Raw genomic sequence first — 59,559 nt, 5'->3', positions numbered from 1 at the left:
GAGGAGAGAGAGAGAGAGAGAGAGCGAGAGAGGCCTGTTGTGTCCTATTTTCCTCACCAAACTGAGTTATAGGTCCATTATAAACCTACAGCAGTATATGTGTTCTTGGATAACAATAAGACCAGTGTGGTAGACCTATAGGCTACAGGCTACAGGCTACAGGCTACAGGTTGGTTGGCAAATACCAGAAAATACTGTCATGGTGACGCCCCAGGGATTTGAGCAGGATAGTTGGATGGAATGGAGCATGTGCCTACCCCAGTGGCATGCCCTGCAACTGAACAAGCCCAAACCAGATGTTTGTGTGTGTGTGTGTGTGTGTGTGTGTGTGTGTGTGGTGTGTGTGTGTGTGTGTGTGTGTGTGTGTGTGTGTGTGTGTGTGTGCGTGCGTGCGGTGCGTGTGTATGTGTATTATACACAAGTAAAGCTTTCAGTAGCCCTACCCTCTGGGACCGTCAATAGAAGCCCGTGCTGTTACTAAGTCTATGTATGATGTATTTGTTAAAGGTTAATAGGTAATAAACAAGCTGATGAGATCACCTACCCGCCTGTGCCGCTGTCGCCTCCTGAAAAACAGTGATGGAGAGGAGGGGGAGGAGGAGGTGGAGGAGAGGCGATGCCCCGGGCGTTGAGCTCCGTATTCGGTCCATCTTGTTGCTCAAAGTCTTTCTCGGTAAACCGGGGACTGTCCCGTGCGGCTGGCTCCTATACCTCCCGTCCCGGCTCCACCGTTTAGCTCCACCGGGCTCACACACACCCTCGAGACTGCGCGGGTACAGCACGTGTGCTTATCCGCTGCTGGGAGAACCTGCGTCCATGTCTGGGAGCGCGCAGTGACCCGGTTGTTGGGGCAATGATATCATGCGCGCACACGGTAGAAACTGGAACTGGTTATCTCCCGATAACTGTTATCCGGTTCCAAGTCAACTTCTGCTAATAGGTGTAGTTTGACCTAAGGGAAACAAATCCATCAAAACGTCTAAACTTTATTTCCCTCTTTCTTTTTCGTTCTCTTTCTTATCTGGTTATATGATATTCTTCTGATGGACAAAGAAATATCAAGCAATTCCTTATATTTATTTCCCCCTGAAAAAATAAACTATATTCGTTCACCCACTGCAACCAGCCAACTCTTCAAACTTTCCTCTCTCTCTCGCTCTCTCTGTGTCTCTTCCTTTGATCCCTCCCTCCCCGAAGATTGTCTCGCGCAGGGAGCAGAGTTGTTGCAGTTAATAACAAATAGTTGTCTCGTGCATGTTGAAGATAAGGCTCATAGTGTGTGTTTGGAATGAGCTCATGCAAACGTTCATCAACAGCAGGAATTAACTCCTTTGCACCAACTCTATCTTTCTCTCACAGTTTTAGTTCATGATAGGTCATTCTTTTTATGTTATAATTGGTTCAATACAAAATACAAGGAACCAAATTAACCTACTTCATCTTATTACCTGCCTCCTTCACTGTAAAAATTGTTTTTAGTTCTTTCAACTCATTTTTATTAAGTTTATAATGTTCAGTCCAAGTGTTAGGTGGTGAACTAAGCATTTGTTTGCCCAAACTTATCTCCAACTTCAGAAAATGATGTGTTTGGTCAAATTGTCTGATATGTTCTTTCAACTAGAAATGATTATTTGGGCGTCTTCACCTAAAGAAGGCTTTGGAACTAGTTACACACACCGTGCTTTTACCATCTATGTTTTCAACGTACATATTTAACACACGTTGACGTACATGAAAACAGGAGCTGCCTCTACTATTCCAGCACCACTTCATCATCATCAAATCCCCTCTGCTTAGTCTAACACAGTGACAACTAAAAGATACCAACTAAATATTTAGTCCAATCAACAAAAGCTTAATATGATGTGGCTGTCCATGGTTCTGATTTGAGTGTGTGCGCGTGCGTGTGCATGTGCGTGTGTGCGTTCATGCAAGTAGAAAAAACATGGTGACTCACCCTACTTGTAGAGAAATGCCAATGCCATCCTCCTCTCTTTCATGCCATCAAACCAGTCACGGTTGAGGTCAGTTTATCTCAGTATTGATTGGTTATTATTTCATACTCTTTTATCAAGGGAAGCCAAATGCTCACTGGCTTCCCTTGCGTTCAACGCTAAGGGGGGCAACAATGTCATACTCTTTCTGACCAGACAGCATCAGATAGATGGCCTACACATAGAGACAGAGGGGTGCTGTTCTGCTCGCTCAAATGCTTTCTCCGGTGAGATACATTCAGCCTCTTGCGAATTGAAGGAAAATGATGAAACAGAGAGAGACAAAATATATATTTTTAAATGTCTTGGTGAATTTTTGGGCTGGGAACCTGGCTTCCCTTGGCATCCATGAATACACCATGACACAGACATAGTGCTGACACAGACATGGTGCTGTCTGACACAGACATGGTGCTGACATAGACATGGTGCTGACACAGACATGGTGCTGTCACAGACATGGTGCTGACACAGACATGGTGCTGACACAGACATGGTGCTGACACAGACATGGTGCTGTCTGACACAGACATGGTGCTGACATAGACATGGTGCTGACACAGACATGGTGCTGTCACAGACATGGTGCTGACACAGACATGGTGATGTCACAGACATGGTGCTGACACAGACATGGTGCTGACTGACACAGACATGGTGATGTCACAGACATGGTGCTGACACAGACATGGTGCTGACTGACACAGACATGGTGCTGACACAGACATGGTGCTGACACAGACATGGTGCTGACACAGACATGGTGCTGACTGACACAGACATGGTGCTGTCTGACACAGACATGGTGCTGACACAGACATGGTGCTGTCTGACACAGACATGGTGCTGACACAGACATGGTGCTGACACAGACATGGTGCTGACAAAGACATGGTGCTGACATAGACATGGTGCTGACACAAAAATGGTGCTGACTGACACAGACATGGTGCTGACACAGACATGGTGCTGACACAGACATGGTGCTGTCTGACACAGACATGGTGCTGACATAGACATGGTGCTGTCTGACACCGACATGGTGCTGACATAGACATGGTGCTGACACAGACATGGTGCTGACACCGACATGGTGCTGACACCGACATGGTGCTGACATAGACATGGTGCTGACATAGGCATGGTGCTGACACAGACATGGTGCTGACATAGACATGGTGCTGACACAGACATGGTGCTGACATAGACATGGTGCTGACATAGACATGGTGCTATCTGACACCGACATGGGGCTGACATAGACAAGGTTCTGACACAGACATGGTGCTGACACCAACATGGTGCTGACATAGACATGGTGCTGTCTGACACAGACATGGTGCTGACATAGACATGGTGCTGACACAGACATGGTGCTGACACCGACATGGTGCTGTCTGACACAGACATGGTGCTGACACCAACATGGTGCTGTCTGACACCGACATGGTGCTGACATAGACATGGTGCTGGCACAGACATGGTGCTGACACAGACATGGTGCTGACATAGACATGGTGCTGTCTGACAACGACATGGTGCTGACATAGACATGGTTCTGACACAGACATGGTGCTGACACAGACATGGTGCTGACATAGACATGGTGCTGTCTGACAACGACATGGTGCTGACATAGACATGGTGCTGACACAGACATGGTGCTGACACAGACATGGTGCTGACATAGACATGGTGCTGTCTGACAACGACATGGTGCTGACATAGACATGGTGCTGTCTGACACCGACATGGTGCTGACATAGACATGGTGCTGTCTGACACAGACATGGTGCTGTCACAGACATGGTGCTGACACCGACATGGTGCTGACACAGACATGGTGCTGACATAGACATGGTGCTGTCTGACACTGACATGGTGCTGACATAGACATGGTGCTGTCTGACACAGACATAGTGCTGACATAGACATGGTGCTGTCTGACACAGATATAGTGCTGACATAGACATAGTGCTGACACAGACATGGTGCTGACATAGACATGGTGCTGACTGACACAGACATGGTGCTGAAGATCAGAATGCCATGAACCTGTAGATTACATGTTAAATGATAGCTAAATGAACATGCACAATATCAACATGTGTCAAATAAGTCAATTGAAAACATTGTATGTTTAAAGCACTGTGTGTGTGTATGGTATGTAACCATTTGAAAGGCCATTTTTACGTTAAATTCATTCAACTTTAAATAATAATTTAAAGTTGAATGATTATATGAGACAAGATGAGTAAACACGTCATTTTAAATTGACAGTTTTCTCAAGTTGGAGCCAGACATTTTTCTTAGCTCGAAAAGTTGAATAAACTATAAAAAGATGTGGAACCAGTTACGTAATCATGACTAGCTGAAATGTGTAGATTTTTTACAGTGTTCCATTACTACACATAAAAAAGAGAGAGAGAGACACAAGCAAGCTTGGACAGGACAACTGAGCTGCCCTGCTAATAGAAATATGCTCCTTCAGATTCCAAATTCCACTGCCTGTCTCTGCCCAACCCACTCCTTACACAAACACACACACACGCACGCACGCACACACACACACACACACACACACACACACACACACACACACACACACACACACACACAATGCCTGAGGATTACTATTTCAGAGGAGGATTGTGCTTCCAGTAAGGGTAGTAATCAAGCTTCATGTTTCATCACTTTTAATGTGGAAAACAGTGAGCCAGTTGATTGGAGTCTGTCTGTCTGTCTGTCTGTCTGTCTGTCTGTCTGTCTGTCTGTCTGTCTGTCTGTCTGTCTGTCTGCCTGTCGTCCGTCCGTGTGTGTGTGTGTCTATGTGTGTGTGTGTGTGTGTCTATGTGTGTGTGTGTGTCTGTGTGTGTGTGTGTGTGTGTGTGTGTGTGTGTGTGTGTGTGTGTGTGTGTGTGTGTGTGTGTGTGTGTGTGTGTGTGTGTGTGTGTGTGTGTAAGGATAAGAACTATCACAGGTTATGAGGATAGGAAGAGGCTTTATAGAGTGAGAGGGTGAGAGAGTCAAACACACAGACCCAGGGTCTCTCCTGTACTGCAACCTGACATTGTGTCTAGAGGTAGATTTATCATAGATCAGTAAATCAAATCAAATTGTATTTGCCGCATGCGCCGAATACAACAGGTGTAGACCTTACAGTGAAATGCTTTCTTACAGCCCTCACCAACAATGATTTAAGAAGTTTTAAGAAAAAAAAGTGTTAAGTTAAAAATAGATAAATAAAAAATTGAAAATAAAAGTAACAAATATTTAAACAGCAGCAGTAAAATAACAATAGGGAGGCTAAATACAGGGGGTACCGGTACAGAGTCAATGTACGGGGGCACCGGTTAGTCAAGGTAAATGAGGGGAGATTTACATGTAGGTAGAGTTATTAAAGTGACTTTGTATAGATAATAAACAGAGATTAGCAGCATCGTAACAGAGGGGTCTGGGTAGCCATTTGATTAGCTGTTCAGGAGTCTTACGGCTTGAGGGTAGAAGCTTGCCGTGTGGTAGCAGAGAGAACAGTCTATGACTAGGGTGGCTGGAGTCTTTGACAATTTTTAGGGCCTTCCTCTGACACTGCCTGGTATAGAGGTCCTGAATGGCAGGAAGATTGGCCCAAGTGATGTACTGGGCCGTACGCACTACCCTCTGTAGTGCCTTGCGGTTGGAGGCCGAGCAGTTGCCATACCAGGAAGTGATGCAACTAGTCAGGATGCTCTCGATGGTACAGCTGTAGAACCTTTGGACACATGCCAAATCTTTTCAGTCTCCTGAGGAGGAATAGGTATTGTCGTGCCCTCTTCACAACTGTCTTAGTGTGTTTGGACCATGATAGTTTGTTGGTGGACACCAAGGAACTTGAAGCTCTCAACATGCTCCACTGCAGCCCCATCGATGAGAATGGGGTATGCTCGGTCCTCCTTTTCCTGTAGTCCACAATCATCTCCTTTGTCTTGATCATGTTGAGGGAGAGGTTGTTGTCCTGGCACCACACGTCCAGATCTCTGACCTCCTCCCTATTGACTGTCACATCGTTGTCGGTGATCAGGCTTACCACTGTTGTGTTATCGGCAAACTTAATGATGTGTTGGAGTCGTGCCTGGCCGTGCAGTCATGAGTGAACAGGGAGTACAGGAGGGGATTGAGCACGCACCCCTGAGGGACCCCTGTGTTGAGGATCAGCGTGGCGGACGTGTTGTTACCTACCCTTACCACCTGGAGGCAGCCCGTCAGGAAGTCCAGGATCCAGTTGCAGAGGGAGGTGTTTAGTCCCAAGGTCCTTAGCTTAGTGATGACATAGACAAAAAACAGAAAGTTCCAGTTTCACAAAGTAAAAAAAAGAAGAAAAAAAAAGTGGAATATTTTGTGGTGTTGAACGCTGAGCTGTAGTCAATGAATAGCATTCTCACATAGGTGTTCCTTTTGTCCAGGTGGGAAAGGGCAGTGTTGAGTGCAATAGAGATTGCATCACCTGTGGATCTGTTGGGGCGGTATGCAAATTGGATTGGGTCTAGGGTTTCTGGGATTATGGTGTTGATATGAGCCATGACCAGCCTTTCAAAGCACTTCACGGCTACAGACGTGAGTGCTACGGGTTGGTAGTCAATTAGGTAGGTTACCTTAGTGTTCTTGGGCACAGGGACTTTGGTGGTCTGCTTGAAACATGTTGGTATTACAGACTCAGTCAGGGACAGGTTGAAAATGTCAGTGAGGACACTTGCCAGTTGGTCAGCGCATGCTCGGAGAACACGTCCTGGTAATCCGTCTGGCCCTGCGGCCTTGTGAATGTTGACCTGTTTAAGGCAGTATTCGGAAGTTCGGATGACTGATGTGCCCAAAGTAAACTGCCTGTTACTCAGGCCCAGAAGCTAGGATATGCATATAATTGGTAGCATTGGATAGAACACTCTAAAGTTTCTAAAACTGTTAAGATAGTATCTGTGAGTATAACAGAACTAATATCTCAGGCGAAAACCTGAGGAGAATCCATCCAGAATGTTTGTTTTTTTAGGTCACCACCCATTCAAATGCTTGTCTATGAGATATTCAAAGAAAATCCTCCTCGGTTGCAGTTCCTATGGCTTCCACTAGATGTCGTCAGTCTTTAGAAAGGGTTTCATGCTTGTTTTTTGAAAATTGAGTTAGTAATTGTAGTTTTTCAAGTTGGCTCTCATTTTGGACTGTAGTCTTGTGGTGCGCGTGGATGAGGGCGCACTTCGTTATTTATCTCCGGTATTGAACATACTACATTCCGTCTTAAATTGTATCGTTTATTTACATATTAGGGTACCTGAGGATTGATTAGAAACGTTGTTTGACTTGTTTGGACGAAGTTTATTGGTAACTTTTGGGATTCCTTCGCATGCATGTTGAACGAGTGGAACGGGTGGATTACTGAATCAAACGTGCCAACTAAACTGACTTTTTTGGGATATAAAGGACTTTATCAAACAAAACAACCATTTGTTGTGTAGCTGGGACGCTTGGGATTGCAAACAGAGGAAGATCTTCAAAGGTAAGTGATTTATTTTATCGCTATTTCTGACTTTTGTGACACCTCTGCTGGTTTGGAAAATGTTTTTAATGCTGATGTATGCGAGGCGCTGTCCCCAGATAATCTCATGGTATGCTTTCGCCGTAAAGCCTTTTTAAAATCTGACAAAGTGGCTGGATTAACAAGAAGTTAAGCTTTTAAATGATGTATCACAATTGTATTTTCATGAATATTTAATATTACGATTTTTGTATTTTGAATTTCGCGCTCTGCAATTTCACTGGATGTTGTCGAGATGGGGTGCTAGCGTCCCACCTAGCCCAAAGAGGTTTTAAAGGTCTTACTCACATCGGCTGCGGAGAGCGTGATCATACAATGTCAGCTGATGCTCTCATGCATGCTTCAGTGTTACTTGCCTCGAAGTGATTATAGAAGTAATTTAGCTCATCTGGTGGGCTCGTGTCACTGGGCAACCCGCGGCTGTGCTTCGCTTTGTAGTCTGTTATAGTTTGCAAGCCCTGCCACATCCAACCAGCGTCGGAGCCGGTGTAGTACAATTCAATCTTAGTCCTGTGTTGATGCTTTGCCTGTTTGATGGTTCGTCTGAAGGCATAGCTGGATTTCCTATTAGCTTCTGGGTTAGAGTCCCGCTCCTTGAAAGCGGCCGCTCTACACTTTAGCTCAGTGCGGATGCTGCCTGTAATCCATGGCTGTCACGCCCTGACCATAGAGAGCCCTTTTATTTCTCTATTTTGGTTAGGTCAGGGTGTGATTTGGGTGGGCATTCTAGATTTTGTATTTCTACGTTCTATTCTATGTTTTCTACTTCTTTGTGTTTGGCCGAGTATGGTTCCTAATCAGAGGCAGCTGTCTATTGTTGTCTCTGATTGGGAATCATACTTAGGCAGCCCTTTTCCCACCTTCAGTTGTGGGATCTTGTTTTTGTATAGCTGTTAGAAGCCTGCAAGACTTTTTGTTCATTGTGTTGTTTATTGTTTTTTCTGGTTCACCTTAAATAAAATTATGATGAACCCAACTGATGCTGCACCTTGGTCTACCCATAACGACGAACGTTACAATGGCTTCTGGTTGGGGCATGTATGTATGGTCACTGTGGAGACAACGTCATCGATGCACTTATTGATGAAGCCAGTGACTGATGTGGTGTACTCCTCAATGCCATCGGAAGAATCCCGTAACATATTCCAGTCTGTGCTAGCAAAACAGTCCTGTAGCTTAGCATCTGCTTCATCTGATCACTTTCTTGATGACTGAGTCACTTGTGCTTCCTGCTTTAGTTGTTGCTTGTAAGCAGGAATCAGGAGGATAGAATTATGGTCGGATTTGCCAAATGAAGGGCGAGGGACAGCTTTGTACGTGTCTCTGTGTGTGGAGTAAAGGTGGTCTAGAGTTTTTTTTTCCCTCCAGTGTGCACATTTAACATGCTGATAAAAATGAGTTAAAACATATTTGAGTTTCCTTGCATTAAAGTCCCTGGATGAGCATTTTCCTGTTTGCTTATGGCCGTATACAGCTCATTGAGTGCGGTCTTAGTGCCAGCATCGGTAAGGTGGTTGTAGGTAGCCTAGTGGCAGGTAGCCTAGTGGTTAGCGCGTTGGACTAGTAACCGAAAGGTTGCAAGATCAAATCCCTGAGCTGACAAGGTAAAAATCTGTTGTTCTGCTCCTGAACAAGGCAGTTAACCCATTGTTCCTAGGTTGTCATTGAAAATAAGAATTTGTTCTTAACTGACTTGCCTAGTTAAATAAATAAAAATTTATAGACAGCTACAAAAAATACAGATGAAAACTCTCTAGGTAAATAGTGTGGTCTACATCTTATGATGAGATACTCTACCTCAGGCAAGCAAGTCCTTAGATTTCGTGCATCAGCTGTTGTTTACAAACATACATAGGTCTCCAACCCTGATCTTACCAGAGGCCGTTTCTTCTATCTTGCCGAAAAAGCTTAAAATCCGCCAGCTGTATGTTATTTATGTCATTGTTCAGCCACGACTCGGTGAAACATAAGATATTACAGTTTTTAATGTCCTGTTGGTAGGATATACGTGATCGTAGTTTGTCTATTTTAGTTTCGATTGATTGTACGCTGGCTACTAGGACCGATGGTAAAGGTAGATTACCCTCTCGGCGACGGATCCTTACAAGGCACTCGGACCTTCGTCCACGATACCTCCGTCTCTTTTTCTTGCGAATGACGGGGATGAGGGCCTTGTCAGAAATCTGAAATAAATCCTTTCCGTCTGAGTCGTTGAAGAAAAGTATTCCTCCAGTTTCTCTCTCCTGCCATTCATCTCTCTCTCTCTCCTACCTTTCATCCCTCTCCCTCCTCTAGTTGTCCTGCCTCTCTCTCTCCTACCTTTTATCTCTCTCTCTCCTACCTTTCATCTCCCTCTCTTTCTCCTACCTTTCATATCTCTCTTTCTCTCTCCTACCTTTCATCCCTCTCTCTTTCCTCTAGTTGGCCTCTCTCTCTCCTACCTTTCATCCCTCTCTTTCTCCTATCTTTCATCCCTCTCTCCTCTAGTTGTCCTCCCTCCCTCTCTCCTACCTTTCATCCCTCTCTCTCTCTCTTCTTGTTGTCCTCCCTCTCTCTCTCCTACCTTTCATCCCTCTCTCTCTCTTCTTGTTGTCCTCCCTCTCTCTCTCCTACCTTTCATCCCTCTCTCTCCTCTAGTTGTCCTCCGTCTCTCTCTCCTACCTTTCATCCCTCTCTCTTTTCTAGTTGTCCTCCCTCTCCTACCTTTCACCCCTCTCTCTCTTCCAGTTGTCCTCTTTCTCTCTCTCCTACCTTTCATCCCTCTCTCTCTCTTCTAGTTGTCCTCCGTCTCTCTCTCCTACCTTTCATCTCCCTCTCTCTCTCCTCTAGTTTTCCTCCTCTCCTCCACCTCGGCCGTCTTTCTCCTTCCTCTTGTAACGGAGCTAGTTCCGTGAATAGTATGAATAACCACGCGTTAGAGACATAAAGATTTGAGCTAGCTCCCCCAGTCAATGCCTTGGCTTAAACTCAGTGAACTGAGTCTTCTAACGCCTAGGGCTTTAACTCTGTCTGCTTACATAGTCATGTGGCTTACAGGAGACTTGGGTTCCCTTATATGGGAACAAGATAACCTCTCTAATGTGGCGCATCTGTTCTTAACTCAGGATTCACTTCCAGGCTGGCAAACTGGCTAAAGCTGACATTGAGACCTGTGAGATGGTTTTGATTGTTTCTCAATGCTTTCCTAAATGAACACTGATTATTTTTTGGAGCTCATATCATCAAATGTAATACTCTCTCTTTTTCTTCCTCCTCTGTAGATATTTTCCTCCCCGTCTGTCTGTCTGTCTGTCTGTCTGTCTGTCTGTCTGTCTGTCTGTCTGTCTGTCTGTCTGTCTGTCTGTGTCTCTGACTCTCTGTGTATTTCTAACTCTCTAGATATTTCTCTCCCTCCCTCTTTCCCTCTCCCTCCCTCCTTCTCTCACTCACACTTTAACACCCACAGGCTTCTGTCCCAAATGGCACCCTATACCTCATAGGGCCCTGGTAAAAAGTAGTGCACTACCCTATATTATATGGTGCATTGGGTCCTGGTCAAAAGTAGTGCACTACACAGGGAATAGGGTGCCATTTTGGACGCAAGCACATAAACATGTTGAGATGTGAGGACCCAGCAGGTACCCAGGTGAAAAGACACACACACACTTTACCCCTTTCCCTTTTGTAGATATAGTTCCAAGGTGCCCTACCCTCTTCCATCAGGTAGGACGTTTTAAACGTGTGTGTGTGTGTGCGTGCGTTTGTGTGTATGTGTGTGTTTGTCTTGTCAATGAAAATGTATAAAAATAAAATACATTTCAATCAATTGAATCAATCCAAATCAATGGTGGACATGCAAGATGCCTCCAGGCACTTACGTCTCGTTTGCTAAATTTGTCGTATTGTAGCTTAATCTCGTTGTAGGCTACTATCTGCATGAGCACAGTTTAGGCCTACATGATTCCAAGACGCTGGCAATATAAAAAAAAATGGGATAAAGTTGATTGGTAAATTGTGTTGATTGGTTGTTTTGAAAACTGTGGTCCCGTAGGCCTAGTTCTAAAACGATGATGTCATATCTGTATTCTGACATCTTTCTAGACATAAACAGAGAGGAAGAGGCAAAGCAAGAGGGTTCACTCTCGCTCACTCTCGTCAAAATCTGTCCACGATAAGCAGATCACCTGCCTTCCCGCCTTTGGGACAACAACTCCCATTGTTAGGACAGAGACAAGACCATCTAGTCATTATTGAGCTTCTTACATGACTTTGTTTTCCTCTGTAATGAGATACCTAGGCCACAAGGGGGCGCCAAAGCTCAGTCCTTTCACCACAGCTTCACCACAAGGATCAACCGGAGATACTGTAAGAGGTGTCTGAGCAGTTTTTGTCTAATATAAAGATCTGAAAGTGATTAATAAAAGTGGTCTGAAAAGGTACCAGGTTAAAATTCATTAGAAACATAAGATACATTCAGGTAAAAAAAAAAAATGCCAGAAAAGCAATGTCTAAATGTTCAACCTAGGCCAACATATTAATATATTATATTATTAAACAGTAACCCAGGGTGCAACTTTGGTTTTATAAGTGGGGGGGACATAATTATTATTATTTATCCAGTCGGCTAAAGCCTCCAAACAGCCTACCCGACCGCTCGGAGGCTGTGTCACATTCCAATGATAAAGCTGGGGAGGACAAAAATGCAATGTCCCCCCCTGTCCCCAGCGAAAGTTGCGCCCCTGCCTGAGTTACCTAATAGGTATTCTAACCAGGCAGTGATGAGCACAATTTGTTCAAAGATAACGGTTTATTTTATTTAGGTAAGTTTATTCCCCACACTCTCGTCCAAAGTAGTTTATTTCAGCATTATTACTAATTTGAAAAAGTTGTAATTAGAAAAAAGGAAAACTACTTTGCTGTAACAATAAAAACAAATATGAATAATTGTATTCGCAATCAGTGTCTCCTAAAATCTTCCATGTTTCATAGCGTAGGCAGCATACTGTTCTGTAAACTCAGGGTGTTTCATAGTGTAGGCAGCATACTGTTCCGTAAACTCAGGGTGTTTCATAGTGTCGACAGCATACTGTTCCGTAAACTCAGGGTGTTTCATAGCGTAGGCAGCATACTGTTCTGTAAACTCGGTGTTTCATAGCGTAGGCAGCATATTGTCGTGTAAACTCAGGGTGTTTCATAGTGTAGGCAGCATACTGTTCTGTAAACTCAGGGTGTTTCATAGTGTAGGCAGCATACTGTTCCGTAAACTCAGGGTGTTTCATAGTGTCGACAGCATACTGTTCCGTAAACTCAGGGTGTTTCATAGTGTAGGCAGCATACTGTTCTGTAAACTCAGGGTGTTTCATAGTGTAGGCAGCATACTGTTCTGTAAACTCAGGGTGTTTCATAGTCAAATCAAATCAAATGTATTTATATAGCCCTTCTTACATCAGCTGATATCTCAAAGTGCTGTACAGAAACCCAGCCTAAAACCCCAAACAGCAAGCAATGCAGGTGTAGAAGCACGGTGGCTAGGAAAAACTCCCTAGAAAGGCCAAAACCTAGGAAGAAACCTAGAGAGGCTATGAGGGGTGGCCAGTCCTCTTCTGGCTGTGCCGGGTGGAGATTATAACAGCACATGGCCTAGATGTTCAAATGTTCATAAATGACCAGCATGGTCAAATAATAATAATCATAGTAGTTGTCTAGGGTGCAACAAGTCAGTAACACAAGAGTAAGTGTCAGTTGGCTTTTTCATAGCCGATCTTTGAGAGTATCTCTACCGCTCCTGCTGTCTCTAGAGTCCTAGGGCTCAGGTCCTCCGAGAGAGAGAAAGAAAGAAAGAAAGAGAGAAAGAGAGAATTAGAGAGAGCATATTTAAATTCACACAGGACACTGGAAAAGACAAGAGAAATACTCCAGATGTGACAGACTGACCCTAGCCCCCCAACACATAAACTACTGCAGCCATAGTAGTAGAAAGTTTGCAGCCATCCACTTCCTTATGTCTGAGACACAGGCTTCTAGCGAGGGCAATTTTGGGGCTTCACCATGTTTCATTGAAATGTACAGCTGTGTGTCATCCGCATAGCAGTGAAATTTAACATTATGTTTTCGAATGACATACCCAAGAGGTAAAATATATAGTGAAAACAATAGTGGTCCTAAAACGGAACCTTGAGGAACACCGAAATTTACAGTTGATTTGTCAGAGGACAAACCATTCACAGAGACAAACTGATATCTTTCCGACAGATAAGACCTAAACCAGGCCAGAACTTGTCCATGTAGACCAATTTGGGTTTCCAATCTCTCCAAAAGAATGTGGTGATCGATGGTATCAAAAGCAGCACTAAGATCTAGGAGCACGAGGACAGACGCAGAGCCTCGGTCTGACGTCATTAAAAGGTCATTTACCACCTTCACAAGTGCAGTCTCAATGCTATGATGGGGTCTAAAACCAGACTGAAGCATTTCGTATACATTGTTTGTCTTCAGGAAGGCAGTGAGTTGCTGCGCAACAGCTTTTCTAAAATTTTTGAGAGGAATGGAAGATTCGATATAGGCCGATCGTTTTTTATCATTTCTGGGTCAAGATTTGGCTTTTTCAAGAGAGGCTTTATTACTGCCACTTTTAGTGAGTTTGGTACACATCCGGTGGATAGAGAGCCGTTTATTATGTTCAACATAGGAGGGCCAAGCCCAGAAAGCAGCTCTTTCAGTAGTTTAGTTGGAATAGGGTCCAGTATGCAGCTTGAAGGTTTAGAGGCCATGATTATTTTCATCATTGTGTCAAGAGATATAGTACTAAAACACTTTAGTGTCTCCCTTGATCCTAGGTCCTGGCAGGGTTGTGCAGACTCAGGACAACGGAGCTTTGGAGGAATACGCAGATTTAAAGAGGAGTCCGTAATTTGCTTTCTAATGATCATGATCTTTTCCTCAAAGAAGTTCATGAATTCATTACTGCTGAAGTGAGAGCCATCCTCTCTTGGGGAATGCTGCTTTTTAGTTAACTTTGCGACAGGCAGCATACTGTTCTGTAAACTCATGGTGTTTCTCAATATGCATACTACCATAATCCACACTCTCATGTACGTGTGCATTCTCCGATCACATTCTCTTGAGTATGTTCTTGTGAGGACGAGACTGTGGGGAATGCATAAAGCAAAACATCTGAGAAGTACCCTACTGTATTACCTCATGCTTCTCCTCCTCATTCACTGAAACTTCCAGCCAGAACGATGGCAACAAAGCAAACGTTTTACTTCATAATTATCAGCTAATTATGTGAATCGTAATGATCTAGCTTGCCAGCTAGTTAAACAGGCAAAACTTACCTAAAATGAATATTATGCAAGATATATTTCAATTCTTCATGGGTAGCTAGCTAACAATTCTTCGTGGCTATCTGGCTAGCTAACAGTACTAGCAGCTAGCCAGTTAGCCCTACTGACTTACATTGGTAGAAAAAGTACCCAATTGTCCCACCCCTGGTACACCCTATCAGCAGCAGGTGAAATATCAAGAGCGCCAAATTTGAAAACAATTAAATGTCATAATTCAAATTTCTCAAACATACAACTATCTTACACCCTTTGAAAGATAAACATCTCCTTAATCTAACCACGTTGTCCGATTTCAAAAAGGCTTTACGGCGAAAGCATAAAGTTAGATTATGTTAGGACAGTACATTGAAAATAGCTGTGTGTAATGTTGTCAATGCAAAGACAGGCGTCACCAAAAGCAGAAAACCAGCTAAAATGATGCACTAACCTTTGACAATCTTCATCAGATGACACTCCTAGGACATTATGTTAGACAATACATGCATTTTTTGTTCTATCAAGTTCATATTTATATCCAAAAACAGCATTTTACAATGGCGTTGATGTTGAGGAAATATTTTCCCTCCAATACCGCCAGTCAATCAGCACAACAAATGAAATAATTACTATTCGAAACCATTGGTAAAATATTATATTGTCATTCAAAGAATTATAGATTAACATCTCGTGAACACAACCGCATTGCCAGATTTAAAAATAACTTTACTGGGAAATCACACTTTGCAATAAACAAAGTCCTGTCCTCAGAAAAATAGGCTTGGCGATACAGACTAGGCGCCATGTTGGAGAGATCTAAAATCCAAAATACTATATAAATATTCCCTTACCTTTGATTATCTTCATCAGAAGGCACTTCCAGGAATTCCCAGGTCCATAACAAATGTAGTTTTGTTTGAAAAAGCTCATAATTTATGTCCAAAAAGCTCCGTGTTGTTAGCGCGTCCTGTAGGCTACTCAAAAACATGAACGACGCCCGCCGGACTTGTCTTCATCAAAGAGGGAAAAAAAATATTTACGTTCGTTCAAACATGTCAAACGTTGTATAGCATAAATCATTAGGGCCTTTTTCAATCAGAACTTCAATAATTTTCAAGGCAGACGATTGCATTCTCTTTTAAAACGTATTGGAACGAGAGTACCCAAACATGCACTCGCGCGCCAGAGTCGTATAGGCCATCCGCTTATGACCATCGTTCCAAGTCTCTTGTTCGGTCAGTTTTCACAGTAGAAGACTCAAACCACTTTGTAAAGACTGGTGACATCTAGTGGATGGCGTAGGAAGTGCTCAATGATGAATAAATCCCTGTGTGTTTCAATGGCATAGGCTTAAAAGTAATTCAACACATCAGATATCCACATCCTGTCAGAATTTGTCTCAGGGTTTTGACTGCCATATGAGGTCTGTTATACTTACAGACACCATTCAAACAGTTTTAGAAAATTCTGAGTGTTTTCTATCCAAATCTGTTAATAATATGCATATCCTAGCTTCTGAGTTGGTGTAGGAGGCAGTTAAAAATGGGCACATATTCTTTTCAAAATTCTCAATACTGCCCCCTAGCCCCAACAGGTGTATCAAAAGTAAATGTAATTGCTAAAATATACTTAAGTATCAAAAGTAAATGTAATTGCTAAAATATACTTAAGTATCAAAAGTAAAAGTATAAATCATTTCAAATTCCTTATATTAAGCAAACCAGAAGGCACATTTCAAATCAAATCAAATTGTGTTTGTAATGTGCGCCGAATACAATGCTTACTTACAAGCCCATAAACCAACCATTCATTTTAGATGTTTTGTTTTTATTGACGGATAACCAACGGCACACTCCAACACTCAGACATAATTTACAAACAAAGCGTTTGTGTTTAGTGAGTCCGCCAGATCAGAGGCAGTAGGGATGACCACAGATGTTCTCTTGATAAGTGAGTGAATTGGACCATTTTCCTGTCAAAATGTAAGGAGTACTTTTGGGTTTCAGGGAAAATGTATGGAGTAAAAAGTAGATGATTTTCTTTAGAAATGTAGCGAAGTAAAAGCCAAAGTTGGCAATAATATAAATAGTAAAGTACAGATACCCAAAAAAAACGACTTAGGTAGTACTTTAACCTTGAGGATACAAGTACTTAAGTACTTTACACCACTGTTGACTTATTATGGGCTTGCTATCTACAGTACATATGCAGGTAAACATGCCAAAATTAACACAGCATGTATTTATTTAACTTATCAAGATAACAAGGTAACATATGAGATGTGACATTTAATTCTGAAGTCGGAGTGCGTTTCACTTGCTTCAGCTCAAATAATGGCCGCTATTGATTTCATAAAATTTTCAGAATTTTTTACATGGTTGCATCATATTTCGCGTCATACTTTCCGTTAAAGCTTGCATCATGCATGCTTCAAAATATGTACAAACGAAGAATGCATTCGAGAAGTGCCCTCCGTGCTCCGTTTCGTATACTTTCATTTGGACTCATACGTCGACTCTTCTGTGCTCCAATTTCCGTGCTTGAAGCAGGGTAGTATACATTTTGAGAAACACCCTTTCTTTATCCACCAGAGTAGCTGTTGTTAGTTTTCCCTTACCAATGATACATAGCCTAGTCCAGATATGGGCAACTTTGATGGGACTGGCCTCAAAAAATCTGAACTCATCATGAGGGCCTGCCATTACCCCCCACCCATGCCCAAGTTATTTTGTTGTAATTCTACACATTTTGCAATGGGGTGTAGAGAAAATGCTGTGAGTTTAACCTGTTGGGGATAGGGGGCAGTATTTGCACGGCTGGATAAAAAACGTACCCGATTTAATCTGGTTACTACTCCTGCCCAGAAACTAGAATATGCATATAATTATTAGCTTTGGATTGAAAACACCCTAAAGTTTCTAAAACTGTTTGAATGGTGTCTGTGAGTATAACAGAACTCATATGGCAGGCAAAAACCTGAGAAGATTCCAAACAGGAAGTACCCTCTCTGACCGTTCCTTGGGCTTCTTGCCTCTGTTTATTGAACATTTAGGATCTTTGCTGTAACGTGACACTTCCTACGGCTCCCATAGGCTCTCAGAACCCGGGAAAAAGCTGAATGATGTAATTCCAGCCCCAGGCTGAAACACATTAGCGCTTTTGGCAAGTGCTCTATCAGAGGGCCACCAGACTGAGGCTCGTGCATGAGGGGATCCCTTGCTTTTACTTTCGCTCTCTTTGTATTAAAAAACGATTTCCCGGTCGGAATATTATCGCTTTTTTACGAGAAAAATGGCATAAAAATGTATTTTAAACAGCGGTTGACATGCTTCGAAGTATGGTAACGGAATATTTAGAATTATTTGTCATGAAATGCGTCGTGCTCGTCACCCTTATTTACTCTTTCGGATAGTGTCTTGAACGCACAAACAAAACGGCGCTATTTGGATATAACAATGGATTATTTGGGACCAAACCAACATTTGTTATTGAAGTAGAAGTCCTGGGAGTGCATTCTGACGAAGAACAGCAAAGGTAATAACATTTTTCTTATAGTAAATCTGACTTTGGTGAGTGCTAAACTTGCTGGGTGTCTAAATAGCTAGCCCTGTGATGCCAGGCTATCTACTTAGAATATTGCAAAATGTGATTTCACCGAAAAGCTATTTTAAAATCGGACATAGCGAGTGTATATAGGAGTTCTGTATCTATAATTCTTAAAATAATTGTTGTCTTTTTTGTGAACGTTTACCGTGAGTAATTTAGTAAATTCACCGGAAGTGTTCGGTGGGAATGCTAGTCACATGCTAGTCACCTGCTAATGTAAAAAGCTGGTTTTTGATATAAATATGAACTTGATTGAACAGACATGCATGCATTGTATAACATAATGTCCTAAGATTGTCATCTGATGAAGATCATCAAAGGTTAGTGCTGCATTTAGCTGTGGTTTGGGTTTATGTGACATGATATGCTAGCTTGAAAAATGGGTGTCTGATTATTTCTGGCTGGGTACTCTGCTGACATAATCTAATGTTTTGCTTTCGTTGTAAAGCCTTTTTGAAATTGGACAGTGTGGTTAGATTAACGAGAGTCTTGTCTTTAAAATGGTGTAAAATAGTCATATGTTTGAGAAATTGAAGTAATAGCATTTCTAAGGTATTTGAATAACGCGCCACGGGATTCAACTGGCTGTTGAGTAGGTGGGACGCAAGTTTGCTGAAATTCGAAAAACATTTTGCCATAGGATGGAGAGAAATGTTTACAGTTGTTACTGTAATATCTGAGTGAAAATGACTAACAAAATCAATGGGGGAGCCCCCAGGCTGTAATTTGACCATGATTACTACACGTTTAGATAGCTGGCTGCTACACTCATTTACCAAGCTGAAAAATGTTCGCTGATATGGGCTAATTGAGTGACTATCAGTGACTGAAATAACGAGAAAAACTGCTAATGTTCAACCAAATTTGAAATTGTACCTTGTGTGTTCTGTTCAGCCCCTTTGTTTCTACTTCTGACTCGCAGCCGTAAACAACAGATGGGGGATCCCTGGCCTAGTCATTACTGTTCTACCGAGCTCAACAGATGGGGGATCCCTGGCCTAGTCATTACTGTTCTACCGAGCTCAACAGATGGGGGATCCCTGGCCTAGTCATTACTGTTCTACCGAGCTCAACAGATGGGGGATCCCTGGCCTAGTCATTACTGTTCTACCGAGCTCAACAGATGGGGGATCCCTGGCCTAGTCATTACTGTTCTACCGAGCTCAACAGATGGGGGATCCCTGGCCTAGTCATTACTGTTCTACCGAGCTCAACAGATGGGGGATCCCTGGCCTAGTCATTACTGTTCTACCGAGCTCAACAGACGGGGGAATCCCTGGCCTAGTCATTACTGTTCTACCGAGCTCAACAGATGGGGGATCCCTGGCCTAGTCATTACTGTTCTACCGAGCTCAACAGACGGGGGAATCCCTGGCCTAGTCATTACTGTTCTACCGAGCTCAACAGATGGGGGATCCCTGGCCTAGTCATTACTGTTCTACCGAGCTCAACAGACGGGGGAATCCCTGGCCTAGTCATTACTGTTCTACCGAGCTCAACAGATGGGGGATCCCTGGCCTAGTCATTACTGTTCTACCGAGCTCAACAGACGGGGGAATCCCTGGCCTAGTCATTACTGTTCTACCGAGCTCAACAGATGGGGGATCCCTGGCCTAGTCATTACTGTTCTACCGAGCTCAACAGACGGGGGATCCCTGGCCTAGTCATTACTGTTCTACCGAGCTCAACAGATGGGGGATCCCTGGCCTAGTCATTACTGTTCTACCGAGCTCAACAGATGGGGGATCCCTGGCCTAGTCATTACTGTTCTACCGAGCTCAACAGATGGGGGATCCCCTGGCCTAGTCATTACTGTTCTACCGAGCTCAACAGATGGGGGATCCCTGGCCTAGTCATACTGTTCTACCGAGCTCAACAGATGGGGGATCCCTGGCCTAGTCATTACTGTTCTACCGAGCTCAACAGATGGGGGATCCCTGGCCTAGTCATTACTGTTCTACCGAGCTCAACAGATGAGGTGGGGAGGCCACACCAGATGACCAACCGACAGTGAAGCCTACAGGTTAGATAATCTTTGCGCAGGTCTGTGCTGTCCATGTGACTCTGGAGCGCCGTGTGTGTGTGTTTGTGTGCGTGCGTGTTATCCGCTTACAGTGGCTCTGAACGCAAAGCCCCTGTCATCTTTCTTGCGCTGCTGCTTGCTCATTCCCGATGTGCCAACTGGAGAGAGAAGAGAAGCGACGTTAGTTGTTTGAACGTTAAGGGGAAAACGTTAGGAGAGCCATGTCGAACCCAGGACAAAAAGTGGTGCTAATCACCGGTTGCTCCTCCGGGATCGGGCTGAGGATGGCGGTGATGCTCGCTAAGGACGAGAAACAGCGCTATCACGGTAAGAGAGTAACCTCTAGTGCCTTCAGGAAGTATTAACACCCTTTGACTTGTACCACATTTTGTGTTACGGCCTGCTTTTAAAATGTATACAATTTAGATGTTTGGTCACTGGCCTACACACAATATTCCATAGTGTCAACTTGGAATTATGTATTTTTATATTGTTACAAATTAATACAAAAAATGAAAAGCTGAAGTGTCTTGGTGTTCACCCCCTTTGTTATGACAAACCTAAATAAGTTCAGGAGTAAAAATGTGCTTAACAAGTCGCATAATAAGTTGCATGGACTCTGTGTGCAATAATAATGTGTTTTAATAAATTCCTCATTACCTGTAAGATCCCGCAGTCAAGCAGTGAATTTCAAACACAGATTCAACCACAAATGAATTCACCTTTCAGCAGGACAATAACCAATAGCCGAGGCCAAATCCACACTGGATTTGTTAAACAAGAAGACAGCGAATGATCCTGAGTGGCTGAATTACAGTTTCGACTTAAACCTATGGCAAAACCTGAAATGGTTGCCTAGCAATGATCGTAAACCAATTTGACAGCCCTTGAATAATTTTGAAAAGAATAATGTGCAAATGTTTCACAATCCAGGATTGGAAAGCTCTTAGAGACTTACCCAGAAAGACTCACAGCTGTAATCGCTGCCAAAGATGCTTCTACAAAGTATTGATCAAGGGTGAGAATAATTATGTAAATGAGATGTTTCTGTATTTCATTTTCAATAAATATGCAACATTTTTCTCAAAACATGTTTTCACTTTGTGATTATGGCGTATTGTGTGTAGATGGGTGAGCGAGAGAAAAAAATATTGAATCCATTTTGAATTCAGGCTGTAACACAACAAAATGTGGAATAAGTCAATGGGTATGAATACTTTCTGAAGGCACTGTATGTGTGAGACAAAGTCTGTGTCTGTGTCTGTGTCTGTGTCTGTGTGTGTGTGTGTGTGTGTGTGTGTGTGTGTGTGTGTGTGTGTGTGTGTGTGTGTGTGTGTGTGTGTGTGTGTGTGTGTGTGTGTGTGTGTGTGTGTGTGTGTGTGTGTGTCTGGTGTACAGCAGCCTAATGGTGACGATGCTGTTAGTAAGTTAAGTCCAAATAGTCAGATATATTGGAGTATAAAAACCTGTAGTCTAAGATTTATCTTATAAAAAACATGATTTATGGTCAAAAGTAGTGCACTATGTAGGGAATAGGGTGCACTATGTAGGGAATAAGGTACAATATGTAGGGAGTAGGGTGCACTATGTAGGGAATAAGGTACAATATGTAGGGAGTAGGGTGCACTATGTAGGGAATAGGGTGCACTATGTAGGGAATAGGGTGCACTATGTAGGGAATAGGGTACCATGTGACACTTACACAGCAGTTTTCAGCACTTACACAGCAGGTTTCAACACTTACACAGCAGGTTTCAACACTTACACAGCAGGAGCAGGTTTCAACACTTACACAACAGGTTTCAACACTTACACAGCAGGAGCAGGTTTCAACACTTACACAACAGGTTTCAACACTTACACAGCAGCAGGTTTCAGCACTTACACAGCAGGTTTCAACACTTACACAGCAGGTTTCAGCACTTACACAGCAGGTTTCAACACTTACACAGCCGGTTTCAGCACTTACACAGCAGCAGGTTTCAACACTTACACAGCAGGTTTCAACACTTACACAGCAGGTTTCAACACTTACACAGCAGGTTTCAGCACTTACACAGCAGGTTTCAACACTTACACAGCAGGTTTCAGCACTTACACAGCAGGTTTCAACATTTACACAGCAGGTTTCAGCACTTACACAGCAGGTTTCAACACTTACACAGCAGGTTTCAACACTTACACAGCAGGTTTCAACACTTACACAGCAGGTTTCAACACTTACACAGCAGGTTTCAACACTTACACAGCAGGTTTCAACACTTACACAGCAGGTTTCAACACTTACACAGCAGGTTTCAACACTTACACAGCAGGTTTCAACACTTACACAGCAGGTTTCAGCACTTACACAGCAGGGTTACATGATTGTCCCTTGTATGTACAGTACCAGTCAACAGTTTGGACATGCCTACTCATTCCAGGGTTTTTCTTTATTTTTACAATGTTCTACATTGTAGAATAATAGTGAAGACATCAAAACTATGAAATAACACATATGAAATCATGTAGTAACCAAAAAATTGTTAAACAAATAAATATATATTTTCTATTTGAGATTCTTCAAATTAGCCACCCTTTGCCTTGATGACAGCTTTGCACACTCTTAACCTTCTGTAAGTGTCTGTGTGTGGAAACTTGTATTCTGTTTTACTTCAACCCCTGCTAAAGACTCACATACACAACACACATCAACTACATAGCAGGTTATATCACTGATACACAACGCACATCAACTACATAGCAGGTTATATCACTGATACACAACACACATCAACTACATAGCAGGTTATATCACTGGTACAGATTGGAGATAACACTTACATAGCAGGTTATATCACTGGTACACAACATACAAACTCAGGGTGTTTCATAGTGTCGACAGCATACTGTTCCGTAAACTCAGGGTGTTTCATAGTGTAGGCAGCATACTGTTCTGTAAACTCAGGGTGTTTCATAGTGTAGGCAGCATACTGTTCTGTAAACTCAGGGTGTTTCATAGTGTAGGCAGCATACTGTTCTGTAAACTCAGGGTGTTTCATAGTCAAATCAAATCAAATGTATTTATATAGCCCTTCTTACATCAGCTGATATCTCAAAGTGCTGTACAGAAACCCAGCCTAAAACCCCAAACAGCAAGCAATGCAGGTGTAGAAGCACGGTGGCTAGGAAAAACTCCCTAGAAAGGCCAAAACCTAGGAAGAAACCTAGAGAGGCTATGAGGGGTGGCCAGTCCTCTTCTGGCTGTGCCGGGTGGAGATTATAACAGCACATGGCCTAGATGTTCAAATGTTCATAAATGACCAGCATGGTCAAATAATAATAATCATAGTAGTTGTCGAGGGTGCAACAAGTCAGTAACACAAGAGTAAGTGTCAGTTGGCTTTTTCATAGCCGATCTTTGAGAGTATCTCTACCGCTCCTGCTGTCTCTAGAGAGTTGAAAACAGCAGGTCTGGGACAGGTAGCACGTCCGGTGAATAGGTCAGGGTTCCATAGCTGCAGGCAGAACAGTTGTAACTGGAGCAGCAGCACGGCCAGGTGAACTGGGGACAGCAAGGAGTCATCAAGCCAGGTAGTCCTGAGGCATGGTCCTAGGGCTCAGGTCCTCCGAGAGAGAGAAAGAAAGAAAGAAAGAGAGAAAGAGAGAATTAGAGAGAGCATATTTAAATTCACACAGGACACTGGAAAAGACAAGAGAAATACTCCAGATGTGACAGACTGACCCTAGCCCCCCAACACATAAACTACTGCAGCCATAGTAGTAGAAAGTTTGCAGCCATCCACTTCCTTATGTCTGAGACACAGGCTTCTAGCGAGGGCAATTTTGGGGCTTCACCATGTTTCATTGAAATGTACAGCTGTGTGTCATCCGCATAGCAGTGAAATTTAACATTATGTTTTCGAATGACATACCCAAGAGGTAAAATATATAGTGAAAACAATAGTGGTCCTAAAACGGAACCTTGAGGAACACCGAAATTTACAGTTGATTTGTCAGAGGACAAACCATTCACAGAGACAAACTGATATCTTTCCGACAGATAAGACCTAAACCAGGCCAGAACTTGTCCATGTAGACCAATTTGGGTTTCCAATCTCTCCAAAAGAATGTGGTGATCGATGGTATCAAAAGCAGCACTAAGATCTAGGAGCACGAGGACAGACGCAGAGCCTCGGTCTGACGTCATTAAAAGGTCATTTACCACCTTCACAAGTGCAGTCTCAATGCTATGATGGGGTCTAAAACCAGACTGAAGCATTTCGTATACATTGTTTGTCTTCAGGAAGGCAGTGAGTTGCTGCGCAACAGCTTTTCTAAAATTTTTGAGAGGAATGGAAGATTCGATATAGGCCGATCGTTTTTTATCATTTCTGGGTCAAGATTTGGCTTTTTCAAGAGAGGCTTTATTACTGCCACTTTTAGTGAGTTTGGTACACATCCGGTGGATAGAGAGCCGTTTATTATGTTCAACATAGGAGGGCCAAGCACAGAAAGCAGCTCTTTCAGTAGTTTAGTTGGAATAGGGTCCAGTATGCAGCTTGAAGGTTTAGAGGCCATGATTATTTTCATCATTGTGTCGAGATATAGTACTAAAACACTTTAGTGTCTCCCTTGATCCTAGGTCCTGGCAGGGTTGTGCAGACTCAGGACAACGGAGCTTTGGAGGAATACGCAGATTTAAAGAGGAGTCCGTAATTTGCTTTCTAATGATCATGATCTTTTCCTCAAAGAAGTTCATGAATTCATTACTGCTGAAGTGAGAGCCATCCTCTCTTGGGGAATGCTGCTTTTTAGTTAACTTTGCGACAGGCAGCATACTGTTCTGTAAACTCAGGGTGTTTCTCAATATGCATACTACCATAATCCACACTCTCATGCTACAGTACGTGTGCATTCTCCGATCACATTCTCTTGAGTATGTTCTTGTAAGGACGAGAGTGTGGGGAATGCATAAAGCAAAACATCTGAGAAGTACCCTACTGTATTACCTCATGCTTCTCCTCCTCATTCACTGAAACTTCCAGCTAGAACGATGGCAACAAAGCAAACGTTTTACTTCATAATTATCAGCTAATTATGTGAATCGTAATGATCTAGCTTGCCAGCTAGTTAAACAGGCAAAACTTACCTAAAATGAATATTATGCAAGATATATTTCAATTCTTCATGGGTAGCTAGCTAACAATTCTTCGTGGCTATCTGGCTAGCTAACAGTACTAGCAAGCGTCCCACCCCTGGTACACCCTATCAGCAGCAGGTGAAATATCAAGAGCGCCAAATTTGAAAACAATTAAATGTCATAATTCAAATTTCTCAAACATACAACTATCTTACACCCTTTGAAAGATAAACATCTCCTTAATCTAACCACGTTGTCCGATTTCAAAAAGGCTTTACGGCGAAAGCATAAAGTTAGATTATGTTAGGACAGTACATTGAAAATAGCTGTGTGTAATGTTGTCAATGCAAAGACAGGCGTCACCAAAAGCAGAAAACCAGCTAAAATGATGCACTAACCTTTGACAATCTTCATCAGATGACACTCCTAGGACATTATGTTAGACAATACATGCATTTTTTGTTCTATCAAGTTCATATTTATATCCAAAAACAGCATTTTACAATGGCGTTGATGTTGAGGAAATATTTTCCCTCCAATACCGCCAGTCAATCAGCACAACAAATGAAATAATTACTATTCGAAACCATTGGTAAAATATTATATTGTCATTCAAAGAATTATAGATTAACATCTCGTGAACACAACCGCATTGCCAGATTTAAAAATAACTTTACTGGGAAATCACACTTTGCAATAAACGAAGTCCTGTCCTCAGAAAAATAGGCTTGGCGATACAGACTAGGCGCCATGTTGGAGAGATCTAAAATCCAAAATACTATATAAATATTCCCTTACCTTTGATTATCTTCATCAGAAGGCACTTCCAGGAATCCCAGGTCCATAACAAATGTAGTTTTGTTTGAAAAAGCTCATAATTTATGTCCAAAAAGCTCCGTGTTGTTAGCGCGTCCTGTAGGCTACTCAAAAACATGAACGACGCCCGCTGGACTTGTCTTCATCAAAGAGGGAAAAAAATATTTACGTTCGTTCAAACATGTCAAACGTTGTATAGCATAAATCATTAGGGCCTTTTTCAATCAGAACTTCAATAATTTTCAAGGCAGACGATTGCATTCTCTTTTAAAACGTATTGGAACGAGAGTACCCAAACATGCACTCGCGCGCCAGAGTCGTATAGGCCATCCGCTTATGACCATCGTTCCAAGTCTCTTGTTCGGTCAGTTTTCACAGTAGAAGACTCAAACCACTTTGTAAAGACTGGTGACATCTAGTGGATGGCGTAGGAAGTGCTCAATGATTAATAAATCCCTGTGTGTTTCAATGGCATAGGCTTAAAAGTAATTCAACACATCAGATATCCACATCCTGTCAGAATTTGTCTCAGGGTTTTGACTGCCATATGAGTTCTGTTATACTTACAGACACCATTCAAACAGTTTTAGAAAATTCTGAGTGTTTTCCATCCAAATCTGTTAATAATATGCATATCCTAGCTTCTGAGTTGGTGTAGGAGGCAGTTAAAAATGGGCACATATTCTTTTCAAAATTCTCAATACTGCCCCCTAGCCCCAACAGGTGTATCAAAAGTAAATGTAATTGCTAAAATATACTTAAGTATCAAAAGTAAATGTAATTGCTAAAATATACTTAAGTATCAAAAGTAAAAGTATAAATAATTTCAAATTCCTTATATTAAGCAAACCAGAAGGCACATTTCAAATCAAATCAAATTGTATTTGTAATGTGCGCCGAATACAATGCTTACTTACAAGCCCATAAACCAACCATTCATTTTAGATGTTTTGTTTTTATTGACGGATAACCAACGGCACACTCCAACACTCAGACATAATTTACAAACAAAGCGTTTGTGTTTAGTGAGTCCGCCAGATCAGAGGCAGTAGGGATGACCACAGATGTTCTCTTGATAAGTGAGTGAATTGGACCATTTTCCTGTCAAAATGTAAGGAGTACTTTTGGGTTTCAGGGAAAATGTATGGAGTAAAAAGTATATGATTTTCTTTAGAAATGTAGCGAAGTAAAAGCCAAAGTTGGCAATAATATAAATAGTAAAGTACAGATACCCAAAAAAACGACTTAGGTAGTACTTTAACCTTGAGGATACAAGTACTTAAGTACTTTACACCACTGTTGACTTATTATGGGCTTGCTATCTACAGTACATATGCAGGTAAACATGCCAAAATTAACACAGCATGTATTTATTTAACTTATCAAGATAACAAGGTAAGATATGAGATGTGAATAGGCAACATTTAATTCTGAAGTCGGAGTGCGTTTCACTTGCTTCAGCTCAAATAATGGCCGCTATTGATTTCATAAAATTTTCAGAATTTTTTACATGGTTGCATCATATTTCGCATCATACTTTCCGTTAAAGCTTGCATCATGCATGCTTCAAAATATGTACAAACGAAGAATGCATTCGAGAAGTGCCCTCCGTGCTCCGTTTCGTATACTTTCATTTGGACTCATACGTCGACTCGTCTGTGCTCCAATTTCCGTGCTTGAAGCAGGGTAGTATACATTTTGAGAAACACCCTTTCTTTATCCACCAGAGTAGCTGTTGTTAGTGTTCCCTTACCAATGATACATAGCCTAGTCCAGATATGGGCAACTTTGATGGGACTGGCCTCAAAAAATCTGAACTCATCATGAGGGCCTGCCATTACCCCCCACCCATCCCCAAGTTATTTTGTTGTAATTCTACACATTTTGCAATGGGGTGTAGAGAAAATGCTGTGAGTTTAACCTGTTGGGGATAGGGGGCAGTATTTGCACGGCTGGATAAAAAACGTACCCGATTTAATCTGGTTACTACTCCTGCCCAGAAACTAGAATATGCATATAATTATTAGCTTTGGATTGAAAACACCCTAAAGTTTCTAAAACTGTTTGAATGGTGTCTGTGAGTATAACAGAACTCATATGGCAGGCAAAAACCTGAGAAGATTCCAAACAGGAAGTACCCTCTCTGACCGTTCCTTGGGCTTCTTGCCTCTGTTTATTGAACATTTAGGATCTTTGCTGTAACGTGACACTTCCTACGGCTCCCATAGGCTCTCAGAACCCGGGAAAAAGCTGAATGATGTAATTCCAGCCCCAGGCTGAAACACATTAGCGCTTTTGGCAAGTGCTCTATCAGAGGGCCACCAGACTGAGGCTCGTGCATGAGGGGATCCCTTGCTTTTACTTTCGCTCTCTTTGTATTAAAAAACGATTTCCCCGTCGGAATATTATCGCTTTTTTACGAGAAAAATGGCATAAAAATGTATTTTAAACAGCGGTTGACATGCTTCGAAGTATGTTAACGGAATATTTAGAATTATTTGTCATGAAATGCGTCGTGCTCGTCACCCTTATTTACCCTTTCGGATAGTGTCTTGAACGCACAAACAAAACGGCGCTATTTGGATATAACAATGGATTATTTGGGACCAAACCAACATTTGTTATTGAAGTAGAAGTCCTGGGAGTGCATTCTGACGAAGAACAGCAAAGGTAATAACATTTTTCTTATAGTAAATCTGACTTTGGTGAGTGCTAAACTTGCTGGGTGTCTAAATAGCTAGCCCTGTGATGCCGGGCTATCTACTTAGAATATTGCAAAATGTGCTTTCACCGAAAAGCTATTTTAAAATCGGACATAGCGAGTGCATATAGGAGTTCTGTATCTATAATTCTTAAAATAATTGTTATGTTTTTTGTGAACGTTTACCGTGAGTAATTTAGTAAATTCACCGGAAGTGTTCGGTGGGAATGCTAGTCACATGCTAGTCACCTGCTAATGTAAAAAGCTGGTTTTTGATATAAATATGAACTTGATTGAACAGACATGCATGCATTGTATAACATAATGTCCTAAGATTGTCATCTGATGAAGATCATCAAAGGTTAGTGCTGCATTTAGCTGTGGTTTGGGTTTATGTGACATTATATGCTAGCTTGAAAAATGGGTGTCTGATTATTTATGGCTGGGTACTCTGCTGACATAATCTAATGTTTTGCTTTCGTTGTAAAGCCTTTTTGAAATCGGACAGTGTGGTTAGATTAACGAGAGTCTTGTCTTTAAAATGGTGTAAAATAGTCATATGTTTGAGAAATTGAAGTAATAGCATTTCTAAGGTATTTGAATAACGCGCCACGGGATTCAACTGGCTGTTGAGTAGGTGGGACGCAAGTTTGCTGAAATTCGAAAAACATTTTGCCATAGGATGGAGAGAAATGTTTACAGTTGTTACTGTACTATCTGAGTGAAAATGACTAACAAAATCAATGGGGGAGCCCCCAGGCTGTAATTTGACCATGATTACTACACGTTTAGATAGCTGGCTGCTACACTCATTTACCAAGCTGAAAAATGTTCGCTGATATGGGCTAATTGAGTGACTATCAGTGACTGAAATAACGAGAAAAACTGCTAATGTTCAACCAAATTTGAAATTGTACCCCTTTGTTTCTACTTCTGACTCGCAGCCGTAAACAACAGACGGGGGAATCCCTGGCCTAGTCATTACTGTTCTACCGAGCTCAACAGACGGGGAATCCCTGGCCTAGTCATTACTGTTCTACCGAGCTCAACAGATGGGGGATCCCTGGCCTAGTCATTACTGTTCTACCGAGCTCAACAGATGGGGGATCCCTGGCCTAGTCATTACTGTTCTACCGAGCTCAACAGACGGGGGAATCCCTGGCCTAGTCATTACTGTTCTACCGAGCTCAACAGATCCCTGGCCTAGTCATTACTGTTCTACCGAGCTCAACAGATCCCTGGCCTAGTAATTACTGTTCTACCGAGCTCAACAGATCCCTGGCCTAGTCATTACTGTTCTACCGAGCTCAACAGATCCCTGGCCTAGTCATTACTGTTCTACCGAGCTCAACAGATCCCTGGCCTAGTCATTACTGTTCTACCGAGCTCAACAGATGGGGGATCCCTGGCCTAGTCATTACTGTTCTACCGAGCTCAACAGACGGGGGAATCCCTGGCCTAGTCATTACTGTTCTACCGAGCTCAACAGATCCCTGGCCTAGTCATTACTGTTCTACCGAGCTCAACAGATCCCTGGCCTAGTAATTACTGTTCTACCGAGCTCAACAGATCCCTGGCCTAGTCATTACTGTTCTACCGAGCTCAACAGATCCCTGGCCTAGTCATTACTGTTCTACCGAGCTCAACAGATCCCTGGCCTAGTCATTACTGTTCTACCGAGCTCAACAGATCCCTGGCCTAGTCATTACTGTTCTACCGAGCTCAACAGATCCCTGGCCTAGTCATTACTGTTTCTACCGAGCTCAACAGATCCCTGGCTAGTCATTACTGTTCTACCGAGCTCAACAGATCCCTGGCCTAGTCATTACTGTTCTACCGAGCTCAACAGACGGGGGAATCCCTGGCCTAGTCATTACTGTTCTACCGAGCTCAACAGATCCCTGGCCTAGTCATTACTGTTCTACCGAGCTCAACAGATGGGGAATCCCTGGCCTAGTCATTACTGTTCTACCGAGCTCAACAGATCCCTGGCCTAGTCATTACTGTTCTACCGAGCTCAACAGATCCCTGGCCTAGTCATTACTGTTCTACCGAGCTCAACAGATCCCTGGCCTAGTCATTACTGTTCTTACCGAGCTCAACAGATCCCTGGCCTAGTCATTACTGTTCTACCGAGCTCAACAGATCCCTGGCCTAGTCATTACTGTTCTACCGAGCTCAACAGATCCCTGGCCTAGTCATTACTGTTCTACCGAGCTCAACAGATCCCTGGCCTAGTCATTACTGTTCTACCGAGCTCAACAGATCCCTGGCCTAGTCATTACTGTTCTACCGAGCTCAACAGATCCCTGGCCTAGTCATTACTGTTCTACCGAGCTCAACAGACGGGGGAATCCCTGGCCTAGTCATTACTGTTCTACCGAGCTCAACAGACGGGGAATCCCTGGCCTAGTCATTACTGTTCTACCGAGCTCAACAGATCCCTGGCCTAGTCATTACTGTTCTACCGAGCTCAACAGACGGGGGAATCCCTGGCCTAGTCATTACTGTTCTACCGAGCTCAACAGACGGGGAATCCCTGGCCTAGTCATTACTGTTCTACCGAGCTCAACAGATCCCTGGCCTAGTCATTACTGTTCTACCGAGCTCAACAGATCCCTGGCCTAGTCATTACTGTTCTACCGTGCTCAACAGATCCCTGGCCTAGTCATTACTGTTCTACCGAGCTCAACAGACGGGGGAATCCCTGGCCTAGTCATTACTGTTCTACGAGCTCAACAGACGGGGAATCCCTGGCCTAGTCATTACTGTTCTACCGAGCTCAACAGACGGGGAATCCCTGGCCTAGTCATTACTGTTCTACCGAGCTCAACAGATGGGGAATCCCTGGCCTAGTCATTACTGTTCTACCGAGCTCAACAGATGGGGGAATCCCTGGCCTAGTCATTACTGTTCTACCGAGCTCAACAGATGAGGTGGGGAGGCCACACCAGATGACCAACGGACAGTGAAGCCTACAGGTTAGATAATCTTTGCGCAGGTCTGTGCTGTCCATGTGACTCTGGAGCGCCGTGTGTGTGTGTTTGTGTGCGTGCGTGTTATCCGCTTACAGTGGCTCTGAACGCAAAGCCCCTGTCATCTTTCTTGCGCTGCTGCTTGCTCATTCCCGATGTGCCAACTGGAGAGAGAAGAGAAGCGACGTTAGTTGTTTGAACATTAAGGGGAAAACGTTAGGAGAGCCATGTCGAACCCAGGACAAAAAGTGGTGCTAATCACCGGTTGCTCCTCCGGGATCGGGCTGAGGATGGCGGTGATGCTCGCTAAGGACGAGAAACAGCGCTATCACGGTAAGAGAGTAACCTCCAGTGCCTTCAGGAAGTATTCACACACCCTTTGACTTGTACCACATTTTGTGTTACGGCCTGCATTTAAAATGTATACAATTTAGATGTTTGGTCACTGGCCTACACACAATATTCCATAGTGTCAACGTGGGAATTATGTATTTTTATATTGTTACAAATTAATACAAAAAATGAAAAGCTGAAGTGTCTTGGTGTTCACCCCCTTTATTATGACAAACCTAAATAAGTTCAGGAGTAAAAATGTGCTTAACAAGTCACATAATAAGTTGCATGGACTCTGTGTGCAATAATAATGTGTTTTAATACATTCCTCATTACCTGTAAGGTCCCGCAGTCAAGCAGTGAATTTCAAACACAGATTCAACCACAAATGAATTCACCTTTCAGCAGGACAATAACCAACAGCCGAGGCCAAATCTACACTGGATTTGTTAAACAAGAAGACAGCGAATGATCCTGAGTGGCTGAATTACAGTTTCGACTTAAACCTATGGCAAAACCTGAAATGGTTGCCTAGCAATGATCATAAACCAATTTGACAGCCCTTGAAGAATTTTGAAAAGAATAACGTGCAAATGTTCCACAATCCAGGATTGGAAAGCTCTTAGAGACTTACCCAGAAAGACTCACAGCTGTAATCGCTGCCAAAGATGCTTCTACAAAGTATTGATCAAGGGTGAGAATAATTATGTAAATGAGATGTTTCTGTATTTCATTTTCAATAAATATGCAACATTTTTCTCAAAACATGTTTTCACTTTGTGATTATGGCGTATTGTGTGTAGATGGGTGAGCGAGAGAAAAAAATATTGAATCCATTTTGAATTCAGGCTGTAACACAACAAAATGTGGAATAAGTCAATGGGTATGAATACTTTCTGAAGGCACTGTATGTGTGAGACAAAGTCTGTGTCTGTGTGTGTGTGTGTGTGTGTGTGTGTGTGTGTGTGTGTGTGTGTGTGTGTGTGTGTGTGTGTGTGTGTGTGTGTGTGTGTGTGTGTGTGTGTGTGTGTGTGTGTGTGTGTGTCTGGTTTACAGCAGCCTAATGGTGACGATGCTGTTAGTAAGTTAAGTCCAAATAGTCAGATATATTGGAGTATAAAAACCTGTAGTCTATGATTTATCTTATAAAAAACATGATTTATGGTCAAAAGTAGTGCACTATGTAGGGAATAGTGTGCACTATGTAGGGAATAAGGTACAATATGTAGGGAGTAGGGTGCACTATGTAGGGAATAGGGTGCACTATGTAGGGAATAGGGTACCATGTGACACTTACACAGCAGGTTTCAACACTTACACAGCAGGTTTCAGCACTTACACAGCAGTTTTCAGCACTTACACAGCAGGTTTCAACACTTACACAGCAGGAGCAGGTTTCAACACTTACACAACAGATTTCAACACTTACACAGCAGCAGGTTTCAGCACTTACACAGCAGGTTTCAACACTTACACAGCAGCAGGTTTCAGCACTTACACAGCAGGTTTCAACACTTACACAGCAGGTTTCAGCACTTACACAGCAGGTTTCAACATTTACACAGCAGGTTTCAGCACTTACACAGCAGGTTTCAACATTTACACAGCAGGTTTCAACACTTACACAGCAGGTTTCAGCACTTACACAGCAGCAGGTTTCAACACTTACACAGCAGGTTTCAGCACTTACACAGCAGGTTTCAACACTTACACAGCAGGTTTCAGCACTTACACAGCAGGTTTCAACACTTACACAGCATGTTTCAGCACTTACACAGCAGGTTTCAACACTTACACAGCAGGTTTCAACACTTACACAGTAGGTTTCAACACTTACACAGCAGGTTTCAACACTTACACAGCAGGTTTCAGCACTTACACAGCAGGTTTCAACACTTACACAGCAGGTTTCAACACTTACACAGCAGGTTTCAACACTTACACAGCAGGTTTCAGCACTTACACAGCAGGGTTACATGATTGTCCCTTGTATGTACAGTACCAGTCAACAGTTTGGACATGCCTACTCATTCCAGGGTTTTTCTTTATTTTTACAATGTTCTACATTGTAGAATAATAGTGAAGACATCAAAACTATGAAATAACACATATGAAATCATGTAGTAACCAAAAAATTGTTAAACAAATAAAGATATATTTTCTTTTTGAGATTCTTCAAATTAGCCACCCTTTGCCTTGATGACAGCTTTGCACACTCTTAACCTTCTGTAAGTGTCTGTGTGTGGAAACTTGTATTCTGTTTTACTTCAACCCCTGCTAAAGACTCACATACACAACGCACATCAACTACATAGCAGGTTATATCACTGATACACAACATACATCACTTACATAGCAGGTTATATCACTGGTACAGATTGGAGATAACACTTACATAGCAGGTTATATCACTGGTACACAACATACATCACCTACATAGCAGGTTATATCACTGGTACAGATTGGAGAGAACACTTACATAGCAGGTTATAACACATATCATGGTTACATGATTGTCTGTCTGCAGTCTGGGCTATGTAAGACTCTGTGTACGTAAGAGTGTGTATATAAGTTACACATTATGGTTATTATGGCTCATCCCTGCTTAACCTGAGACCAATCAGTAAGAGTACTAGCATTACCACTGCTCTCAGTGTCATAATGCCTGGTGGACAATACCTAAACCTCCAGGAGGGGCCCTGCCTTGGCCGCTTACTGCCCCACTTAGAGGCCTCATCCTGGGCTGCTGGCGAGCCAGAGGGTGGGGTGGGATGGGTATTCTTGGTGCTGTCGGGTGAGTGCTAACACTAAGCTAGCCCCATAATAAGATCAGCCCACAGTGCCAGGGCTAAATCAGACAGCAGACACATGAGGTATATGTAGTTTAGGGCCGTCTGGCTGCTATCTATAGAATAGTATAAGACAGTGTTTTTTAATCCTGGTTCTGAGGGGTGAAACATTTTTTGTTTTAATCCTTAACACTATTCAGTGATTCCGCTAATCAACACATCATTAAACCTTTCATTAGTGGAATCAGCTGTGCGTTACTCAGAACCATGTGGTATAAGGTAGGGACATATAGATGTATAGGATACTGTCACGGCTGTCGTAGGAAGGAGAAGCGGACCAAAGTGCAGCGTGTGTGTCGTTCCACATTTTATTTACACTGTGAAACTATGCGACACATAAAGATAAACTAAAGAACAAAACAACAAACCGTGACGCAGAGTTGAAAAATACAATACTCAAAAAACAATCTCTCACAAAGCCAGGTGGAAAAAAACCCTACTTAAGTATGATCTCCAATTAGAGACAACGAGTACCAGCTGCCTCTAATTGGAGATCATCCCAAACAAAACCCCAACATAGAAATACAAAACTAGAACCTGACAACATAGAAATAGAAAACATAGAGAGAGAAAAACCTGTCACGCCCTGACCTACTCTACCATAGAAAATAAAATCTTTCTATGGTCAGGACGTGACAGATACTCAGAACCATGTGGTACATATATTAACCTGTATATGGTTAATTGTTATTTATATAGTAGTATAGGATACTCAGAACCATATGGTAGATATTAACCTGTATAGGGCTAATTGTTGTGTATAGAGTAGTATAGGATAGTATAGGATACTCAGAACCATGTGGTATACACAGTTAGATGTAGACCAGCGGTACACAACCTGTGGTCCGTGGACTGGCGCCGGCCCCTGGGATGATACTGAGCGGTCCATCAGATAGTTAGCTGACAGTGATTTAGTTATACGGGGCGGCAGGTACCGCCAGTTCAAATCCCGGGGTCTGACGGGACCCGGGAGTTGCTGGAATCAAATCCTAGATGCCGTTGCCTGTCGTTGTGCAAGGCTCTTAACCCCCCCACAACTGCTCCACGGGCGCCCAGTGTGGCAGCCCCGTGCTCCAACCTCTCCAACCTGTATACAGGTGTCCTATCTTAATTTGATCACTCTGTTTTCGCTGAGAATTTTCCTGCACAGCAGAAAATTCTTAATTTGATATTTTTGGGGAGCTTGTAATTTCCACTGTAAAATCTCTGAATGTATCAACCCCTACAAAAATGTCTATTAATCATAATCCACATAATAATTCAAATTTCCTGTTGCTGCAGGATTATTTGCTGTGAGAAACTAGTCAAATGAAAATGTAACATATTTTTGTGTCTTTCAGAGGGGTTGGGATAAAGTGGAAGTCACATTTCGGTTTGACCTTGTATACAGATGATGAATAAAGTGATCTCAATCTTTTGAAGTAGCTAAACGGTCCATGGACATCAACAGCCTCCCTGTAGCTCAGTTGGTAGAGCATGGTGTTTGCAACGCCAGGGTTGTGGGTTCGATTCCCACGGGGGGCCAGTACGAGAAAAAAAAAATGTATGAAATTAATTGAAATGTATGCATTCACTACTGTAAGTCGCTCTGGATAAGAGCGTCTGCTAAATGACTAAAATGTAAATGTAACTCATCCTCTTTCCTTCTCTCTAAACTTTAGGCTACCTCTAAACTTTAGGCGCGTGCGTGCGTGCGTGCGTGCGTGCGTGCGTGCGTGCGTGCGTGCGTGCGTGCGTGCGTGCGTGCGTGCGTGCGTGCGTGCGTGCGTGCGTGTTTCTACCCTGAATAAACTGTCATATGAACAGCATAATGTGCTACAAGAAGAGACCGACCTGGAAAAGATCTCCATAAAGAAGGAGAGAGGGGCATGGGGAGGGAGAAGGTCTCCATTAAGAAGGAGAGAGGGAGAGGGAAAAGGTCTCCATAAAGAAGGAGAGAGGGAGAGGGAAAAGGTCTCCATAAAGAAGGAGAGGGGGAGGGAGAAGGTCTCCATTGAGAGGGAGAGGGAGATGGAAGGAGGAGGGAGGGAGAAGGAAGGAGAGGGGGAGGGAGAAGGAAGGAGAGGGGGAGAGGTGAGAAATAGCTACAAAGATCAACGATAGCCAGCTAGAAAGTAAATTCAGTCCTTTGGGGGATATGATTATTATTATTATTATCATAATGTCTTATAGAATGTGGTTTCCCCCTCCCCCTTTCCTCACCTCTCAACATACACATTCCACACAAACACACAAACACACACACACACACACACGAACACGATAGAAAATCCCTCCCACCCACACTCACACACACAAATAATATAAACATTCCATACTCAAACATGCACTTACATGCAGGGTTTGTAACTTCTGTCTAACAGCAATGTATTACACACATTTACGTGATCAAACACACACACACGCACGCACACACGCACACACACAGTGTAATTTCTGTTTACTCATTATCAGGTTTAATCCAGTGAACTCTGTTTGACCCTATTCTCTCTCTCTCTCTCTCTCTCTCTCTGTCTCTCTCTCCCTCTCTCTCTCGCTCTCTCTCTCACTCACTCTCTCATCTCTCTCCATCGCTCTCCATCTCTCTCTCTCTGTACATCTCTCTCCCTCTCTCCCACTCTTTCTTTTTGTCTACAAACCTCCCTTTCTCTCTTCGTCATTCCCTCTCTCTCTCTTCCCCTTCTCTCTCTCTCTCCCTCCAAATCTCTCTCTCTCCCACCCCCCTCTCGCCCCTCTCTTCTCTCTCTCTACAGTCATTGCCACCATGCGAGACCTGAAGCGTAAAGACAAGCTGGTGGAGGCAGCAGGTGATGCGTACGGGAAGAGCCTCTCTCTAGCTGTGTTAGACGTGTGTACGGACGAGTCAGTCAAACAGTGTATCAACGGAATCAAGGACAGACATGTAGACGTACTCAGTAAGGAACAACCTTTGTGATTTTTGAATATCTATGGACTTCTCTGAAGGGGTGTGTCCCAAATGGTACCCTATTCTCTATGTACTCAGGAAGGAACACCTTTGTTTTTATAACACAAGGCAACATTTCTGTAAAAAAAAACAGACCATAACTAAGGAACACTTTTATGATTTGAAAATCAAAAAAATCTATAAACCAGAGCCCATTATCTTTAAAACAAAAACAAAAAAAATGTATCTTTATTTAACTAGGCAAGTACACATTCTGATTTACAATGCCGGCCTACACCTGCCAAACCCGGACGACGCTGGGCAAACTGTGCGCCGCCCTATGGGACTCCCAATCACGGCCTGGAATCAAACCAGGGTCTGTAGTGACACCTCTAGCACTGAGATGCAGTGGCTTAGACCGCTGTGATAGAGCCTGGAATAGAACCAGGGTCTGTAGTGACACCTCTAGCACTGAGATGCAGTGCCTTAGACCGCTGCGCCAGTCAGGAGTCCAAAGGGGGTACGTCCCTAATGGGTGCCATTTCCCTGTAGAGTGCACTTAGTTTGACCAGGGCGCATAGGCCCATAGGGCTCTGGTGAAAAGTAGTACACTATGTAAGTATTAGGGTACATCTATTCAAGGTCTATTTGACTATGTGTTGTTGTACGTTCTCAACTATACATATCTATCTTAACCTCCCTCAACCCAATGCAAAACTGACCTCAGTTCAGATCATAGTTCATTGAGAGACTGGAGAGGCCACAGTAAAACTGACCTCAGTTCAGGGGCCATATGTATCATGTGTCTCAGACTAGGAGTGCGGATCTAGGATCAGGTCCCACTCCTGTCAATGTAGTCTTATTCATTGTGTTCTAGAAGGCAACATTTATCCTAGATCATTGCTTCTTAGATGCTTGATTTATACCAGGGGTACTCAACTACTCAGTGGTGTAAAGTACTTAAGTAAAAATACTTTAAAGTACTACTTAAGTTGTTTTTTGGGGTATCTCTACTTTACTTTACTATTCATATTTTTGACAACTTTTACTTCACTACATTCCTAAAGAAAATAATGTACTTTTTACTCCATACATTTTCCCTAACACCCAAAAGTACTCGTTACATTTTGATTGCTTAGCAGGACAGGAAAATGGTCTAATTCACCCAGTTATCAAGAGAACATGCCTGGTCATCCCTACTGCCTCTGATCTGGCTGACTCACTAAACACACGTTTCGTTTGAGTGTTGGAGTGTGCCCCTGGCTATCCGTAAAGACAAAATAAATGGTGCCATCTGGTTTGCTTAATAGAGGGAATTTGAAATGATTTATACTTTTACGTTTGATACGGAAGTATATTTTAGCAATTACATTTACTTTTGATACTGAAGTGTATTTAAAACCAAATACTTTTAGACTTTTACTCAAGTAGTATTTTACTGGGTGACTTTCACTTTTACTTGAGTCATTTTCTATTAAGGTATCTGTACTTTTACTCAAGTATGACAATTGGCCACTTTTTCAACCACTGCAACTACTATTTGAGAAGGTCCGGTCACACGCATTTCCTAGGTGGCAAAGGTCCTAGGTGGCAAAGGTCCTAAGTGGCAAAGGTCCTAGGTGGCAAAGGTCCTAGGTGGCAAAGGGATATTGTCATTTATCAGCCTTGTGCATTCTACTATTACAACTCTCAACAGCAGTAAGTTGAAAGCCCGACTGTGTTCCTAAAAAGTAGGGACCCGCGGTCCATATTTACCCTTTTCTGGATCCGGATCTGAACCGCGGTCCGCCAGTTGAGAATGGCTGATATATACTATACAGGCCCTGGTCATAGACTGGGCTAAAGCCTGGTTATAACTCAGTGTAGTGAGATACTGGGCTAAAGCCTTAGGTTATACTGCCACCCTGTGGTGACTACAGGAACACAACTGAAGAGACGAGTGCTCTGATTACCTATGTGAACAGGGGTGTCACTCTTCCCTTCTTGTTTACCTATTCCTCCCTCTCTCTTCTCCCCCCTCGCTTTCTCCCTCCCCCTCTCTACATCTTTTCTCTCTCTCCTCCCCCCTCCTTCTCCCTCTCACCTCTCTCTCCCCACCCTTCTCCTTTCCGCTTGTTCCCATGTCTCTCGCCCCCTCTATCTCCCTCTCATCTCTCCTCCCCCCTCCTTCTCCCTCTCACCTCTCTCTCCCCACCCTTCTCCTTTCCGCTTGTTCCCATGTCTCTCGCCCCCTCTTTCTCCCTCTCATCTCTCTCTCCCCCTGCTTCTCTCTTTCACTCCCTCCCATCTCTCTCTCCCCCTCCTCTCCCTACTCCTCCCTCCCACCTCTCCTCTCCCTCCTCCTCCCTCCCTTCCACCTCTCCTTTCCTCCTTCTCCCTCCCACCTCTCTTTCCCCTCCATCTCCCATCCTCCTCCCTCCCTCCCACCTCTCTCTCCCTCTCCTTCTCCTGTCCTCTCTTCCCCTCCCTCCCTCCTTCCCTCCCTCCCTCCCTCCCACCTCTCTCTGCCCTTCCTTCTCCCATCCTCCTCCCTCCCTCCCACCTCTCCTCTCCCTCCTCCTCCTCTCTCTCTCTAGTTAATAATGCAGGTATAGGTCTGGTGGGACCGGTGGAAAGCATCAGTATAGCTGAGATGAAGAGTGTGTTTGAGACCAACTTCTTCGGTGTGATCCGGATGATCAAGGAGGTGATGCCAGATATGAAGAAGAGGAGGGGAGGACACATCGTAGTGGTCAGCAGTGTCATGGGACTACAGGGTACGGAACTATGCTTTATTGATTGGTTGATTGATTGATTGCTTGGTTGATTGGCTGATATGAAAAAGAGGAGGGGACACACATGATAGTGGTCCAAGCGACATGTGGCAAATTTGAGGTGATATGTTCGCTTTTTCATAAAAGCATGAAACTCAGTACACTTGTACAGTTTGAGGCCCTGAACATTTTCAGATATGGAGGCATTGCAAAAACGCCTCCTGGCGGCCGTGGCGGCCATTTTTATATTCTGCCATAGCCGGACAGTGTATTTTCCTGTCCTATCTGCTGAACCAAACATGAATACACAGAAAGGTGATGTCTACATCTATGTTTTGATGGTGAAGGATGACAACGGTTCCATGTACAACATCATAAACTGTTCAGAATATGATATAATGGTAGACTTTTATGTAATGCTGAAGCCATGTGAAGAAATTCAATGTAGATCGCTGTTTCATAGAATATTATGTCTGTTGTTCATTTGAAAATGGGATGAAACTCATTTCTTTATGTTTTTTACATAATGCTTGTCAACAGATGTGGTAGTAGTGGGGATCCTAATGAAATACTGAAGTACTACTCTCTGATCTCAGGTGTCGTGTTTAATGACGTGTATGCTGCCTCTAAGTTTGCCATGGAAGGGTTTTGTGAGTGTCTGGCTGTACAGCTGCTCAAGTTTAACGTCACGTGAGTCTCTCTAACACACCTAGCTATGTTTTCCAAAATGAATGTCTTTATTTTTATTTCATATGTATATTTTGTCGGGGACGGACCAATTAAAACATACGATTTAAAACATGATCTCTCTTCTGTTCTTCTCCCCCTCTTTCCTTTCTCTCTCCTCTCCCTCCTCTCCCTTCTCCTCCCCCTCCCTCTCTTCTCTCCCTCCTATTCCTCCCCCCTAGTATGTCTATGATAGAGCCAGGCCCAGTCCATACAGAGTTTGAATCTAAGATGATTCAGGACGTCCGTCAGAAAGAGTTCCCTGGGGCCGATGCCGATACCGTCAACTACTTTAAAAACGTCTACCTGCCCTCCTCCGTCGACATCTTTGAGACGCTCGGACAGACCCCCGATGACATTGCCAGGGTTAGTCCACCTGTCTGAGTGTGTGTGGCCTACTCTGTCTCTACTCTCTCTCTACTCTCTCTCCCTCTGTCTCTTTCTCTACTCTCCCCCCTCTCTCTTTTTTCTCTCTCTCTACTCTCTCTCCCTCTCTCTCCCCCCTCTCTCTCTTTTTTCTCTCTCTACTCTCTCTCTACTCTCCCCCCTCTCTCTCTCTTTTTTCTCTCTCTCTATTCTCTCTACTCTCTCTCTACTCTCTCTCCCTCTACTCTCCCCCCTCTCTCTCTTTTTTCTCTCTCTCTACTGTCTCTCTACTCTCTCTCCCTCTGTCTTTCTCTCCCTTTCCTCCCCCAGCAGTGCACTAACTAGTCTCTCTCGCCTTCTCTTCCCCCCCAGCAGTGCACTAACTAGTCTCTCTCTCTCCTTCTCTTCCTCCCCCAGCAGTGCACTAACTAGTCTCTCTCGCCTTCTCTTCTCCCCCAGCAGTGCACTAACTAGTCTCTCTCTCCTTCTCTTCCTCCCCCAGCAGTGCACTAACTAGTCTCTCTCGCCTTCTCTTCCCCCCCAGCAGTGCACTAACTAGTCTCTCTCTTCTTCTCTTCCTCCCCCAGCAGTGCACTAACTAGTCTCTCTCTCCTTCTCTTCCTCCCCCAGCAGTGCACTAACTAGTCTCTCTCTCCTCTTCCTCCCCCAGCAGTGCACTAACTAGTCTCTCTCTCCTTCTCTTCCTCCCCCAGCAGTGCACTAACTAGTCTCTCTCTCCTTCTCTTCCTCCCCCAGCAGTGCACTAACTTGTCTCTCTCACTCTCCTATAGTGTACTAAGAAGGTGATTGAGCAGGGCAGTTCTGCACGGTTCCGGAACCTTACCAACCCGCTGTACACGCCCATCGTGGCACTGAAGTATGCAGATGAGACGGGTGGCCTGTCGGTGCACGCCTTCTACCATATGTTGTTCAACCTGGGGCCCCTGATGCACGTTAGCATGAAGGCTATGCAGTACCTGACCTGTGGATGTCTACGCTCCAGGACCGTCTCCCCTAACTAGACATGGAGACGGACACACACACACACACACACACACACACACGGGCATGCAGAGACACACACACACGGGCACGCAGAGACACACACACAGACACACGGGCATGCAGAGACACACACACACGGGCACGCAGAGACACACACACAGACACACGGGCATGCAGAGACACACACACACGGGCACGCAGAGACACACACACACAGAGACACACACACACACACACAGACATACGGGCATGCAGACACACAAACACACGGGCATGCAGAGACAAGTGCCAGGCACACAGAGACACACACACTAGTATGCAGTACCTAACCTGTGGATGTCTGTGCTCTAGAAACATCTCACCCAACACACACTCACACGGAGAGTCAAGACACACACTTTAAAGACAAACTCAAAACACCCCCTGCAGTTTTAAAGTGTTCCTCCCTCTGTGAGCTGCCATACTTTTTACTGTTCGTTTTGATAGAAGCAGGACCTACAGAAGTTGACATGTAACCTCTCTGTCTGTCTAACATAGACTATGTATGTATAGATACTATCTTGTGTGTAATGTATGTCATTTTGAATAGAATGGATCGGCTCTATTTTGACATTAATAGCTCTTTCTACCTTCTTGAGAAGTCCCTGATTCAAATTGGAACAAAAATATGACATTCCATTACTGTTGTCATGTTCCTTAATTATGGTTTTTGGGAATCATTCAGGATAGCTGTTTTGGTCGATAAGATATAATATATTTGTATGATTATTCAACCTGAAAGAAAAGACATCAGTGAAGTTGAGATGAATGCAATGTGTAGTCGCTCCGTTAAACCACAAGATTGCACTATCGACACGTAATCAATTAAAAACAGCTTGAGTAAAGAAGTTGCTTTCTTTGATCAGTTTGGAACCGTGATTAACTGCCAAAAGGGTCTTCAAGCCAATTCACATATGATCTGAGATGACTGGGTAAAATATGTTATAATGCCTAGTTAAATTAAATATAAAATCCTATTCAGAAAGAAAGATGAAATGAATTTGCGCAATATGCGCAGTCACGACGGTCTTGAGCACATGTATTCTCGCGGGGACAGCGCATACCTGGTTCTGTTAAAGCAGGGCATACAACAATAACAGCGGTCAACTTTCAAAATCAAGAGTCAAGGTAAAATCAAGCTTTCTATCATTTTCTAGAACGTTTCCAAATACAACTAACATAATTTAGTAGTCGGGTTATTTGTCCACGGTCACCATTGATTAGTCTATTGATCTAGCCATTAGTAAACACCAAGCTAGCTGGGGCCGCGCAAGATGGCGGTCAGTGCAGATCATTTGTTTTGGTAGGTGAAGGAATTATTGGATTTCCTTACCCAAATATGACCATTTGGTCATTTCTACGGTCATAAAACCCCGTATGAATATGGTTTAGTTTGTTTACCAAAGTAATTGATTACTTTCTGCAACGTATTCACCTCTAAAACTAAGTTTGCGACAACACTAGATAGCCAGATAAGCTAGCTCAAAAACTAGCTTATAGAACGTAACTACATGGAAACTTCCACGACCAGAACCATAAGGAAAGAAATGGAGAGATCGTCAGATGGACAATTAACCACAAAAGATGGTGTGGTTGAGGGTACTCCTCTTCAGAATGTAACTGTGGGGGGAAATACTGCAATGGGTGATGAAAATGTGGTGAGCACGGACAACAATGCTCACATCTTGCGCCCCTCCAGTCCCTAGCTCAGGCCTTTACCTTACGACCCCGGCACTCCAGTCAAGCCCCAGGGGAAAAACATGAGAGGCCAAGAGGTTATGTCACTTCTTGAGATGCAAAACAATATTGTAATGCTTTTGACAGCAAAGATGGATGAAAGGGCAAATGGCTTGGACATGGTTAGGGAGAATACAATGAAAATTGAGGCCATGAAAAAATCTGACTATCTTTGGAGAAGTGAAAACCCTCAAAAGTGACATGAAGAAAGGGGAAGTTATCTGCCAGGAAAATGAAAAGAAGGTGGCTGAACTCGAGCAAAAGGTGAATGAGGCGGAGAGATACCAGCGCAGGTGGAACCTGAGGCTCCATGGAATTCCAGAGCAGGCGGGTGACGACATCAAATGCAGAGTTGTTGACGTCTGTGGAGCTGTCGTTCCCGAATCAAAAGCCAAACTTCAGGAAAATGTAGACATCGTTTGGGGAGACCGAGGACAACCATCATCCGGTTCACCAACAGATCTACACGGAATCTTCACTGGAGGCGAGCGAAGAATTGTGAATTCCTCATCAAGCAGAAATTGAGGTTCAAGGAGGATCTGACCTCAGCAGACAAAGTGACGAGAGAAACTGTGGCTGCAGCTCGAAAGGCAGGAAAAACTGCATATTTTTATCGGTGCAAGAGTGATCATCGATGGGAAAGAAATGCAGCCAAATCAGAACGTTTTAGAGAGCCAGAGTCTAACTCGGACAGAACTGTCAGGCCAAAAAACTGATTGCCAGGTGAAAAGCAGCCTTTTATTATAAAAAATGTACACAAACACTTGAATGAGAAAAGGCTGACCTGAGAGCTGGTAAACTTAACACTAACTATAGGTGAATAACTGCTTATTGTAAAGTCTACACAATGTCTCCCCCTTGTGGGAGTAAGAATACTTTGGTAACTTTATGACCAATATTTGTTTTGTTTTTTGTTGGAGAGGTTAATGGGGTGGAAATCCTTTTGAGTTACAGCCTTAGGAAAAGCTTATATTAGCATAACAAGGTTGTTGGTTGAAGTTTGTCTTCATCTCTTTCTTCAATTAATGTCAGGGGTATTTGTTATTTACTCAAACGTAAGGCTATTTTCCTGTTTTGCAAACGGTTTAATGCAGACTTACTTTTTACAAGAGACTCATGCTTGTTCTTCCAATCATATCTTTTTGGAAAAATCAATGGGGTAACGATATCTGGTTATCATATGGCAACAACCACTCTGCAGGTGTAGCAGTTTTAAGAGGTGCGTTTAAAGGGGAGGTCATCAGTAGTAAGACTCACCACTCTGCAGGTGTAGCAGTTTTAAGAGGTGCGTTTAAAGGGGAGGTCATCAGTAGTAAGACTCACCACTCTGCAGGTGTAGCAGTTTTAAGAGGTGCGTTTAAAGGGGAGGTCATCAGTAGTAAGACTCACCACTCTGCAGGTGTAGCAGTTTTAAGAGGTGCGTTTAAAGGGGAGGTCATCAGTAGTAAGACTCACCACTCTGCAGGTGTAGCAGTTTTAAGAGGTGCGTTTAAAGGGGAGGTCATCAGTAGTAAGACTCACCACTCTGGACGTTGGTTAATTTTAAGTGAATTTCAACAGTGAAATGTTTTTATTATGGAATATTTATGCGTCCAACAACAGGATATTATTTCAAGAATTTGAAGAAGAGATTAATAGAGTTGTAGGTGTATTTCAGGTAGAGGTCGACCGATTAATCGGAATGTCCGATTAATTAGGGCCGATTTCACGTTTTCATAACAATCGGAAATCGGTATTTTTGGACACCGATTTGGCCGTTTTTTATTTTTTTTATAATTAATATTTATTTTTAATTTTACACCTTTATTTAACTAGGCTAGTCAGTTAAGAACACATTCTTATTTTCAATTATGGCCTAGGAACGGTGGGTTAACTGCCTTGTTCAGGGGCAGAACGACAGATTTTTACCTTGTCAGCTCGGGGATTCAATCTTGCAACCTCACGGTTAACTTGTCCAACGCTCTAACCACCTGCTTTACATTGCACTCCACGAGGAGCCTGCCTGTTACGCGAATGCAGTAAGAAGCCAAGGTAAGTTGCTAGCTAGCATTAAACTTACCTTATAAAAAACAATCAATCAATCATAATCACTAGTTAAACTAGTAATATCATCAACCATGTGTAGTTATCTAGCCTGTCCTTTTGCTCTCTTCATACATTCGGTCCATTTCTAGTTGTAAAGAGAATAACTGACCCTTTCCTTCATGAAGGTCCTCCATAGAGATTAGAGATAAACTACTACTACTACTAGAAATACTATCTTCCCTCAATCCTTTAAGTTCAGCAATTTCTTTACCTCTCTTAATGGCTGTTTGTCTTATTTCATACTTCAATATTTCCCATCAGACTTAAATAGTTGGGCTTTCCTCCAATTGTCTTGTATAATATCTTTGGCATCCATCTTGAAATGATCATCTTCCAACAGTCTACTATTGAGTTTCCAATAACTCTGATTCGGTTTAACTTCAGATCCATTAATATTTAAAGATAAGAATATAACTTTATGATCAGTAAGAATTGATGGTTTAATTGATACCTTGACTACAGTATTATCTAATGAATTAGAAGTCAATTCTTGACTGTGTCCTTGTTACTCCAAGCGGAGTCCTTTTTATCAGGATATGTAGATCTCAAATATCGACTAATCCAAGACAAAGACGGGTTATTAAACTCAGGATTAGCAATGCTGGATCTGTTAGGAGGGGGATATCTGTCAATCACATTAGATACAGAATTAAAATCCCCACCTAAGATCATTTTGATATCCTGAAATTAGAGGTCGACCGATTATGATTTTTCAACGCCGATACCAGTTATTATTATTTTTATATATATATTTGTAATAATGACAATTACAACAATACTGAATGAACACTTATTTTAACTTAATATAATATCAATAAAATCAATTTAGTCTCAAATAAATAATGAAACATGTTCAATTTGGTTTAAAAACTGCAAAAACAAAGTGTTGGAGAAGAAAGTAAAAGTGCAATATGTGCCATGTAAAAAAGCTAACGTTTTAAGTTCCTTGCTCAGAACATGAGAACATATGAAAGCTGGTGGTTCCTTTTAACATGAGTCTTCAATATTCCCAGGTAAGAAGTTTTAGGTTGTAGTTACTATAGGTCTATTTCTCTATACCATTTGTATTTCATATACCTTTGACTATTGGATGTTCTAATAGGTACTTTAGTATTGCCAGCCTAATCTCGGGAGTTGATAGGCTTGAAGTCATAAACACCGCAATGCTTGAAGCATTGCGAAGAGCTGCTGGCAAACGCAGGAAAGTGCTGTTTGAATGAATGCTTACGAGCCTGCTGCTTCCTACCGCCGCTCTGTCAGACTGCTCTATCAAATCATAGACTTAATTATAATATAATAAACACACAGAAATACGAGCCTTAGGTCATTAATTTGGTCAAATCGGGAACCTATCATTTCAAAAACAAAACGTTTATTCTTTCAGTGAAATACGGAACCGTACTGTATTTTATCTAACGGGTGGCATCCATAAGTCTAAATATTGCTGTTACATTGCACAACCTTCAATGTTATGTCATAATTACGTAAAATTCAGGCAAATTAGTTCGCAACGAGCCAGGCGGCCCAAACTGTTGCATATACCCTGACTCTGCGTGCAATGAACGCGAGAGAAGTGACACAATTTCCCTAGTTTAATATTGCCTGCTAACATGAATTTATTTTAAATAAATATGCAGGTTTAAAAATATGTACTTCTGTGTATTGATTTTAAGAAAGGCATTAATGTTTATGGTTAGGTACATTTGTGCAACGATTGTGCTTTTTTCGCAAATGCGCTTTTTTTAAATCATCCCCCGTTTGGCGAAGTCGGCTGTCTTTGTTAGGAAGAAATGGTCTTCACACAGTTCGCAACGAGCCAGGCGGCCTAAACTGCTGCATATACCCTGACTCTGTTGCACAGAACGCAAGAGAAGTGACACAATTTAAAAGAAATTCATGTTAGCAGGCAATATTAACTAAATATGCAGGTTTAAAATATATACTTGTGTATTGATTTTAAGAAAGGCGTTGATGTTTATGGTTAGGTACACATTGGCGCAACGACAGTGCTTTTTTTCCCGAATGCGCTTGTTAAATCACCCGTTTGGCGAAGTAGGCTGTGATTCAATGATAAATTAACAGGCACAGCATCGATTATATGCAACGCAGGACAAGCTAGATAACTACACATGGTTGATGATATTACTAGTTTAACTAGTGATTATGTTAACATTGATTGTTTTTTATAAGATCAGTTTAATGCTAGCTAGCACCTTACCTTGGCTCCTTGCTGCACTCGCATAACAGGTAGTCAGCCTGCCACGCAGTCTCCTCGTGGAGCGCAATTTAATCGGCCATAATCGGTGTCCAAAAATGCAGATTACCGATTGTTATGAAAACAACTTGAAATCGGCCATTCCAATTAATCGGTCGACCTCTAATATGGACCCTGATTTAACTTTAATTGTTCGTTTCTTTCATGGAAAATTTATCCATAAAATGAAGTGTGCAGAGAACAAACCCCTCTTCACATTATTTAAGATTTCATTTCAAAATGATATTTAATTTCTCAGTAAATGTAAAAACAAAAAAGCAATACGCACCATAAAAGTATTTAACAAACTGAAATGATTCTTGATATGTAATACCCCTGTCTGTTAGGTTTATGTACTCTTGTTTGTATATTTCTGTTTTTTTGTATTTGTTGTGTTCATAATAAAAATAAATAAAAAATAAACACCAAGCTAGCTAACTACAGTAGCTACCATAGTAAGCACGGTTGTTGATCTTCAAGACACTGAGTTGTGAATGACCATATTATTTGTTATCAAAACAATAATGTGAAATTTATGATGTGGGAGTCTCATCTTTCGTTCATATTTTTAGTAAGTTGGCATAGCTAGCTAGCTAGGCCGTTTGTTAGGTAGCTAGCATACTTCATTTTCAGTATTCATTACTGTAGTCATTTAATGATTCCAAATAAAATGCCAGTTTAAGATCTTGTTTGCAGCACAAATGTCACTTTCGTATGGTAATGAGGAAACCTTCCAAATAAACATTCAATTTTTGTGTCAACAAATAGCATTTATGATAACAAATACAAATATGGTTTTGAAAAAAAAAAATTACGACCAATAATGACAAAATACAATACAAAATGTTGACACTTATGTTGAGAATATTGGGCTGTAGAGAACTTTTCTACATGTCTCAGCTAAAGGGAGATGGAAAATACTCAGTAGGGTCTCTGCTAACCAGATGTGTTATTTTGGAGGGGGACAGTGTCATATCCAGCAGCACTTCATTCAAATCAAATTGTATTGGTCACATACACATATTTAGCAGATGTTATTGCGGGTGTAGCGAAATGCTTGTGTTCCTAGCTCCAACCGTGCATTAGTATCTAACAATTCACAACAATACACACACACACACACACACAGCTAAAAGTAAAGAGAATGTAATTAAGAAATATATATATTAGGACAAGCAATGTCTGAGTGGCATTGACTAAAACACAGTAGAATACAGTATATACATATGAAATGAGTAAAGCAGTATGTAAACATTATTAAAGTGACTAGTGTTCCATTTAAAGTGACAGGAATACCATGTCTATGGCAGCAGCCTCTAAGGTGCAGGGTTGAGTAACCGGGAGGTAGTCAGCTAGTGATGGCTATTTAACAGTCTGATGGCCTTGAGATAGAAGCTGTTTTTCAGTCTCTCGGTCCCAGCTTTGATGCACCTGTACTGACCTCGCCTTCTGGATGATAGCGGGGTGAACAGGCAGTGGCTCGGGTGGTTGATGTCCTTGATTATCTTCTTGTCCTTCCTGTGACATCGGGTGCTGTAGGTGTCTTGGAGGGCAGGCAGTGTGCCCCCGGTGATGCGTTGGGAAGACCGCACCACCCCTTCCATAGCTCCCAATGCAATACACTGTAAATGGGATATATATTGTGTTGTAGAGAGAACTATTCTACCCATATTAGCTAAACTAGGGTGGGAAATACTCAGGGTCTTTACCAGGGCTCTCCAACCCTGTTCCTGGAGAGATACCCTCCTGTAGGTTGTAACCTCAACCCTGTTCCTGGAGAGATATCCTCCTGTAGGTTGTAACTCCAACCCTGTTCCTGGAGAGATACCCTCCTGTAGGTTGTAACCTCAACCCTGTTCCTGGAGAGATATCCTCCTGTAGGTTGTAACTCCAACCCTGTTCCTGGAGAGATACCCTCCTGTAGGTTGTAACCTCAACCCTGTTCCTGGAGAGATATCCTCCTGTAGGTTGTAACTCCAACCCTGTTCCTGGAGAGATATCCTATTGTAGGTTGTAACTCCAACCCTGTTCCTGGAGAGCTTTCCTCCTGTAGGTTGTAACTCCAACCCTGTTCCTGGAGAGATACCCTCCTGTAGGTTGTAACTCCAACCCTGTTCCTGGAGAGATACCCTCCTGTAGGTTTTCGCACCAATCCCAGTTATAACTAACCTGATTAATTTTATCAACGAGCTAATTATTAGAATCGGGTGCACTAGATTAGGGTAGCTCTCCAGGAACAGGGTTGGAGAGCTCTGGTCTCTACTAACCAAATATGTGTAATTTTGGAGGGGGACTGTGTTATAGACATATTACCGTTGTATTAATTTCAAAACAATACATTCATGTACTGTTGTTGTGTTGGAAAGACAAAACACCGCAAACTTTTTGTTGTTGTTGCTTATGCTGTTTTCTTCCAGTGTGAAATAAAATGCCATTCTATACTAGACTTCCATGCATTCTTGCCTTGCCCTGATAGAGGTGCCAAGTACTGATTTTTATTAGCAGTTGATTAGTTGAGAAGCCAACAGCGTATTGCATAGGGGGCTATGGAGAAAGGAGTCACCACTCTGTACAGTCTATAGCAGCGTATTGCATAGGGGGCTATGGAGAAAGGAGTCACCACTCTGTACGGTCTATAGCAGCGTATTGCATAGGGGGCTATGGAGAAAGGAGTCACCACTCTGTACAGTCTATAGCAGCGTATTGCATAGGGGGCTATGGAGAGAGGAGTCACCACTCTGTACAGTCTATAGCAGCGTATTGCATAGGGGGCTATGGAGAAAGGGGTCACCACTCTGTACAGTCTATAGCAGCGTATTGCATAGGGGGCTATGGAGAAAGGGGTCACCACTCTGTACAGTCTATAGCAGCGTATTGCATAGGGGGCTATGGAGAAAGGGGTCACCACTCTGTACAGTCTATAGCAGCGTATTGCATAGGGGGCTATGGAGAAAGGGGTCACCACTCTGTACAGTCTATAGCAGCGTATTGCATAGGGGGCTCTGGAGAGAGAAATCACCACTCTGTACAGTCTATAGCAGCGTACTGCATAGGGGGCTCTGGAGTGAGGAGTCACCACTCTGTACAGTCTATAGCAGCGTACTGCATAGGGGGCTCTGGAGTGAGGAGTCACCACTCTGTACAGTCTATAGCAGCGTATTGCATAGGGGGCTCTGGAGAGAGGAGTCACCACTCTGTATTAAACCCGTTGCCCAGCACGAGACCATTTAAGGTTTTGCAGACTCTTGAGTAACTCTAATAACGTGTTTGTATTTTATTAAGTGTGTTTCTTTAAATGTAGCCTACACAATAGCTTTCAACATACAAGTATTTGTGTAATGCTGGGATACATAATACAAGAAGATTATCTTCAAAACCCTCCATGGGGTCATTGACCCTTCTGTGTAATGTACTGGAACTGAGAGTCATGACCAAGGGCTGGTCAGTAAGCTAAAGCTAACCCAATAATAGCTCCACATTGCTGACGTTAGCTGTCGTTGCCATAGCAACGTGAGCTAGCTAGTTCCATTTTATTAGCAGGGATTCCTAGTGCATGGAATATTTAGCACATTATAATCCCTTTATTATTTAGTGAAACTCACCTTTTACTTGTTGTGCTTCCTCTTTTGGATCCATCTCTAGCCTTCCATGTCTGAACCCAAGTCCACAGAGTCCCCAGGTTCTGGCTGTGATGTTCCAGCCCAGAGAAGTGCACAGCAGGGTCCAGAGATGGTGTCATTGAAGCTGGAGGACTGCAGTCAAACACTGGAACTTAATGTGATTGTCAAAGAGGAATGGGAGGAGAGAGAAATCGAGGAGGAGGGAGGAGTCAAAGAGGAGGTGGAAGAGAGAGGAGTCAAAGAGGAGGAGAGAGGAGTCAAAGAAGAAGAGGATGAGAACAGGGAAGTGTCTGCTCCAGATCTAAGGGAAGAGGAGGCAGCAGTAGATAGTATCACTGACCCAGGTAAGTTCAGGTGTGGAGTACGGAGAGAGGTTGGTGCCTATTGTATTGCTTCTGCTTGCATCCAAAGTATTTTAAAGCCCCTTTCAATGTTTCCTTTCTGATTCTAACCCCATATATGTTCATATTCCCACAGGAGAGAGCTCCAGGCCAGGTTCAGACAGTGAGCCCAGTTCCACAGCATCAGGAAACCATAAACAACACAGACAGAGGAACTCAAGACAGAAACATCACCACTGCATGGACTGCTTGACCAGTTTCTATGAGCCAGAGGAGTTGAGAAGACACACTTGTAGGCCCCACCCCTGTTCAGATTGCAGAGGCAGTTTTATTTGTCCAACTCACCTCATTCCACACCAACAGACTCTCAAAACAAAGAAGCCTCACACGTGTGGTCAATGTGGCAAGAGATTTCAGACCCCAAGCATCTTGAAGACACACCAACTTACTCACACAGGAAAGAAGCCTTTCCACTGCTCTCATTGTAGCAAGAGTTTTAAGTTGGAAGGAAGCCTTCAGAGTCATCAGAGAATACACAGTGGCGAGAAGCCCTACCACTGCTCCCAATGTGGGAAGAGCTTTAGTCAGGCAGGACGGCTAAATGAACACCAGAAATATCACACAAGAGAGAAGCCATACCACTGTGATCAGTGGAAGAGTTTCCATCGGGTAGGACACCTAAATAACCACCAAAGAATACACACAGGGGAGAAACCGTACTGTGAACAGTGTGGGAAGAGTTTCCATTGGGAAGGATACCTAAATAACCATCAGAGAATACACACAGGCGAGAAGCCTTACCACTGCTCTCCATGTGGGATGAGTTTCACTTGGTTATCATCCCTAAAATATCACCAGTTAAAATGTCAGGGTCGCTCCACTATTACTATTATTATCCAATATTAAAATACATGTTCAATGAGATGCCCTTTAATATAGACCACATTGTGAAATCAATAAATCAGGTTTTTAATATAAATAGTAGAGGTCGGCCGATTAATCGGCATGCCCGATTTAATTGGGGCCGATTTCAAGTTTTCATAACAATCAGTCATCGGCATTTTTGGACACCGATTATGGCCGATTGCATTCCATGAGGAAACTTCGTGGCAGGCTGACCACCTGTTACGCGAGTGCAGCAAGGAGCCAAGGTAATTTGCTAGCTAGCATTAAAACCTCTCTGGGATATGTGGCTAGCGTCCCACCTCAACAACAGCCAGTGAAATTGCAGGGCGACAAATTCAAAACAGAAATCTCATAATTAAAATACAAGTATTATACACCATTTTAAAGCTTAACTTCTTGTTAATCCAGCCACCGTGTCTGATTTCAAAAAGGCTTTACGGCGAAAGCATACCATATGATTGTGTTAGGTCAGCATCTAGTCACAAAAAAACATACAGCCAAAGACAGGAGTCACAAAAAGCAGAAATAGAGAGAAAATTAATCACTAACCTTTGATGATCTTCATCAGATGGCACTCATAGGACTTCATGTTACACAATACATGCATGTTTTGTTCGATAAAGTTCATATTTATATACAAAAATCTCAGTTTACATTGGCGTGTTATGTTCAGTAATATTTTGCCTCCAAAACATCCAGTGATTTTTGCAGGGAGCCACATCAATTTACAGAAATACTCATCATAAACGTTGATATAAGATACAAGTGTTTTACATAGAATTAAAGATGCACTTCTCCTTAATGCAACCGCTGTGTCAGATGTAAAAAAAGCTTTACGGCAAAAGCACACCGTGCGATAATCTGAGTACAGCGCTCAGACACCAAAACAAGCCATAGAGATACCCGCCATGTTGGAGTCAACAAAAGTCAGAAATAGCATTATAAATATTCACTTACCTTTGATCTTCATCGGAATGCACTCCCAGGAATCCCAGTTTCACAATAAATGTTTTTGTTTCGATAAAGTCCATATTTATGTCCAAATACATCCCTTTTGTTCGCGCGTTCAGTTCACTATTCCAGTGCGCATGCACTGAGTCCAGACGAAAAGTCAAAAAAGTTGCATTACAGTTTGTAGAAACATGTCAAACGATGTATAGAATCAATCTTTAGGATGTTTTTATCATAAATCTTCACTAATATTCCAACCGGACAATTCCTTTGTCTTTAGAAATGTAAAGGAACTCGGCTCGCTTTCACGGCCGCGCGTGTGACTGAGCTCATGCCATTTTTCCAGACACCTGATTCCAATAGCTCTTATTCTCTCCCCATTCACAGTAGAAGCATGAAACAAGGTTCTAAAGACTGTTTACATCTAGTGGAAGCCTTAGGAAGTGTAATATGACCCCACAGATATCTACACAGTTATGACCCCCTGTATATTGGATAGGCAATCACTTGAAAAACTACAAACCTCAGATTTCCCACTTCCTGGTTGGAGTTTTCTCAGGTTTTTGCCTGCCATATGAGTTATGTTATACACAGACATCATTCAAACAGTTTTAGAAACTTCAGAGTGTCTTCTATCCAAATCTACTAATAATATGCATATCCTAGCTTCTGGGCCTGAGTAGCAGGCTGTTTACTCTGGGCACCTTATTCATCCAAAGAAGTTAAACTTATCTTATAAAAAACAATCAATCTTCACATAATCACTAGTTAACTACACATGGCTGATGATATTACTAGGTTAACAAGCTTGTCCTGCATTGCATATAATCAATGCGGTGCCTGTTAATTTATTATCGAATCACAGCCTACTTCACCAAACGGGTGATGATTTAACAAAAGCACAATCGTTGCACGAATGTACCTAACCATAAACATCAATGCCTTTCTTAAAATCAATACAAAGAAGTATATATTTTTTTAAACTGCATATTTAGTTAAAAGATATTCACTTGCGTTCATTGCAAGCAGAGTCAGGATATATGCAACAGTTTGGGCCGCCTGGCTCGTTGCGAACTAATTTGCCTGAATTTTACGTAATTATGACATAACATTGAAGGTTGTGCAATGTAACAGCAATATTAAGACTTAGGGTTGCCACCATTTCTATAAAATACGGAACTGAAAGAATAAACGTTTTGTTTTCGAAATTATAGTTTCCGGATTTAACTATATTAATGACCTAAGGCTCGTATTTCTGTATGTTTATTGTATTATAATTAAGTCTATGATTTGATAGAGCAGTCTGACTGAGTGGTGGCAGGCAGCAGCAGGCTCGTAAGCATTCATTGAAACAGCACTTTCCTGTGTTTGCCAGCAGCTCTTCGCAATGCTTGAAACACAGCGCTGTTTATGATTTCAAGCCTATCAACTCCCGAGATTAGGCTGGCAATACTAAAGTGCCTATAAGAACATCCAATAGTCAAAGGTATATGAAATACAAATTGTATTGAGAGAAAAAGTTGACGTGTCATAATTCCTATAATTACTTACGGCTGAACTTGGAAGGGGTTCCTTCGTTATTTTACCGTTCATGTCTTCCATAGAGAATGTCTTGATCTACTTCAACGCCTTGGCGTTTTGATACCCGTGTAAATCTCACTAGGATAAGGTAACATTTGTCAACTTATTTTCATAAATCCACTCTACAAAAATATTTATCTTTGCTTATATTTAGTCAGTATTGATCAGAGTTACCTTGTCCTATGGATATCTACACAGTTATCAAATTGGCGAGGTGGTGTAAGCCTACACGAAACACAGACCTTATTTGAAGTCAATCTAAAAATATCCTATGGAATAAATGAATGAAGGAGCCGCTTTTCAGATTTTGCTGGAAGGTGTCATGGGGATTATGACTCACACTTTGGTCGTCGGTTCTTACCGTGCCCATTATTAAAATAGGATTCCTTACATATAGAAATAACAGTTTTTGTTTTCAACATTCATCACAGGTAACTTAAACTCAATTTTTATTATTCAAAGAGTTGAGAGTATTTGTGTCTCATAAGCAGACTCTTCAGTATCCTTGTCACTTCAGTGTGTGTGTGTGTGTGTGTGTGTGTGATATTAATTTTACAGATGGCAGAGAAAAGCAGAGCACCAGTGTGGGACTATTACATCGAATTGGTACCAGGGAAAGCAAGGTGTCTCATTTGTGATAAAGATATAAGCATGGGGTCAGCGATGGCTAAATCCAAAAATACCACCAACCTGTGGAATCACCTTAAGAACACCCATCCAGAAGCCCATAAGGAAGCAATGATGAAAAAAGCACAAACAAATTCTTCACAAGGAAAATGTGATACAGACACGTCACAGACATCGCAGGCTACACTCTTGCAACTTTTTAATAAACAAGCAAAATGGCAGGACAAAGACCCGAGGGCCAAGAAGATGGATGAAGCAATTATTGAGATGATTGCCACTGACAACCAGCCATTTACAGTGGTGTCTGACGTTGGTTTTCAGCGGCTGATTAGTCTTGCTGAACCCCGGTACAGGATCAAAGATGAAAACTTCTTTCGCACAGAAATGCTAGATAAAACACATGAAAGAGTTGTGATGAAAGTGAAGAATCTGGTGGCACCAGTGAACGCTCCACACATGGCATTCACAACTGACTGCTGGTCAGGCACTACAGAGTCCCGGATGAGCCTTACTGGACATTTCATTGACAATGTCTGGACAAGAAAGCAGGTTGTGCTGAATGTCAAGACTATGACTGGATCACACGCAGGAAACTACATCAGAGAGATGTTTTTGACCATGTTGGAATACTGGGAAATCCACACAGAACGTGTAGTGCTGGTCCTCAGGAACAGTGGGGCAAACATGGTGAAAGGTATGAGACTGGCAGAGCTTCCAGACTTCAGCTGCAGTGCACACACCCTACAGCTTGTAATCAATGATGGCCTATCCAGTCAGAGAGCTGTGCTAAACATTATTGGCATGTTGAAGAGCTGTGCAACTCACTTTGACCATTCTGTACTGGCCAAACAGAGGCTGGGGGCCATTCAGGAAGAGCTCGGCCTTCCCAAACACAGCATCATCCAAGCAGTTCAAACTCGCTGGAACTCAACACTACACATGTTGCAGAGGATGTTTGAACAGAGGCGTGCACTGAATGTGTATGCAGGTGAATACGGACACATCAGCAGTTTGTCTGCTGCACAGTGGGATATTGTCTCTAACCTAATTGAGATTCTGGCACCTATGGAAGAGGTGACACTGGAGATGAGCCACTCCAACTCTACAGCAGCATGCATCATCCCCAGTGTGTCGGTGCTGAAGCTGATGCTGCAGCAGGAGGGTTCTTCTACTCAAGGCATCAAAACTTTACAGAAGACCATGTTGGACAGTCTGACAAGGAGGTTCTCCAAGGCAGAGGAGACAAAGTGCCTGGTTCTGGCAACTGTCCTGGATCCACGTTACAAGAGCTACGCCTTCCCCTCAGGGACAGCACTAGAGAAAGCAAAAGAGTGGCTGAAGGAGGAGTCTGACCTACTAAGGAAACCAAATCCCAGAGCCACAGCAGAAGGGACGAGTGAAGAGGAGGATCCAGGTGCAAAGAGGCAAAGAGTCCAGGTAGATCAGCCACCCAGTCTGGTGGACAGCCTCTACGCTAGAATCCTTGGAAGCCAAGAGGGCAGGGCTGAAGTCCAGGGCAGGGCTGAAGTCCAGTGCAGTTTTGAAATTGAGTTGGAGTGCTACCTCACAGAGCCTGTCATTGACAGAAAGAGCGGCTTGCCTTTGGAGTGGTGGAAGCAGAATGAGGACAGATTTCAATCCCTCGCTCCACTGGCAAAGAAGTTTCTCTGTACCCCACCTTCTTCGGTCCCAAGCGAGAGAGTGTTCAGTGAGGTGGGGATCATTTATGATAAGTGTTGGAGCAGACTGACAGGGGACCAGGTAGACAAGCTCTGCTTTCTGCACTACAACCTAAAACTTCTTAACTGGGAATATTGAAGACCCATGAAAGCTGCTGGTTCCTTTTAACATGTGTTCCCATGTTATTTTATGTATTAAGTGAAAATTAAAGTGTTCATTCAGTATTGTTGTAATTGTCATTATCACAAATATATATATATTTGTGTATTTAAAAAAAATTGTCCGATTTAATCGATATCGGCTTTTTTTGGTCCTCCAATAATCGGTATCAGCGTTGAAAAATCATAATCGGTCGACCTCTAATAAATAGACTTGCTAATTTGCCAACAATTCAGCATTTTGAAATGCCCCTCTGTGTCACTTCTAGGAAGATTTTAACCCACTTAATCCCAAAATGTCTCCAAGCTTCACCACCGTTGTAAAGCGTTGTAAACCCCTAGTTGTTGCTTTGACAGTCATTTCTGAAGATTGTTTTTATTTCATGTGGAAACATTGAACGTGTAGTAGTGAACTCAGAGTAAAAGCAGATGAGCTGCTTCTTTTTGGCCATTTCCTGGTGTTTGGTTGTGAAAACTGAGTGGGATCCACTGTTAGCCAGGCTAGAAATGTTTCAACAATTTTTGTGAAGCTTGCATTC

The 59,559-nt window shown here is 42.6% G+C and overlaps 2 protein-coding genes and 1 non-coding gene across 3 annotated transcripts; all 3 read left to right on the top strand.

Annotated features, from left to right (window-relative positions):
• Nucleotides 1-32,264: 32,264 nt before the first annotated feature.
• On the top strand, nucleotides 32,265-43,058 carry LOC115178329 (retinol dehydrogenase 8). The gene is made up of 6 exons (XM_029739462.1): nucleotides 32,265-32,437; nucleotides 38,040-38,201; nucleotides 40,768-40,947; nucleotides 41,541-41,634; nucleotides 41,853-42,036; nucleotides 42,828-43,058. The coding sequence occupies exons 1-6, from the start codon at nucleotides 32,332-32,334 to the stop codon at nucleotides 43,056-43,058; spliced, it is 957 nt and encodes a 318-aa protein (XP_029595322.1). The 5' UTR covers nucleotides 32,265-32,331.
• On the top strand, nucleotides 36,736-36,810 carry trnaa-ugc (transfer RNA alanine (anticodon UGC)). The gene has a single exon. It is a non-coding gene; the product is annotated as a tRNA-Ala (tRNA).
• A 957-nt stretch (nucleotides 43,059-44,015) lies between the features above and the next one.
• On the top strand, nucleotides 44,016-59,086 carry LOC115178793 (zinc finger BED domain-containing protein 4). The gene is made up of 4 exons (XM_029740111.1): nucleotides 44,016-44,208; nucleotides 52,799-53,120; nucleotides 53,254-53,786; nucleotides 57,114-59,086. Exons 2-4 carry the CDS (start codon nucleotides 52,805-52,807, stop codon nucleotides 58,998-59,000), a joined length of 2,736 nt encoding a protein of 911 aa, XP_029595971.1. The 5' UTR covers nucleotides 44,016-44,208; nucleotides 52,799-52,804; the 3' UTR covers nucleotides 59,001-59,086.
• Nucleotides 59,087-59,559: the final 473 nt, after the last annotated feature.

The sequence above is a fragment of the Salmo trutta genome, chromosome 38 (assembly GCF_901001165.1).
Source record: "Salmo trutta chromosome 38, fSalTru1.1, whole genome shotgun sequence".
Lineage (NCBI taxonomy): Eukaryota > Metazoa > Chordata > Actinopteri > Salmoniformes > Salmonidae > Salmo > Salmo trutta.
The sequence above is the reverse complement of the archived record's forward strand: the minus strand, read 5'-3'. Positions and strand labels throughout refer to the sequence as shown.

What these genes read in the sequence shown, in the direction of transcription:
- LOC115178329 (XM_029739462.1), top strand. Translation starts at nt 32,332, where the DNA reads ATGTCGAACCCAGGACAAAAAGTGGTGCTAATCACCGGTTGCTCCTCC. An exon ending in CAGACATGTAGACGTACTCA is followed by an intron (nt 38,202 to 40,767) that starts GTAAGGAACAAC and finishes CTCTCTCTCTAG; the next exon opens with TTAATAATGCAGGTATAGGT. An exon ending in CTGCTCAAGTTTAACGTCAC is followed by an intron (nt 41,635 to 41,852) that starts GTGAGTCTCTCT and finishes CCTCCCCCCTAG; the next exon opens with TATGTCTATGATAGAGCCAG.
- LOC115178793 (XM_029740111.1), top strand. Translation starts at nt 52,805, where the DNA reads ATGTCTGAACCCAAGTCCACAGAGTCCCCAGGTTCTGGCTGTGATGTT. An exon ending in AGATAGTATCACTGACCCAG is followed by an intron (nt 53,121 to 53,253) that starts GTAAGTTCAGGT and finishes ATATTCCCACAG; the next exon opens with GAGAGAGCTCCAGGCCAGGT. An exon ending in AGTGGAAGAGTTTCCATCGG is followed by an intron (nt 53,787 to 57,113) that starts GTAGGACACCTA and finishes TTAATTTTACAG; the next exon opens with ATGGCAGAGAAAAGCAGAGC.